Source organism: Nicotiana tabacum, chromosome 19, assembly GCF_000715075.1.
Source record: "Nicotiana tabacum cultivar K326 chromosome 19, ASM71507v2, whole genome shotgun sequence".
NCBI classification, from domain to species: domain Eukaryota; kingdom Viridiplantae; phylum Streptophyta; class Magnoliopsida; order Solanales; family Solanaceae; genus Nicotiana; species Nicotiana tabacum.
The window spans coordinates 107,127,620-107,199,708 of NC_134098.1; the positions used below are offsets into that span (position 1 = coordinate 107,127,620).

Here is a 72,089-nt window from a genome sequence, read left to right on the forward strand (position 1 = left end):
TATAGGATAAGGAACACTTACCCCAATGCTTTTCCGTGAAAATCATCCAAAAATCGCCTTACCTGAGCTCAAAATCGTGAATAATGAAAAATGGGACGAAATCCCATTTCCAGAACTTAAGTTCTGCTAGTTCAGGGATTTTTTCTTCGCGAACGCGACATCGCCCTCGCGTTCGCGAAGCACATTTTTGTGCTGCCCCAGCTTTCTTCTTCACGAACATGAGGGCAGTCTGGAAAACGCGATGCCTTGCCAAACTTGGCCTTCGCGGACGCGGTCTCCCCTTCGCGAACGCGAAGCCTTATCGCCTGCTGCCCAGCCAGGCCTCGCCCCTTCTACGCGAACGCGAACACTCCCACGCATTCGCAATGAACACTGCCATTTACCCTTCGCGAATGCGGTCCCCTCTTTGTGAACGCGAAGGGTAAATTTTGCCTGCCTCCAGTTCCTCTTCGCGAACGCGAGACCTCTCTCGCGAACGTGAAGAAGGAAGCCAGACAGTGCATTAGATAAATTCCAGCAAAGTTCCAAGTCCAAAATTCAACCCGTTAACCATCTAAAACTCACTCGAGGCCCCCAGGACCTCAATAAAATACACCAATAAGTCCTAAAACATCATACGAACTTAGTTGAAATATCAAATCACTTCAAACGACGTTAAAATCACGAATCATACCACAATTCAAGCTTAAGGAACTTAAGAATTTTTAACTTCTACATTCGATGCCGAAACCTATCAAATCAAGTACGATTGACCTCAAAATTTGCACACAAGTCATAAATAACATAACAGACCTATTCAAATTTCCAGAATCGGATTCCGACCTTGATATCAAAAAGTCAACTCCCCGATCAAACTTTCAAACTTAAATTTCTATTTTAGTCATTTCAAGCCTAATTTTAACTATGGACTTTCAAATAATTTTTCGGACACACTCCTAAATCCAAAATTACCATACAGAGCTTTTGGAATTATCAGAATACTGATCCGGGTCCGTTTGATCAAAATGTTGACCGAAGTCCACTTAAGTGAGTTTTAAAGCTCTTTTTCACATTTTAATCAATGTTTCATATAAAAACTTTCCGAAAAAATTTACGGACTGCGCACACAAGTCGAGAAATGATAAATAGTACTTTTCAAGGTCTTAGAACACATAAGTGAATATTTAAATTAAAAAGACATTTTGGGTTATCACAATCGGTGCAATGCAATCGTAATTTCATGGATAATGTGTAATGTTAGCAAGGAATTGGTGACTGGAGTCCTGCTTTCTTCAAATGCTCATGACATTTGGTCAGCCTTGGAGGAGCATTTTGACAAGGTAAACGGATCTCGTGAATATCAATTGCATAGGGAAATATTTACTCTTACTCAGGGCACATCCTCCGTATTAATATATTTTACTCGATTGAAAGATCTATGGGACGAGTATGACTCTTTTATGACTGCTCCTTGTGGTTGTCCTAAATCTAAAGAATTTCTTAAGCATTTATAACATCAGAGGCTTTATTAGTTTCTTATGGGCCTCAATGAGGGCTACAACCATGCTCATAGTCAGATTCTATTAAAGACACGTTTGCCTACTGTAAGCCAGGCGTATGCTATGATTGTTCAAGATAAAATTCAGAAGATAGTCGCAGGAAATCAGTATGCTAACACTGGAATTGAGCCAACTGCTTTATTTACATCACAAGTAGGAGCTACTTCTAAATCTAAGAAGATTTATAATGTTGAATGTGAGTTTTGTCGCCTAAGAGGCCATTGTAAGGATAGATGCTATAAACTAATGAAGTGTGACTACTGTGGCATGAAAGGGCATTTGAAAGAGAACTGTTATAAGATCATTGTACCCCGATGATTTTAAATCTAAGAAGAAGGCAAATGTGGTGGTGCATGAGAACATTGCCGCTCCAGCATTCACTCAGGAGCAATACTCTATGCTTCTGAATATGCTAAGCAAGGTTTCAACTTTAAATGCTAGTGCTCATTTGGCAGGTAATCCTATTTTTCCACAAGTTAATAGTGTTCAATGGATAGTTGATACCGGGGCCACTAATCACATGATTAGTAATGACAAATTATTGCTTAATGGTGTTAAAGTAGGAAATTCAGGTAATGTACAATTGCCAACAGGTGATTCTGCTCAAATAACACATGTTAATGATTGTCAGTTGACTGGAGGTGATATGATCAAATATGTGTTGTGTGTTCCATCTTTTAAATTTAATCTCTTATCTGTCTCCAAAGTAACAAGAGAACTGAACTACTGTGGTCTGCTCTTTCCTGGATTATGTGCTTTTCAGGACCTTTGCAATGGGAAAATGAAGGTGACTGGTAGAGAGCTAGATGGACTCTATCTGTTGGATTGCCCGACTAAAAGCAACATTTTGGAAAATAGGAGGTGTATGGCTGTTAAGGAAAGAAGTCCAAAAGTTTGGCATAGAAGATTAGGCCATGTTCCAATGGCAGTATTTAGGAAGATTTCTGTTTTTACAAATAAGGCTGATTTTCTTTTACATCATTGTGATGTATGCCCATTGGCTAGGCAAACTAGAGTTCCATTTTCAATCAGTGATAGTAGAAGTAGATGAATCTTTTTATTTGGTTCACATGGATGTGTGGGGACCTTATAAACCTACTACTTACAATGGAATGAGATACTTTCTTACTTTGGTTTATGACTATTCAAGATGGACGTGGAACTTCTCATTAAGAGTCAAATCTGATGTTTCTAAATTGCTCAAGACTTTTATTTCTATGATTCTTAATCAATTTGGTAAAAAGATTAAATTTTTCAGATCTGACAATGGGTCTGAATTTTTTAATAGTAGTTATGGTGACTTGTTCAAACTGCATGGAATCTTATACCAGAGTTCCTGTCCTTACAACTGATGTCACCCAAATTCACACCACTGATTGGGATTGTGAAGCGGTCGATGCAATTATAATTACCCAACGTGAGTCGGGGTCGATTCCACAGAGAGCTTATATTGGATTAGGTATATATCTAGACTAGGTGTATGATGTGCCAAAATTGCACTTTCACATAATTGGTTGTTTATTTCTACTTCTAAAATATATGCTATTGTTTGTAAATGTAAAGCTATAGAACAATATTTTTGGTGTTGTTGTTTTTCAACTTTATAAAAGATCTAGGGATGTGACTTCCACCTAGGTGGTTACCTAACAGGTTGTGGGCTTTAGGGCATGTTTCTATAGTCGGGGTGTAATATAGCAATCAATACGCGATTACCCACTCGATACCTCTTGGTAGTTAAAGTGGTTTTGCCTAATTTGGCATTCTCAAGTCCAAATGGGTAATTCACAAAACCGTTGATATATGCTCAAGTCGAGTCTTACTATCTCTAGATTCAACCCTTTAATTAGGGCTATCAATTTCTTGAATTTACCCCAATTTCTTGTTATCCAAGTTTTCCTAGACTTAGTCTCTCTTTCTCAAGTAGAGACAAAGTCAATTAGGCATGAATCAATGTTTGCAACCATTAATTCCTAAATTCAAGCAAGAACTAGGCTAAATATCATACACCCAACCTTAAACAAGCCCTAAATCAAACATCCATTAGGTACCCACACTAGGGTTGGGTCACAACCCTAGTTAGAGATTTAGCTACTCATAGGCAAAAATGAAGAAACAAAGGAAGAAAATAAGATTAAACTCATAATAGATGATAAAGGGATGAAAATCCAATGTTAAAATGATAAACTAATATAAAGTTTCCCAAAGCAGTGAAGGAAAAACGGCTATCTACTTTCTGGAGTTCAAAACTTAACCTAAATTTGACAAAAGATCTATTTATACCCAACTGAAATTATCAGACAAAATTTTTCCTGCGGAGGTTGTGCGGCCGCACAATTCTGTGTGCGGTCCGTACTTTGAAGCTGGATTGGCAGGATAGACTTCTGTGGCCGCACAATTCTTGGGTGTGGCCGCACTTCTTCAGATTTTTGCTAACCGCACATTTCTGAGTGCGGCCGCACTCTTGGACTTGAGCTGGACATGAGAGGTTTCTGCGGACCGCACATTTATGAGTGCGGCCGCACTTTTACATTCTGCGGCCGCACAATAATAGTGCAGTCCACACTTTTACATTCTGCGACCATACAATAATAGTGCGGTCCACACTTCTTCAGGGACCCAAAGCACCATCTCTCTAAACCTCGTCTTCTGCGGCCGCACAATAATTACGCGTTCCGCACTTTGCGCAGGGAATTTGTTAGTAGTTCTTCATAGTCTGCGGCCGCACACAGTATTGTGCGGTCCGCACTTTGCTCTTTTCTGCTTTGTTTTGGTCCTTGAAATTTTACTCCTCCTTGAGTTGATTTTTATCTCTTTGGCTCATTTCCCAATATTCGTGCATGAAAGCTCATTTCATTAGTTCTCGGGAATACCTTTAAGCATTTTTGAGCTAAAACGAAGGCAAAAGAGTGCAAATAAGTGGTCAAAATCCCTACTTATCAACTCTCCCAAACTTAAGCTTTTGCTTGTCCTGAAGCAATTAAGGTAATTTCCACCTCCGCAAGGAAAGAGCTATTTCAGCTGGCCTAAGTTGAATCAAACACACATCAATTGGGACCAACGATTACCCACACACTCATGAATCATCAACAAGCCTATGTTTTGAATGTTAAAGCACAAATAGCTCTAATGTGACGCTTGCGCATCAAGAGTTGATTTTATTCATCAAGGAAGTTCACACTTTCATGTAGGTCATTGTGGATCCCAAACTCCTCCTCCTATACTCTCCGTAAGCTCATCTCACTCAAGAATGAAGCACTCAATGCAATGATTCGAGAAAGGTTCACTCATCACTCTCAAAAGAATGTCACAAGCCCGGCTCTAAGTACCATATGCTTGCCCCTCATGTATATCACCACTAATGTAAGCTTACTCGGCCTGAAATCACGTAGGGATTTTTCGGCATGTATTGAAGGCTTTTGGACTAAGGAGGGAAATATTGGAATGGAACTGGTTCATCTTTCCTTTAGCACTCCATTTTCTCTTTTTGGCTCATACTTTGCCGACTCTTTGAGTCATTTTCTTTTTCCTTAGGGGAACTAAAGAGACTTGACATCACACTTTCTTGGTCATGCTATTCATATTCTCCTTCTTTGTTTTCTCCATGCTTTGCACTTTTGCTTTCTTTTGAATCTTTTCAACCCTTTCACATTATTCACTTTCTTTTTGTATTTTTTTTTGTTCTTTCTTTCTTTTTTTTGTGCCTTGTTACAATATTCAAAATCCTCGTCTCTCCCCCAAACTTATATTTTCGCCATTTGTTTCTCATGAGTGCTAAAGAAAGCTCGGGTGCCAAGAGAGGGTCGTTATAAAATGGGTAAATACTTGTAACGTGGTTATCGAATGAAAAACGCTTTAGGTTCAAAAGGGTTGACTAGGAATAATATCATTGGTGGGCCATGGAAGGTTTCAAAATGGGCCAAGGAGAGCCTACAATCACTTCTCAAGCCAAGCTAACTTAGAATTTCGCCTAGAAACACATTCGGGGCAAGTTCTAGACCATTCGAACGGGCACTTGGACTTGTAACAAAATACCTCTCCTCTCACACAACCTGTTTGTTAAAGAGAATAGAGTCGAGGTCCCACAACAACCGCTTTCAAGATTGAAATCGCTAATGGTTCAACTAAACCACCCGATGATTGCCTAAGTCAACACAAGAGTCACGATGTCACTAACTAGAGCCATTTCTTTCCAAAAACTTGTTTTTAACCATAAGCATGTAGTTAAGTGTGTTGGTACCAAGTGAAGCATGCTTGACCCTTATTTATTCATTAATACTACTGTTTTTACCTAAACATCAAAAATGGACTCGATCCCTTAAAAAGGTTGTCACGCCATCCATCATTGGGAAGAGCCACTCGGTTCACACAAAACCAACCTTTGGAAAGAACCGTGGCATTAAGAAAACCAAAGGCTTGTTGTTCACTTAAATATAAAAAGAAGCTAACAACTCAAAAAAAGCTATTAAAGTAAACAAGAAGCTATACTATAAAGAAAACAGAATGAAGTAGCTATGAAATAAACTACTGAAAGTAAGGCAAGTGAATATACAAACCGAGGGGAATATAATATATACATCAAAAGAGAGATAGAGGAATATATACATAATGAAAGAGAAGATAAAGATGAAAGACAAAGAGTATTAAAGTTATTACAGGCAAATGTCATCAAATCAGACCAAAATAGACCACCCCCTGAATAAAAATAAGCATTGTCCTCAATGCTTAGCAAAATCAGAATAAGGGAGGGTAGAGAGTAAAGAAAACTCCCTATGTGGTCTCAGGGCGACTGACAGCATCACCACCCTCGGGCTCCTCCAACTTGATCTAATCATCATCAGGCTGGGGAACAACGGGGTTGATGAACATCTGAAGCATCTCCTCAGCAGTGTGGGCAGCAAGGCCTGGCTCGTCAGACTGGCCAGCTGGTGCCTCTGCTGATGGTGCTGCTGGTACTGATGGATCTGTCTCCATCAGTAGGTCAAATGGCAACTCACCCGCTGCTGCAATCCTTGTCACCTCCTTTCTCAATCTCTCCAGTGACTTCTTTGAAGCCTGATATTTCCTCATCTTCTTTACCTGCTTGCCCAACTCCTCAATAGCTACCCCATGTGCCACAAGTGTATCCATAATGGTTTTATGGTTGTCCAGGATCTTCTTCAATGTTTCCTCCACTGATGGAGGAACATGTGGTGCTGTTGGGGTGGAAGACTGTGCTGCAACATCACCGGATATATCAGACAACTTTGAACTAGCTGACTGCATCCAGTTGTTGAGACTCGCCAATGCCTGGGAGACTCATAGCGCAGTGAGTGGATAAGTGGATGATGCCGGCACTGGTACTGATGCGGATAGTCTAGAAGATGAAGGTGGTGGTATATCAGCTGTCTCGATGGAAGGACCGACTGTTGTGGAAGGCATGGGTGCTGTAGATGGCTCAGCAGCAAAATCTGTAACCACCACCGATAGCTCATCAGATTGACCAACGGTGGCAGTTGCCTTACCCTTGAACTTTGGGTTTCTCGGACCTTGCAAGGAGTACCATGAAAAAGGCTTCTTGGCCTGCACTTTTGTGTCAAAACTCCTCGGCTCCACCTTTGCATCTGTGAAATATTCTGTGAGGGTGTTGGGATATGGGTAGGAGCTTTTACCTTTTCGGACAACCTCTGACATGTTGGCCGACATGATGGCACCCACATTGATTGGGTACCCGGCCATAATAGAAGCCACCAAAACCGCTCGGGGGATAGTAAGATTGTTCTCATTCTGGCTGGGTCTATACGGCTGCACACAAAAGTTTGCCACCCTTTTGCTTCAAAATTGAGGGTGGCAAGTATAATAGGAATCCCTGTTGTGAGCCACGGTGGTGGTGGTCCTGGTGCTTCCAACATCTCTGCTAGCCAAGGGCGAGCTGCATCACCTATAGCAAGCTTCTCCTAGTACTGGATTGCCTCTACCTCCTCGAGCCCCAAGTAAGTGTTCAGAGTGATTTGGTCAAATCTGACTTTAAAGTTCCTCACCTTGGTCACTTTGGTACCCTTCTTGATGTGTGCCACATTGGCATAGAATTCCCGTACCAAATGCTCCTTGGCATCCATAATACTCTGGGTGAACAACATTTCCTACCCCTCGCGCTCTCTAAACTGTCTAAGCACATTTGGATTGTATCTATCCAAATCCTTCAATAAGAACTGTCGCTTAAGTGTGAGCGATCTCTGGGGCCACCACTCTCTGAACCTTGTGAAGGCCGTCAAACTCACAAATCTATCCTCCCACGCTTCCTTCTTCTTCGACCTCTCTAGGCCGCCCACTCGAGTGTCACCTCATCTACCATCATCCAGGACATCGTCATCATCATCTACTGCAACTGGTGCAGGAGGAGTAGGTGTAGAGGAGGGCTCTGAACCCTGGCTACCGGTATCGGAACCCTCTGAAGAACTTGCTGTAGTGGAGAGTTCCACTCCAATAGATCACCACTAATGTAAGCTTACTCGGCATGAAATCACGTAGGGCCTTTTCGGCATGTAATGAAGGCTTTTGGTCTAAGGAGGAAAATATTGGAATGGAAGTGGTTCATCTTTCCTTTAGCACTCCATTTTCTCTTTTTGGCTCATACTTTGCCGACTCTTTGAGTCATTTTCTTTTTCCTTAGGGAAACTAGAGAGAGTTGACATCACTCTTTCTTGGTCATGCTATTCATATTCTCCTTCTTTGTTTTCTCCATGCTTTGCACTTTTGCTTTCTTTTGAATCTTTTCAACCCTTTCACATTATTCACTTTCTTTTTGTATTTTTTTTTGTTCTTTATTTTTTGTGCCTTGATACCATCTTCAAACTCCTCGTCTCTCCCCCAAACTTATGTTTTCGCCATTTGTTTCTCATGAGTGCTAAAGAAAGCTCGGGTGCCAAGAGAGGGTCGCTATAAAATGGGTAAATACTTGTAACGTGGTTATCGAATGAAAAACGCTTTAGGTTCAAAAGGGTTGACTAGGAATAATATCATTGGTGGGCCATGGAAGGTTTCAAAATGGGTCAAGGAGAGCCTACAATCACTTCTCAAGCCAAGCTAACTTAGAATTTCGCCTAGAAACACATTCGGGGCAAGTTCTAGACCATTCGAACGGGCACTTGGACTTGTAACAAAATACCTCACCTCTCACACAACCTGTTTGTTAAAGAGAATAGAGTCGAGGGCTCACAACAACCGCATTCAAGATTGAAATTGCTAATGGTTCAACTATACCACCCGATGATTGCCTAAGTCAACACAAGAGTCACAATGTCACTAACTAGAGCTATTTCTTTCCAAAAACTTATTTTTAACCATAAGCGTGTAGTTAAGTGTATTAGTACCAAGTGAAGCATGCTTGACCCTTATTTATTCATTAATACTACTGTTTTCACCTAAACATCAAAAATGGACTCGATCCCTTCAGAAGGTTGTCATGCCATCCATCATTGGGAAGAGCCACTCGGTTCACACAAAACCAACCTTTGGAAAGAACTGTGACATTAAGAAAACTAAAGACTTATTATTCACTTAAACATAAAAAAGAAGCTAACAACTCAAAAAGAAGCTATTAAAGTAAATAAGAAGCTATACTATTAAGAAAGCAGAATGAAGAAGCTATGAAATAAACTACTGAAAGTACGACAAGTGAATATACAAACCGAGAGGAATATAATATATACATCAAAAGAGAGGGAGGAATATATACATAATGAAAGAGAAGATAAAGATAAAAGACAAAGAGTATTAAAGTTATTATAGGCCAATGTCATCAAATCAGACCAAAATAGACCACCTCCCTGAATAAAATAAGCATTATCCTCAATGCTTAGCAAAATCAGAATAAGGGAGGGTAGAGAGTAAAGAAAACTCCCTATGTGGTCTCAAGGCGACTGGCAGCATCACTACCCTCGGGCTCCTCCAACTGGATCTCATCATTATTAGGCTGGGGAACAATGGGGTTGGCGAATATCTGAAGCATCTCCTCGGCAGTGTGGGCAGCAAGGTCTGGCTCATCAGACTGGCCAGCTGGTGCCTCTGCTGATGGTGCTGCTGGGTTTGCTGGTACTGCTGGATCTGTCTCCATCAGTAGGTCAAATGGAAACTCACCCGCTGCTGCAATCCTTGTCACCTCCTTTCTCAATCTCTCAAGTGACTTCTTTGAAGCCTGATATTTCCTCATCTTCTTTACCTGCTTGCCCAACTCCTCAATAGCTCCCCCATGAGCCACAAGTGTATCCATAATGGTCTTCTGGTTGTCCAAGATCTTCTTCAATATTTCCTCCACTGATGGAGGAACATGTGTTGCTGTTGAGGTAGAAGACTGTGCTGCAACATCATTGGATATATCAGACAGCTTTGAACTAGCTGACTGCATCCAGTTGTTGAGACTCGCCAATACCTGGGAGACTCGCAGCGCAGTGAGTGGATAACTGGATGATGCCTGCACTGGTACTGATGCGGATAGTCTAGAAGATGAAGGTGGTGGCATATCAGCTGTCTCGATGGAAGGACCGGATATTGTGGAAGGCATGGGTGCTGTAGATGGCTCAACAGCAGAATCTATGACCACCACCGATAGCTCATCAGATTGGCCAACAGTGGCAGTTGCCTTACCCTTGAACTTTGGGTTTCTCGGACCTTGCAAGGAGTACCATGAAAAAGGCTTCTTGGCCCGCACTTTTGTGTCAAAACTCCTCGGCTCCACCTTTGCATCTGTGAAATATTCTGTGAGGGTGTTGGGATATGGGTAGGAGCTTTCACCTTTTCGGACAACCTCTATCATGTTGGCCGACATGATGGCACCCACATTGATTGGGTACCCGGACATAATAGAAGCCACCAAAACTCTCGGGGGATAGTAAGATTGTTCTCATTCTGGCTGGGTCTATACGGCTGTACACAAAAGTTTTCCACCCTTTTGCTTCAAAATTGAGGGTGGCCCGTATGATAGGAATCCCTGTTGTGAGCCATGGTGGTGGTGGTCCTGGTGCTGCCAACATCTCTGCTAGCCAAGGGCGAGCTGTATCACCCAAAGCAAGCTTCTCCTAGTACTGGATTGCCTCTACCTCCTCGAGCCCCAAGTAAGTGTTTAGAGTGATTTGGTCAAATATGACTTTCAAGTTCCTCACCTTGGTCACTTTGGTACCCTTCTTGATGTGTGCCACATTGGCATAGAACCCCCATACGAAATGCTCCTTGGCATCCATAACACTCTAGGTGAACCACATTTCCTACCCCTCGCGCTCTCTGAATTGTCTAAGCACATTTGGATTGTATTTATCCAAATCCTTCAATAAGAACTGTCGCTTAAGTCAGAGCGATCTCTGAGGCCACCACTCTCTGAACCTAGTGAAGGCCGTCTAACTCACAAATCTATCCTCCCACGGTTCCTTCTTCTTCGACCTCTCTAGGCCGCCCACTCGAGTGTCACCTCCTCTACCATCATCCAGGACATCATCATCATCATCTACTGCAACTGGTGCAGGAGGAGTAGGTGTAGAGGAGAGCTCTGAACCCTGGCTACCGGCATCGGAACCCTCAGAAAAACTTGCTGTACTGGAGGGTTCGTCGCGCAATTGATATATCCTAGTGGTTTGTGGTGCTTGGGACTGGGCGTCAGGCTGTACTTTCACTGAATAACCCTCGGAGGCTTCCCTAGACGGGGCATATGAACTAGATTCTGAGGGCTCTGTGGCCCTACCTCTCCCAATAGTCAACTTTTTGGCGATGGTTTTTGATTGCACTCCTAGTGGGTGAGTGCCCTTTCCTCGGCCTCGGAAAGATTCACCCCTCCCTTTAGATGTATCACCTCTGCCTCATGATCGAACCATTATCTGCAATACGAAGCACAAAAGTCAGTTAAAGTCTAGAAGCAGTGTGTTAATAGTTGCAGGAAAAGAAAATAGTGTGCATATGTGAAAGCGGTCCGCACAATATTGAGTGCGGCCGTAGACTGCCTTGTGCGGACCGCACAATTTCAAAGTGCGGCCTCACATTCTGAAGTGTGGACCGCACAATTTTGAGTGCGGCCGCACAAAACCAGGTTCAGACTACTGGTTCTCTGAAGTTCCAAAGTGAGCGCACACATTTTTCCGCGGACCGCAAAATTTTTCTGCGGACCGCACAATTTTGAGTGCGGTATGCATTTTTCATGCAACACATTTGCCCTAATTTAAGATCTGCGAACCGCACAATTTTGTGTGCGGCCGCACACTTTGAATTTAAACGGCACTGACTTTAGGTTTTTGCAAGTTTTGCACAATTTAGACATGGTATTTGCAAATAAACATGATTAATGATCTATCTAGTCCCCAATGAACACACATGTTATAACCCATATGATTTTAATCACACATGAATAACATTTGACATTTTAGGCCTATAATTAACTATACTAATCAAGAACAAAAATTATGAAAAATTAGAAAAATCTAACATGGATTGAACATACCAGTGATGAAGGATGCAGGTGAGAATCTAAACTTGATGAAATGAGTATGGAGTGTGAGATATTTTGTGATGCACCGTGTTTGCTTAGTCTCAGGAACTCAGAGCATGTAAAGTTGTGAATAGTGCTCAGAGGACCTATTCATAGGTTGACGAAATCGTCAAAATTTGAGCTGAGTGCGGCCGCACAATTTTGAGTGCGGTCCGCACTCTTTACCTAGACCTTTGCTGAGATTATGCGCTCCGTACAAAAGTGAGTGCAACCGCAGAAATTTGTGCGCTCCACACATTTTTGTGTGCGGCTACAGAATGGCCTATTCTATGCAACTCAAAACTTCAGAGAGTTCACATTTTTGGGTCTCCAGTTATGCGGTTGCATTCATTATTGTGCGGTCCGCACTTTATTCAACACTTGGGCAAATTTTTCGAACACAGTCTCTGCAATGCACACTCATTCCTGCAATTCACTTCAAAACCAGTTAGCTCAAAACAAAACCTATCTAACAAAGAAGAAAATAAAAAATAAAAGAAAACATGGGTTGCCTCCCAAGAAGCGCCTGATTTAACGTCGCGACACGATGCAGATTACCATCAATCACTTAAAATGAATTAACGCCACGATGTGGCCATCATCAACTTTGCCAAGATAATGCTTCACCCGATGACCATTGACTCTAAACACTTTATCATTTTTATTTTTCAAGTCCAATGCACTGAAGGGTGTCATATGCATAACTTCAAACAGACCACTCCACTTAGACTTCAACTTTCCCGGAAATATTCGTAATAGAGAATTGAACAATAACACAAGATCACCTTATTTGAACTCCTTGTTCCGGATGTACTTGTCATAGAGGTACTTCATCTTGTCCTTATATAAGGACGAACTCGAATATGCATGGTACCATAATTCATCAAGCTCATTCAATTGTTCCACACTCAAGTTGGCGGCGACATCCCATTCAAGATTAAGCTTCTTCAATGCCCACATAGCTTTGTACTCAAGTTCCACCAGAAGGTGACAAACTTTACCAAACACTAACCAGTACGGAGACATACCAATCGGTGTTTTGTAAGCCGTCCTATAAGCCCAAGGAGCATCATCAAGTTTCTTTGACCAATCCGTCCGGTTGGCATTCACTGACTTTGACAAAATACTCTTGATCTCCCGGTTGGAGACTTCCACTTACCCGCTTGCTTGAGGATGATAGGGGCTCGACACTTTGTGAGTGACACCATACTTTGTGAGTACGGTGCCAAAAGCTTTGTTGCAAAAGTGCGATCCCTCATCACTAATAATGGCCCTTGGAGTACCGAATCTCGTGAAGATGTTCTTTTTCAAAAATTCCACCACACTTTGAGCTTTATTGTTGGGTAAAGCCATAGCTTCAACCCACTTTGACACATAATCCACCGCTACCAAAATGTAAGTGTTCTTATAAGAGCTCACGAACGGACCCATGAAATCAATGCCCCACATATAAAAAATGTCAATCTCCAAGATGGTGGTGAGGGGCATCTCATTTTTCTTTGAAATCCCACCTGCCCTTTGACATTCATCACAATGCTTGACGAGATCGCTAGCATCCTTGTAAATAGTAGGCCAATAGAATCCATAACTCAACACTTTTTTTTTGCCGTTCTAGCTCCCCCATGGTGACCACCATATGGTGAAGAGTGGCAAGCCTCAAGAATTTCCACTTGTTACTCCTCTGGTACACATCATCGAATCACACCATCGATACAAATCCGGAAGAGATACGGCTCATCCCAATAATAGTCAAGGCAATCCCGTTTGAGTTTGTTCCTTTTGTTTGAAGAGAACTCATTCGGTACAATACCACTCACAAGATAATTGACTAAGTTGGTGAACCATGGCATCCTGGTCATTAAAATGGCTAGAAGCTGCTCATCGGGGAAGAAATCATTTATCTCAAGGCCGTCATGTGGCCTCCCCTCCTCCTCCAAACGAGACAAGTGGTCTGCTACTTGGTTTTCACTACCCTTGCAGTCTTGAATCTCTAGATCAAACTCTTGCAATAGAAGCACCCACCGCATTAACCTTGCCTTTGAATATTTCTTTCTCATCAAATACCGAAGTGTCGCATGATCGGTGTGGACAACCACTTTTGTACCCATCAAGTACGGGCAAAACTTCTCCATAGCAAAGATAATAGCAATGAGCTCTTTTTCGGTCACTGTGTAGTTGACTTGGGCATCATTCATGGTCTTACTAGCATAGTAGACCGGATGGAAGATTTTTTTGCTATGTTGCCCCAAAACTGCTCCGACCGCCGCACCACTTGCATCACACATGAGCTCAAAAGGCAAGATCCAATCTGGTGCGATGATAATAGGAGTAGTAGTTAATTTAAACTTGAGCAATTCGAATGCCTTCATACAATCCTCGTTGTAATGGAACTTGGCATCCTTCTCCAAAAGTTTACACAAGGGACTAACCACCTTAGAAAAGTCCTTCATGAATCGGCGATAGAACTCCGCATGACCCAAGAAACTCCTCACTCCCTTCACGGATGTAGGGGTGGGAGTTTAGAGATCACCTCTATTTTGGCCTTGTCGACCTCAATACCATGCTTTGAAATTTTGTGGCCGAGGACAATGCCTTCCTCGACTATAAAGTGACACTTCTCCCAATTCAAAACCAAGTTTCTTTCTTCACATATTGCCAAAACCTTATCCAAGTTGTTCAAGAAATCATCAAAAGAGTTCCCGACCATGGAAAAGTCATCCATGAAGACCTCAAGAAAGTCCTCCACCATGTCGGTGAAGATGGCCATCATACACAGCTGAAAAGTTGCCGGTGGGTTGCATAACCCAAATGGCATCTGTGAGAATGCGAAAGTATCATAGGGACAAGTGAAAGTGGTCTTCTCTTGGTCTTACAGAGAAATAAGAATTTGATTGTAGCCGGAATATCCATCAAGGAAATAATAGAAAGCTCGACCGGCCAACCTATCAAGCATTTGATCAAGGAATGGAAGCGGGAAATGATCTTTCCGAGTGACTTTGTTGAGCTTCCGATAGTCCATACACGCTCTCCACCCGGTGACCGTTCTTGTAGGGATCAATTCGTTCTTGTCATTTGTTACCACAGTCATACCTCCTTTCTTTGGGATACATTGCACCGGAGAGGTCCACGAGCTATCAAAAATAGGGTAAACAACCCCGACATCCAACCATTTTATGATCTCCTTCTTCACTACTTCTTGCATTGCTTCATTTAATCTTCTTTGATGTTCAACGGAGGGTTTGGCATCCTCCTCCAAAATAATCTTGTGCATGCAAAAGACGGGGCTTATACCCCGAATATCTGCTAGTCTCCATCCTATAGCTTTCTTCTTCTTCTGGAGCACCGCCAAAGTAGAATCTACTTGCACGTTAGTCAAGCAAGAGGAAAGAATAACCAGTAAAGTAGAACATGGGCCAAGAAACTCATACCTAAGATGTAGAGGCAATGGCTTTAACTCCAAAGTGGGAGGCTCCTCGATTGAGGGCTTTGTTGGAGGAGTCTTTCGGTTATCAATATCTAAGGACAATTTTCGAGGTTCATAAGTGTATGACCCCATTCCTTGCAATGCATTTACACATTCCACATAGCCTTCCTTTTCCTCATCATCATGATTAAGCAATACGACTTCCAAAGTATCATCAACATTTATCACGGTACTAGCATCATCAACAATCACTTCGGTCACTAAGTTCACAAACGAACAAACTTCGTTGCTATTCGGTTGCCTCATAAATTTGCACACATGGAAAACCACCTTTTTATCACCTACCCGGAAGGTGAGCTCACCGGCTTTCACATCAACAAGAGCCTTCCCCATAGCAAGGAAAGGTCTACCCAAGATAATAGGCACCTCATAGTCCACTTCACAATCAAGAATCACAAAGTACGCCAGAAGGATGAACTTATCAACACAAACCAACACATCATCAGTAATACCCAATGGTCTCATCATAGTACGTTCTGCCATTTGTGGCCTCATAGATGTCGGTCTTAGTTGCCCAATTCCCAAAGTTTTGAACACCGAGTAGGGCATCAAGTTGATACTCGCCCCTAGATCACATAGAGCTTTGGCAAAGTCGGCGCTCCCAATAGTGCAAGGGATTGTGAAAGCATCGGGATCTTCCAATTTCGGAGCCATTGATTGCACAATAGCACTCACTTGATGCATCATCTTGATAGTCTCATAATCCATTGATCTTTTCTTTGTCACCAAAACCTTCATGAACTTTGCATAGCCGGGGATTTATTCCAATGCCTCAATCAATGGCATATTAATGGATAAGCTCTTCATCATGTCAATAAACTTCTTGAATTGGTTCTCGCTATTTTTCTTGGCGAGCCTTTGAGGGTATGAAGGATGAGGCCTTGGCATTGGTGCCTCGGCCTTTGGCACTACCGGTTCCGGTATGTCAATCACGTGTTCCCTAGACGAGTTCACTTCTTTTTGAGTCTCCTCCACATTTTCATCAATATCAATTCTCACTTCTTCATTAGCTTGAACCACATTGCTTGGAATTTCATCTTCTTGAATCACTACATCATCATCCACATTTCTTCTTTGGTTTGAGGTTGTTGCCTCCCTACCTTTTCCACTCCATGTGATTATGGCCATGGCATGTACCGTGTTGTTCCCACCCTTCGGGTTCACCACCGTGTCACTAGGTAGTGCCCCCTTAGGACGAGTGTTTAAAGCTTGCGAGATTTTCCCTAATTGAACCTCCAAATTTCTGATTGAAGTGTTGTGAGAGGCTAGTTGAGCATCGGAGTCGGCATTTTTCTCCATCATTTGTTTGAACATATTTTCAATCCGTCCCATATCATTATTGGAAGATCTAGAACCATGGGACGGATAAAGAGGCGGGTTGCTTGGTTGTTGATACATCGGGGGCCTTTGAAATCCCGACCCCCGATTCCCTTGGTTATTATTCCAACCCCCTTAGTTGTTGCCTCCAAAGTATCCTTGATTGTTGCCACCCTAATTTACTTGGTTGCCTTGATTATTCCAATTGCCTTGATTATTATTATTGTTCCAATTACCTTGATTGTTCTTACCATCACTCCAATTGCCTTGGTGGTTTTGATTGTTCTAATTTCTTTGGTTTCCTTGAGAACGCCATTGTTGTTGACTCGGGCCTTGAGTTTCTTTGCCCTTGGTAGTTATTCACATATTGCACTTCTTCCTCTTGCTCATTGTATGATTTATCTTGGTCAAACCCACTATCATCTTGCACAAATTGTTCCACACGGTTTTGCACTTGTTGACCCTTTTGCCTTCGCTTGTTCACCATCATATTGGCACCTTCCATTGAATTTACTTGCTTAGGACCTTGAACTTGTTGAAGTTTAGACTTGGCTAATTGATTCATTGTGGTCGTCAACTCGGCAATTGATTGTCCATGATCATGCAATTCCTTATGTAGGTGAATCACATTTAGATCACCTTGAGGAACATTAGCTCTACTTTGCCATGCCGATGAAGTATCCGCCATTTCATCCAAGATTTCACAAGCTTCGGCATATGGCATTGTTATGAAATTCCCACCGGCAAGTTGGTTGGCCACGCATTGATTGGTAGTGTTGATCCCCCGGTAGAAGGTTTGTTGAATCATAGCCTCAGTCATATCATTATTCGGGCACTCTTTTACCATGGTACAGTACCTCTCCCAAATCTCGTGCAAAGGCTCATTGGGTTCTTTCTTGAATGCTAGAATCTCATTCCGAAGAGTAGCCATATGCCCGGGAGAAAAGAACTTGGCAATGAATATTTCCGCCAATTCATCCCATGTATGGATGGAATGGTTTGGCAATCTTTCTAACCAATCCAAGGCCTTTCCCCATAGAGATAAGGGAAATAGCTTCAACCTTAGAGCATCCTCAGAGACGTTGGCCTGTTTACTCCCCCAACAAGTATCCACAAAGCCTTTTAGGTGCTTGTATGCATTTTGATTCGGAGCCCCGGTGAAGAATCCCCGTTGCTCTAGCAATGTGAGCATAACATTTGTGATTTGAAAGTTGCCCGCCCTAATGCGGGGCGGGACTATGGCACTTGCATACCCTTCATTCGGCAACAACCGGTGTGGAGCCGCTCTTGGTGGATTTGGGGGAGGAACGGGAATGTTATCTTGAGGCGGTCGACCTCGTCTATTTGCTTGAGGTTCAAGAGGAACCTCTTCAACTGGGTCATCTTCCACGTCCACGTCCCCCAACGGCATGTTTCCGAGAGGATCATTGTTCAGAGCCATTTTTGTACCTACAATCGATTCATAAAAAGGTTAGTAACTCGGAAGGAAAAGAAGACAAATCACACACAAAACTAAATATATAGCTAAATCCGTTTTTAGCTCCACGACAACGGCGCCAAAAATTGATGTCGCCCAAATTCACACCACTGATTGGGATTGTGAAGCAGTCGATGTAATTATAATAACCCAACGTGAGTCGGGGTCGATTTCACAGAGAGCTTATATTGGATTAGGTATATATCTAGACTAGGTGTATGACGTGCCCGAATTGCACTTCCACATAATTGGTTGTTTCTTTCTACTTCTAAAATTTATGTTATTGTTTGTAAATGTAAAGCTATAGAACGATATTTTTAGTGTTGTTGTTTTTCAAGTTTATAAAAGATCTAGGGCTGTGACTTCCACCTAGGTGGTTACCTAACAGGTTATGGGCTTTAGGGCATGTTTCGTTGGTTAGGGCGTAATATAGCAATCAATACGCGATTACCCACTCGATACCTCTCGGTAGTTAGAGTGATTTTGCCCAATTTGGCTTTCTCAAGTTCAAATGGGTAATTCACAAAACCGTTGATATATGCTCAAGTTGGGTCTTACTATCTCTAGATTCAACCCTTTAATTGGGGCTATCAATTTCTTGAGTTCACCCCAATTTCTTGTTAGCCAAGTTTTCCTAAACTTAGTCTCTCTCTTTCTCAAGTAGAGACAAAGTCAATTAGGCATGAATCAATGTTTGCAACCATTAATTCCTAAATTCAAGCAAGAACTAGGCTAAATATCATACACCCAACCTTAAACAAGCCCTAAATCAAATACCCATTAGGTACCCACACTAGGGTTGAGTCACAACCCTAGTTAGAGATTTATCTACTCATAGGCAAAAATGAAAAAACTAAGTAAGAAAATAAGATTAAACTCATAATAGATGATAAAGGGATGAAAATTCAATGTTAAAATGATAAACTAATACAAAGTTTCCCAAAGCAGTAAAGGAAAAATGGCTATCTACTTTCTGGAGTTCAAAACTTAACCTAAATTTGACAAAAAGATTTATTTATACCCAACTGAAATTATCGGACAAAATTGCCCCTGCGGAGGTTGTGCGGCCGCACAATTCTATGTGCGGTCCACACTTTGAAGCTGGATTGTTAGAGATGTTATTTCTTTGGCTGCCATGAGGAATTGGGAGATCCATTAAATGGATGTCTATAATGCCTTTTTGCAGGGAGATTTGACTGAAGAAGTGTACATGTGTCTTCCACAAGGATTCAGGAGTGGTGCCAGTTCTCAACATGTGTGCAAACTGCTTAAGTCCTTATATGGTCTTAAGCAGGCTTCTAGGCAATGGAACCTTAAACTTACCTCAGCCTTGATCTCTTCTGGTTTTACGCAAAGTCCTCTTGACTATTCCTCGTTCACCAAGAGGTCATGTGGCAAGTTGGCGGTGGTCTTAACCTATGTTGATGATCTTTTGATCATGGGAGATGATGTTTCCTTGATTCAGGAGACTAAAAATTATTTGCAGAAGGCTTTTAAGATCAAGGATCTTGGTGAATTGAAGTACTTCCTTGGCATAGAGTTTGCACACAGTAAAGAAAGGATTTTGATGCATCAAAGAAAGTATGCACTTGAGCTTGTCTCTGACATGGGGCTGGCTTATGCCGAGCCAGTTGGTGCTCTTACGGAACTTAACCAAAATCTCACCACCACAGAGTTTGTTATGCATGTTGGTTCCTCTGCTGATTCTACTTTTGCTGATCCTACTGTCTATCAGATGTTGGTTGGTCGAGTCTTATATCTGACAATCACTCGACCATACATTGCTTTTACTGTGCAATGTCTGAGTCAGTTCATGCACTCTCCCAAATGTTCACACATGGCTGCTGCTCTCAGGCTTGTGAGGTACATTAAGGGTTCCCCTAGTCTTGGCATTCTCATGCATTCCGAGACTTCTTCTCAGCATACCACTTACTGTGATGCTGATTAGGCCTCGTGTCCCAATACTAGGCGTTCAGTTACTGGTTACCTTGTGATGTTTGGTAATTCCCTCATCTCTTGGAAGTCGAAAAAACATGCCACTGTTTCACGAAGCTCCGCTGAGGCTGAGTATCGAAGTCTAGTTTCGACTGTGGCAGAGGTAGTATGGGTTGTAGGTTTGTTCAAGGAGTTGGGTGTGGAGATTCAGCTGCCTGTTTCTATGCATTCTGACAGCAAATCTGCTATCCAGATAGCTGTGAATCCTGTGTTCCATGAACGTACCAAACACATCGACATTGATAGCCATTTTATTCGGGAGAAAGTGCAACTTGGGTTGGTTCATTTTCTTCACCTTGCCTCTTTTGAACAATTAGCCGACCTTCTCACCAAAGGGCTCACTGTGGTTCAACATAGTTATCTGATGTCCAAGCTAGGGATGAAGAACATCTCCATCTCTCCTAGTTTGAGGGTGGGGGGGAGGGGTGTAAAGGAGTTAGTTAATAGTACTACAGTTCCTGATCATTAGTTAGCTATAGGGGTAATTATGTCATTTTTCTTATTTACAGTTGTCATCTGTTAGGAGTCAATAGATATTAGTATAAGTATAAGCATACATTCATTTTGTTAGTAGTAACTGACATTGCTAAGCAGAGAAGTAATCAGATTGTTCTCTCTGTTCTCTACCTTTCTTCTGCTCTCAATTTCGTCTTCTCAATTTATTCAGTTGTGGATTACACTTCATAATCAGTATAAATAAGTGAAAAGTTAACAGGTTTAGCAATTAACATAACTGATGAGTATGTGAGAACAAAGTACCATCTGAAAATAAAAGTTGGATACTTTTATTGGTGTGCTGATGCGTGCGTGTGAACAAAGTACCACCTGGAAATAAAAGTTGGATACTTTTAATGGTGTGTGGACCAAAGTGAACAATATCACACCATGTTAAGAGTATCTTTGAGTCATTTTAATCCAACAATAACTAGTTCAAAACTTCAAATATCAGGCAAACCACTTATATTAATTTCACTGATTTTCGTGGTAATTGTAAATAAACATTTTCTCCAATTAATTTATAGTATAATTTTTGGTTTAACCTAACAGGAATTGGACATTTTCAACTAAACCAAATACTAATAAAAAACTACTGGTACTGACCTGTATAATACCGGTGGAATAACTTTAACTTTTATTGGAAAAAAATTATAGTAACAGATAAAGAGTAGAAATAAGTGTAATTCTAGCTGATTAAGTTAAGGGAAAATGGTCAAATATACCCCTGTACTTTCGAAAAAAGTTTAAATATATCATTCGTTATACTATGAGTCCAAATATACCCCTGCCGTTATACTTTGGGTTCAAATATACCCCTCATTTAAACAGAAGGACACGTGTCATCGTCCTGTTGGCCAATTCTAAATATCTCCTAATTAATTTAAAAGACCCATTACCCATACCCGAAAAGTAATTTTTTAAAGAATTTTTTTTTGTAAAAACTGAAAAAAACTGAATTTGTTTTTACTAAAAACTGAAAAAACGAAAATAGTTTTTTTCCAGTTTTTACAAAAACATTGCTTTAGAAAAAAAAACTGAAAAGCAATTTTCTAAAGCAATATTTTTGTAAAAACTGAAAAAAAAACTGATTTGTTTTTACTAAAAACTGAAAAAATCGAAAATATTTTTTTTCCAATTTTTAGAAAAAAACTGCTTTAAAAAAATCTGAAAAATATTTTCTAAAGCAATTTTATTTTTGTAAAAACTGGAAAAAAAAAACTGAAAAGCAATTTTCTAAAGAAATATTTTTGTAACAACTGAAAAAACAAATATTTTCGTTTTTTTTCAGTTTTTAGTTAAAAGAATTTCAGTGTTTTTTCAGTTTTTACACGCTTTAGAAAATTGCTTTTCAGTTTTTTTTTCTAGTTTTTACAAAAATATTATTTTAGAAAATATTTTTCAGGTTTTTTTAAAGCAGTTTTTTTTGTAAAAACTAAAAAAAAAATATTTCGTTTTTTACAGTTTTTAGTAAAAAAAAATTCAGTTTTTTCCAGTTTTTACAAAACAAAATTGCTTTAGAAAATTATTTTTCTGGTATGGGTAATTGGTCTTTTTAATTAATTAGGAGATATTTAGAATTGACCAACAGAACGATGACACGTGTCTCTCTATTTAAATGAGGGGTATATTTGAATCCAAAGTACACCGACAGGGATATATTTGGACTCATAGTATAACGAAGAATATATTTTAATATTTTTCAAAAAATACAAGGGTATATTTGGCCCTTTTCCCTTAAGTTAACGATGAAGGAAATGTACTCGGAGCAATTTGTAGTTTTGTTAATAGGTCGCAGCTTAATGTCTACTCCAAATTTCTTGTGTAAAAAAGGGAGTTGTTTTTTTACCATACTTAATACGAGGTAGTACTATTTCCTTTTCACATTTACAGGTAGCAAAGATATCTGCCTATTGTTTTGACAAGGGAAGGAAAAAAGATCCAAGCTGAGATGGTCAGATTGTTGTTTGGTATTAAGGAAATTGAATGATAGTACTGACGAAGAGATTTGGTAAGCAAGCCACAAAAGTATTAGGAATTCTAATTGTTTACAAATTCATACAGTTTGATTACTTGTACGAGACTACAAGTAGTCTAAGACGATAAATTCGTGACTGATTGCGCTATCATTTTTGCGTATTATTCACAATTTCTTCACTGAAATTAGATTCGTGAAGAAGTTGATGATGTTGGAAATAAGAGGAATCCGTGACACTAAATCATGCTTTCTATATGTGTCTTCAGTTTCTACAAGTTATGTACTTGCACTTTTCGATAAGTAACTGAAAATGGTATTGTATACGGTCAAAATAGATTTCGGCTTTCGTACGTTTGATCGAGTTCGAATGGTAAGCGACCGAAGTAAGACTTCGAGATGAGTTCCGAAGATAGTACAAACAAGCTTTGAGCTCCAAGACCGATCGAGGAATCGCCTCGATATCATTATCGAGCCCATGACCAAATCGAACCGCAAGGCAACGTGAAGGTTATCGGAGACGCACAGACCGATTGACACTCACCCCGAATGTCGAACTCGAACCAAGACCGAGGGTTCGACCCAATACCGAGCTCGAGCCAGTATCAAGCTCGCAGACAAGAGCCGTTGCAACCGCACTAGGGGAGAGAATCTTGACGAGAATCGAGGAAGAGACAATTCATCATGGATTCTCCACTATATATTTTTTTATTATAAATAAAGTAAGATCCCTCTACTATAAAAGGGGGAATCCTTGTAAGCACAAGAAAGGTTCACACATTGTAAGAAAAGACTACTTCTCTTATTGAAGAATAAATCTCTTAAGCTAGTTTCACTCAGCATACTCACTATTCTTGTTCAATAATTTATCTCCCGTTTTTATAGCCAAGAATCCAAACATTTCTACATTTCTACGTACGATTTATGTCAAGCTATATCACATATCCTTAGAACTACTTATAAATTCAACTATATCCGATTTTTCGGGTAAATTCAACTTTTGAGATCTATAATCGAGGGAGGGAATGCCGAGATAAATTCCACAAGCTTAACCTAGGATTGGAGGAATAAGTATATTGAATACTTAAAGAACGGAAAACTCCCATCGAACTCTAAAGAATCGAGGGTTCTACGAACCAAGGCTGCTCGATTCACGTTGGTTGAAGATGAAACATTGTACAGAAGGACATTCGACGGACCACTAGCAGTATGCTTGGGACCAGGGGACACCGATTATGTTTTACGAGAGGTCCATGAAGGCACCTGTGAAAACCACTCCGGCGCCGAACCACTAATTCACAAAATCATCAGAGCAGGATACTACTGGGATAGCATGGAAAAGGACACTAAGGAGTTCGTTCGTAAATGCGATAAATGTCAAAGGGTTTGCCTACCATCGGCCCCAGGTAAAGCTAAATTCATTTTGTTTATGACTGACTATTTCTCTAAATGGGTTGAAGCACATGCGTTCGAAAAAGTAAGAGAGAAAGAGGTTATAGATTTCATCTGGGATCACATAGTGTGTAGATTTGGTATACCAGCAGAAATAACATGTGACAATGGTAAGCAATTTATCGGCGGTAAAGTGACAAAATTTCTCGAAGATCATAAAATAAAAAGGATACTGTCAACACCATATCATCCTAGTGGGAACAGACAGGCCAAATCAACGAACAAGATTATCATCCAAAACATAAAGAAACGATTGAACGAAGCCAAAGGAAAGTGGAGAGAAATTTTGCCCGAAGTCCTTTGGGCATATTAGATAACATCTAAATCCAGTACAAGAGCGACTCCATTTTACTTAGTGTATGGCTCCAAAGCTTTAATTCCGGTCGAAGTAGGAGAACCAAGCGCAAGGTTCTGACATACATCAGAAGAATCGAACTACGAGGCAATGAATACTAGCCTCGAATTATTAGATGAAAAATGAGAAGCGGTACTGGTTCGAATGGCTGCACAAAAATAACGAATCGAAAGGTACTACAACAGAAGAACCAACCTCCGCCATTTCAAGACCGGGGACTTAGTCCTAAGGAAGGTCACCGTCAACACTATTGGAACATATCGCTTCTCAAACGACATTATTGTTAAGGTATGATTTTCTCTTCTCTATCGTCTATATACATATATTCGACACTAACTCATTGCAGGAATTCGACAAAAAACATCAAGACCTCTGGTTTCAAAGCACGCGTTGTACTTTTTTCCCCCTTAATTCGGCTTTTATCCCAAATGGATTTTTCCGGAAAGGTTTTTAACGAGGCAACAACTATGTGTTACCCGAGGACAAATCAATAGTATCTGAGGCTCCTTCGTAATCAACCTCGAATACTGGGGGGCTACCAATCGAACAAATCAAGTTCGGCACAAGAAAGTTGTTTCATATCAAATTCATGTCAAACAGGGTCTCGATAAAGAAAAGTGTAAGGGCCAAATGGTCAAAACGAACCATGACCACTTATTTTTGCTCGAACTCTAGCACAAAATACAAACACATGTATAATGACTTATAAAGGAGAACTTCTTCTTTTTTCAGATATCTCACACTTTGAAAATATCTTCCTGCTTCATGATTCAAACAGGCTTAAAGGCCAACCACCATAAAAAGAATTTTTGATATAAGCGGTTATAAAAAGCCTACGGGCTAAGATACTTTGAGTTCGAGTTTGAAACAATCACTCACTCAATTATTAAAGCCTAAGGACTATCTTACTTCGAGTTCGATCAATCACTCACTCGATCATAAAAAACCTACGGGCTAGGATACTTTGAGTTTGAGTTCGAAACAATCAATCACTCAATTATTAAAGCCTAAGGGCTATCTTACTTCGAATTCGAGCAATCACTCACTAGATCATAAAAAGCCTATGGGCTAAGATACTTTGAGTTCGAGTTCGAAACAATCACTCACTCAATTATTAAAGCCTAAGGGCTATCTTACTTTGAGTTCGAGCAATCACTCACTCGATCATAAAAAGTCTACGAGCTAAGATACTTTGAGTTCGAGTTCGAAACAATCACTCACTCAATTATTAAAGCCTAAGGGCTATCTTACTTCGAGTTCGAGCAATCACTCACTCGATCATAAAAAGCCTACGGGCGAAGATACTTCGAGTTCGAGTTCGAAACAATCACTAACTCAATTATTAAAGCCTAAGGGCTATCTTACTTCGAGTTCGAGCAATCATTCACTCGATGATAAAAAGCCTACGGGCTAAGATACTTTGAGTTCGAGTTCGAAACAATCTCTCACTCAATTATTAAAGCCTAAGGGCTATCTTACTTCAAGTTCGAGCAATCACTCACTCGATCATAAAAGGCCTACGGGCTAAGATACTTCGAGTTCGAGTTCGAAGCAATCACTTACTCAATTATTTCGAGTTCGAGCAATCACTCACTCGATCATAAAAAGCCTATAGGCTACGATACTTTAAGTTCGAGTTCGAATCATTCACTCAACTGCTAAGCCTACGGGCCACTTTTATTTCGAGTTCGAGCAAGCACCCACTCGACTGCTAAGCCTACGAGCCACTTTCATTTTGCGTTCGAGCAAGCACCCACTCGACCATTACGCCTACAGGCTACTTTACTTCGAGTTTGAAATGTTCACTCGACTACTATGCTTGAGGGCTACTTTTATTTCGAGTTCGAGCAAACACTCACTCGGCCATAAAGGCTACGAAGGCCGAATTCGATGAAATCGCCTAAATCCTTATGAAAACATTCGCAAGGCATGAATAAAATCTCTACAAGGAAAGAAAGCAGAAGCAAGCTAGTAAAAGAAAAGATATTTGTATAAATATACAAAGATTGTTTACATGAATAAATGCAACCTAGAATCTAAGGGCTAAGCTTCTGGGTTATCATCGAGAGCGGTCTCTTCTCCACCGGGCCCCCGTTATCGGACCCACTCTTGTTACCATCATCATCATCATCGTCGTCGCCATCAGAAGCCAAGGCTTCAGCATCAGCTTTGAGTTCTTTGGCCCTTTTTATCTCTTCAGCAAGATCGAAACCTCGAGCGTGTATCTCCTCGAGGGTCTCCCTCCGAGATCGACACTTAGCAAGTTCGGCAACCCAATGTGCTCGAGTGTCGGCAGTATCCGCTGTCTCTCTTGCCTCCATTTGAGTAGCCTCGGCATCGGCCCGATACACAGCAATAGACTTGTCCGCCATGACTTTCGATAACTCAATCTCCGCCTTGCCCTCAGCAAGCCTTGTTTCAAGCTCCTCGATCCTCTTGGCCTGAGCCGAACCTTTTTGTTTGATGCTTCGACGCTGAACATCGGCCGATGATAATTTGGCCAAGATAGTTTCTTTTTCTGCAGCCAGGCGGTCGATAGTCTACTTCCACCGATCACATTTGGCCTTGATTTGATCGACTTCTTCCCAAAGCAACCCGATCTTTTTAACCTTTTGCTGCAGCTGAGAAAACAAAGGGTTAGCTTTCACAGTTGGGTCAAACCCATACTCTAGCAGAACGAGGCTCACCTGCTTATCTAGTTTGGCCTCTTCTTCACGAGCCTTAGCCAAATCTGCTTGGAGGTCCTTTATAACCTCGTCCTTTTGGCCGCAAAGAAGCCGCAGAGCATCTCTCTCCCCCGAGACCTTCTGAAGATCGACCTCACACTGGCTGAGGTCGGCTCGAAACTTGCTAATGGCCTACACAGAAGGGAAAAACACAAGTCAGGTTTAGAAAAGAACAAAGAAACCAAGCGCAGTAAAATCATTACCCGAGAAATGAAACGTTGGGCCTCTTCTAGAAGAAGAGAGGCGTCACTAATATCGGAGGCATCATCGACTCCAGCAAAGCAATCCCGAAAAGGATCCCCTACACTAGAGCCTCCGCCCATATCGGGGGTCTTCAATTCTCGAGCTTCCTTTAACGCCTCCTCAGAAAAGGTCGAAGGAGAAGGCAAATGACCCACTATCATGGTCCGGAGAGAATCACTCGGGACGCTTTGATCGAGACTCGGGGTATCGAAACCGGCCCCGACCGGTATAGACATCATCGGCTCAGAAGGTTTGGCGACCTCAATAACTTGTGCAGATCGGACCACCAAAGCTAAAGCATCTTCTTCTTCTTCTTCTTCTTCTTCTTCTTCTTCTTCTTCTTCTTCTCTCAGTCGTTGGACCGAGTCCATCGAAATAGCGATTTCCTTCCTCCTCACCCTTCAAGTTTTGGGCTTGAGGTCCTCTAACCAAGAGACAGCTTTTCACTTTTTATCTTTCCCCGATTTCGGGACCGGGGACTTGGTTCCTTCCTCACCACTCGAAGGCCTCAAAACGGCATCCTTGGTTACGCCTGCAAGAAAGGAAGTCAGTAACGAATGGAGCATAAAAAATATTTCGAAAAACATGAGAAGTGACCCTTACCGTGATTCTTGGCCTCCCACCTACCTTTCGCTAAATCACGCCAAGCGCGTTCGGCATAAGAGGAAGTCGAGACTAACTTCTGAACCCAATCCTCGAGGTCGGGTACCGCTTGTGGCATCCAAGGGGCAGCTGTATATTAGAGGGATATATCAGATAGAATCAGAGAAATATACGAAAAACAACACCTTATAAAAATTACTTACGGTCGAAATTTCATTCCTCGGGGAACGACATCTTCTCTTCCGGGATAATGTCACGGGTCCTCACCCGAATATAATGGCCCATCCAACCCCAATCCTTGTCTTCGTCGATGCTCGACATTAAAGCTTTCGATGCCCGATGCTCGAGCCTGATTAGTCCTCGAAAGATTTGAGGAGGATACAATCGTATGAGGTGATTTAGGGTGAAATCCATCCCCCCGGCCTTGTTGGAGAAGAAGCGAAGTAAGATTACTATGCGCCATAGAGAAGGATGAATTTGACCGAGGGTGACCTGATATCTTTTGCAAAAATCAATGATCACTGGGTCGACGGGACCCAACGTGAAGGGGTAAGTATAAACACTTAAAACCCCCTCCACATTAGTGATGATGCTCTCTTCGGAAGAGGGAATTTGCAACACAACCTCGGGACCCCAGTTGCAGTATTTTCTCACAGCCTCGAGATGGCCCTCTGTTATCGAGCACATGTACATCGACACATGCTCACATCGACCTAGAACCGACGAAGGATTTTCAACCTTAAAATCAATCTTTAGAGTACACGGTCCAGGAACATACTCGTGGGGAGGTGGCTCCACCGGCGCCTTGTCGCCAGACTGCCGTGAAGAGGAAGCTTTTTCCTTCTGAGGTACGGTTTTTGAAGTTTTTGCCATTGATATAAGAAAAATAAAAGCAAAGGAAGATAAAAGGTTGATGGTGCCAAACGCTGGTGAAGGTGGCTCTACAAGCGGCGAAATAGAGGCAGAAAGAGTAAGAAAATTTGAAAGATTGAAGATGTAAGAGTGGTAAATGATAAATGGAAGGGTTATTTATAGGTTTATACCGTGGCGGTTCAGTATCAGCGGTGGCCGACCACCATCTGACATGCATTAAATATCTTGAAAGACTAAATCGACGGGACATCTATCATGTACGTCATGATCGAGCCCAGTGAAAACGTCAGCTTATAACCCGATCGAGCCGTTGAAAATCATATCGCTTCTCACCACATTCTTCCTGAGAAACGAGGAGACTATCTGTATATGGTTGAAATAGATTTCGGCCTTCGTACGTTTGATCGAATTCGAATGGTAAGCGACCGAAGTGAGACTTCGAGATTAGTTCCGAAGATAGTACAAACAAGCTTTGAGCTCCAAGACCGATCAAGAAATCGCCTCGGTATCATTATCGAGCCCATGACCAAATCGAACCGCAAGGAAACGTGAAGGTTGTCGGAGACGCACAAACCGATTGACACTCACCCCGAATGTCGAACTCGAACCAAGGCCGAGGGCTTGACCCAATACCGAGTTCGAGCCAGTATCGAGCTCGCAGACAAGAGCCGTTGCAACCGCACTAGGGGAGAGAATCTTGGCGGGAATCGAGGAAGAGACAATTCATCATGGATTCTCCACTATATATTTTTTGTTATAAATAAAGTAAGATCTCTCTACTATAAAAGGGAAAATCCTTGTAAGCACAAGAAATGTTCACACATTGTAAGAAAAGACTACTTCTCTTATTGAAGAATAAATCTCTTGAGCTTATTTTACTTAGCATACTCACTCTTCTTGTTCAATAATTTATCTCCCGTTTTTATAGCCAAGAATCTAAACATTTCCACTTCTACGTTCGATTTATGTCAAGCTATATCACATATCCTTAGAACTACTTATAAATTCAACTATATCCGATTTTTCGGGTAAACATGTGTAAAATTATTTAGCATGACGAAAATCAAGCACAATCTTACTAGGATTTTCCCATTTTCCTTAAACTGTCTTGGATAAATGATCATTCTTGCAGTGAAGCATCAAGCAAGTGTAATGCGAAGTACTACTACAACCATTACTTAGTATAAATTAAAGATTCACTTTTTTTAAATTATAGTATATAATATCGTCAATCATAGTATATAGATCAAATATATCCACTGCCCTCATACTATATCAGCCCCTTTTCAGTGTATATCTAAGAACAATTGGTGTTATGGCCAATGGGAGGCAGAGATAACCGCGTTTGACACTGTTGTGAAGCAATAGCGATAAGAGAAGGTTCATAAGTAATATGTAAAAGTGCTCTCTTTATACACTTGCAAACAGCTATACGATCTTTCTCTCCATTTTTCACCATATCAGCTATGTCATTCAGTCCTCTGCAGCACCTATTTGATGGCTTGATTGAATGATATTTCCCTTCAATGTACGAATAACAAGGTACTAGCCTTTTCGAGACAATGATATATGAAGGCTCGGCCGTTGCTGGTGGTGCTAGAACTAGCAAGAGAATGATCAGAGTATAGATCAGCTTCACCATTGTTTCTTTTTCCGCTGATAGTGACTGTAGTTTTTGTATTTGGTGATTGTGCAAATGACAAACTAAAGAGTATTGTAGATATATTATGTGAGCCAAGGGTTTGTTGCCTTAATTTCTTGGGCGGTTAGCACACAAGTATCATGAAATGCTGATACTCCTACACATTTAAAGATTGTGATCTTTTTTTGGGTTGGGAGTGCATTCAATTAGGCTAAGAATATGCTATATTTTGTACTTCTTGTATAAGAGAAGTGAGGAACCTGGTTCTGTCACAGCATACTTCTAATTTGTTGCCATCATACTCTACACATTCTTAATTTCCGGGGTGTAAGAACAAGAAAACAAAGACACTTTTATATGACTTCTTGCATTATCAAGGAAATGGTAGGATTTTTATAAAGAGAAGCAGAGGTTATATATCCTACTAATTCCAAATCTTGAATTCGCTTTGCAAAGATGAAAAGATTGTTTACTTCCAGAAAAAAATTAAACATTCTAAGTTAGACAATGCTAACACTCTAATGGGAATGAACTTCTCTCTGCCTTTAATACTTTCCAAGAGATTACAATATTTATAGACTTGGAATCAAATATTGTGTTTTTATTTTTTCAAGTCTATAAATATCGAAATAGAGAATACTTTATCCAACAAAACTACTCCTCTGGTCTTCTTGATGAGGCTTATTCAAGAATTCAGTGTATAGCTAACAAATTGCACAATGGTACCAGTACAATTTCTTGTGGGGAAGGAGTATATTGTCGTATACTGTAGTGAACTTCTTCCTTTCGTTTCATCATCTTAGCAGTTCACAGTCAAATACTAATTATTTAGGTAGAATTTAATCGCAAAGATGTCTGTCGACTGTCAGTTCCTTGAAACTTTGAAACTTGCCTTAAATGTTTAGATTTAGAAAAGCATTCAATGAGTTTCTTTAGCTGTTTCAATTTGGTTGGCTTTTGTAAGATCATTTTAGTTTCCTCTAGCTGTAACAATATATACCAACAAGTAATGTTATAGCCTTTTTCTTGCCTCCTCAATAAAAGTTAATCTATTGCAGTGTTATAGTCTGATCAATCCAACTCCCCATAATGTTCCAATATCTAGATTTTGTGATCTATAAGATGTTTGTCATATGCTAGAACATTTCCAGTCTTCAGATTAGGCAAAATAGCAATGATCTTTACCATCTCCTCGTTTTGAAACTGGCAAAGAAAAAACATGGATTTCCTCGTATGCTATTGTTCATTGTGCAAATTTTACTTTATCGTATTTGGCTGAAGAAGAATCGAGCCAGTTGTGGAACTTAGCTTCTTAGACTACTACATTCAAGTTCTGCTCCAATTATATGGTCAATACCAATCTACTTTACAAAGAAGATGGTTTTAGTTTGTCTGTCGAAGTGCATTGCCATACATGCTTTTCAGTTGAGAAGCATGGAATTAAGGAATCAAAGTTGAAATTCCGTGAATATTGCCCTTAACAAAGTAACAAGATCTGGGAATTGTCAGTTCATATTTTATCATGACAGTTTTTGTTCTTGACTTTGATTTATGTTGGATTATTAACCCCATATGACTCTTAACACTATCGTATAATTTGATCATGAGTCTCCTATCACTGACATCTGGAGCTAAACTAATAATATCCGAGGAATTGATAAATAGCACCAACATCCAAAGGTCTACAAACATTTGAATTTTACAGTGAATCTTGCTTGCAGATACATAATACGTTTAAAACATCGTTTCATACATATGATATTAACTTGTATGGTTCGTTCAAAATCTATAGTAGTTTAGGCAGCTTACTTGATCGCTATCCCTTCAACTCAAAGGAATCCTGCATGTAGGGCAAAAAGAAGCTAGGCTAGAAGATCAAGTAAAGCATTCCGTAAAAAATTGGCTGAAATATTTGTATTTACTTGTTACATTTGATATATAGGCATTAATCCGTCACCAAATGTAAAAACCAGTATGTGAACAAGACAGCAGACAGGTTAATGAAAAGTAAATCAATCGAATAGATAGTCCTTCCTTTCTTTCTCCTTCCCAGTTCAGGTTTTAGTTCTGCACCTACTATAACAGGATAAAAACCACAATATTCTGTAAAACAATTTTCACTGTCACTATCCTGGTCACATGACAACAACTTTATCAGTTACGCCATGGCTCCCTTCATCCTTACTATAAATGAGTAGTAAAAATTAGGCAAAGAGTGGTAATCATAGGAAGCAGCGTTGAGATACAAGAACATGCTATTACTTAGCCACTTGGGCTACCTTTTCTTTCTTTTACCATTGGGCCCAGAAGCCCACCTTGTATTTATTTTATTTTGTAATGTATTAGTGGGCCGACCCATTCCCATTATATAGATAGAGAAAGCTACATGTGTAAGAGATAAATTATTCATTCTGTGTAAATAAAAAGAGAAAATCTAAAAGCTTCCGTCTCTTTCTATCTAACCTCACCATAAACGCAGATAAAATCCTCAACGATTTTCACTTAAATCAAGTTTTAACATGGTATCAGAGCCAAGATCTAGATGGATCGGGTAATTGTCTCTCGTCTAATGTTACCCTCACACATTTTCATCGGAGTTTTGAGGTTCCGCCGTTTCTTCGCATTTCTGAGATTTTCCGGCGAGATTTTTCAGTGTTGACGATGAAAATTAGTGCTTTTCTACTAGCACTTGAATGTTTCTGGTAAATTGATCGAACCTATTTGGTATTTTCTGAGACGTCTTCCTCAACCTAGGATTTGGTGGTTTCTGCAATTGCACATTCAGTTAGGATTCGCTTGTCCTTGTCACTATTTTTTTTCAAGGCTGTTATTCCTTCCGGTCGCGAAGGAAATTTGGTACCCCTAGTTATCTCTTCTCATTGTTTGATTGTGTGTATTTCTTCTGATTAATTGTGTACAAAATGCCGAATGATGATGATTCTACATATGCGTTACCAACTGCTCGTTCTACTACTTCTCGTTCTGTTTTTCATGAAGATGATTATACGCATCCATGTCATCCCTTTTATGTGCACCTGTCTGATGTTTTAGGGTCTTCATTAGTTTCTGTACCTTTTGATGGTACTGGGTATGGGAGTTGGAGATGAACCATCCTTGTGTCTTTGTCTGTTAGAAATAAACTGAATTTCATTAATGGATCTTTAGTTAAGCCTCCTGACATTTCTCCCTTGGCGAGACAGTGGCAGAGGTGTAATGATTTAGTCGTCTCTTGGTTAACCAGCTCCTTGTCCAAAGATATTGCTCGTAGTGTTGAGTACTCTGAACTTGCCAAAGATATTTGGAGTGAGTTGGAGGAAAGATATGGTCAAGCAGATGCTGCAAGGGTATTTGAGCTTAAGAAAGAACTAGCTCACATCTCACAAGGGTCACTTGATATTGCTTCATATTTCAACAAAATCAAGCAATTGTGGGATGAAATTGATGCCTTGTCAATAAGTAGAGTCAGGTCCTGTAGCAACTGTGGTTTCAAATCTGATTACCAGAAAGATGATGATGTTCAAAAGATGTATCAATTTTTGATGGGTCTCAATGATGTATATGTGCAAACTAGAAGGAATAAATTCATGATTAAGCCTTTTCCATCTGTGAGCAATGTCTATAGTATATTGTTGTCAGATGAGAAGTAAAGGTAGGTCTCTACCTCTCCTCAGTTTCTCCTTACATCTGCCTCTTTCAATGCTGGGGTGTCTAAACAAGGCTTTCCTTCCAGAGCTAATTTTGATGCTCAAAGATCCCTTACATGCAAATATTGTAAGAAACCAAGTCACACCATTGACAAGTGCTACAAACTACATGGGTATCCTTCAAATTTTAAGTTCACAAAAAGGGCCTGGCAGTAGGAAACTGCAGCTCATGTTGAAGTGAACTCTCCTTGTCCTCCTGCTAATGAGAATTCTAATATGGTTCCTGATTCTGTCAAGTCATCTAAGTTTGGTAATGCTTCAATGATTCCTAGTTTGACACAAGATCAATTCTCTCAGCTGATGATGCTACTACAACAACCCCATGTGTGTGCTGATTCCTCCTCTACTCCTACTCTAATGGCTTCTGCTAACTTTGCTGGTAAGCTGTTATCAGAAAGTATTCTGCTCAAGTCATGCATGCTTTCACAAGTTGATAGTTTTATTTGGATAATAGACTCTGGGGCTTCTGATCACATGACTTCTCATAAGGGTTTACTTTTTAATTTGCAAACACTACCTATACGTTGTCTAGTTTCTCTACCAAATGGTTACAAATTCAAAGTTCATTTAGTAGGATCTTTGACTTTGTTTCCAAATTTTACAATTCATCATGTTCTTTATGTTCCTTCTTTACAATACAATCTTATTTCAGTTCATAAGCTGTTAGAACAATACAATGGGATTGTTCTGTTTACCAGAACTCTTTGTGCTATACAGGCCCCTTCTCTGAAGATGCCTCTGGTTCTTGGTAAACTGGACCATAACCTCTACAAAGTTTTTACTTCCTCATGTTTCTTCTCCCAGTACCACATCCAGTTACTCTTCTAGTGTTACTCCCCATGTCGGTGTTTTCCCTGAGATACAAGAAAATGCAAAGAATGTAAATGTTGCTGACGCTGATGCACATGTAAATACTTATGCAATTCTGAATAATATCAATAAAATGGATGTGGTTTGGCATTATAGAATTAGGCATATTTCTTTTTCTAGAATGAAACACATCTCTATGCTTGGTTCACAGTTATCTCCCAAACAGTCCTTTTCTTACCCAATATGTCCACTAGCCAGACAAACAAGATTCCCATTTCCTGATAGTAGTATACAATCCACAAAGCCTTTTCAGTTGATCCAAATTGACACCTGGGGTCCATATCACTCTCCTATATATACTGGCTCTAAATACTTTATGACCATTGTTGATGGTTTTTCAAGAGCCACTTAGACCCACCTAATGGGAGCCAAAAGTAATGCTTTTGTCCTCTTAAAAGCCTTCATTGCCATGACTGAAACTCAATTCCAATTTAAAGTCCAACATGTAAGGAGCGATAATACCTTAGAGCTGGGATCCAGCATTCTTGGATCAAAATTCTTTTCTGAGAAAGGGATATTGCATCAGACAACATGTCCTCACACTCCATAACAAAATGGAGTTATGGTAAGGAAACACAGATATCTCTTGGAAACTGCTAGAGATCTTCTTTTTCAATCTGGTCTTCCTCTTAGATTTTGGGGAGACTGCATACTCGCAGCCACCTATTTGATAAATAAGTTCTCTTCTAGTGTATTAAAGGACAAGAGTCCCTATGAGATCTTATATAACAAACTCCCCACATACTCAAATCTTAGATCTTTTGGCTGCTTATGTTACTCTACTGTCCCAAACACTCATAGGGACAAACTGCAGCCTAGTGCCATTCCTTGTGTGTTTATTGATTATCCTTTTGGGAAGAAAGACTATAAGCTATATGATTTACAAAATAAAGTCTTTTTTGTCTCTAGAGATGTTATATTTCATGAACATGTTTTCGCTTTTGTTCAGTCTGGATCTACTTCCCCTACTATGTCACATTTGCCATTTTCTGCATGTTTTGATCACTCTGTTAAGAAGAATTCTTCATTGTTCCATGATTTCTTTTACCCTGCTCCATAAGTTGCATCTGCTGTTTCTCCTCATCCATATAATCCTGCTTCTTCTGATTCTGAAATATCTCTGAACACCTCTTCTGCTTCCTCTAATCTCCCTCTTTCTTTCCATGAATCTGAATTCCCCCCGTTAAGGAGATCATCTAGGCCTCACAATCCTCCTTCTTATCTGCAAAATTATGTCTGCACTCTACCTAATCCTAGCTCCAGGCCTACCAATTAAACTGTTATGTCTACTTCTAGTGAGCATTATGCATTTGAGCCTACTACTTATTCTCAGGCAGCAGCTTTCCCTGAGTGACAGAATGCTATGAGGAAAGAGTTTGAGGCATTGAAGACTAATGGTACTTGGGACAAAGTTGAGTTACCCAAGGGCAAGAAGCCAATTGGCTGCAAATGGGTATACAAAATTAAGTACAAAACTGATGGGAGTATAGAACGATATAAAGCTAGGTTTGTGGTAAGGGGTGATATACAAGTTGAAGGCATAGACTTCCATGAAACATTCTCACTTGTAGTTAAAATATCTACTGTTAAAACTTTAATTGTTGTAGCTGTTAAAAGAAATTGGCCACTATTCCAACTAGATGTTAATAATACTTTCTTGTATGGGGACTTAGATGAAGAAGTTTTTATGAAGCTTCCACCCGATCTTTAATTATCTACTGTATCTCCTACTCCTATTTCCACCCCTTTGGTCTGTAAACTAAAAAAATCTTTGTATGGATTGAGATAAGCTTCAAGGCAATGGTATGCCAAGTTGTCTCAATATTTGTCCTCTAGAGGCTATGAGCACTCCTTCAATGACTATTCACTTTTTACTAAGGGTTCTGGTGATGCCTTGGTACTCTTAATGGTATATGTTGATGATATCATCATCACTGGGACAGATCTTTGTGAGATTGCCGCTGTGAAAACCTTCCTCCATGATCAGTTTAAAATTAAGGATTTAGGCCATCTTAACTATTTTCTGGGTATTGAAGTGTTGTATTCTGAGGGTGGGGTGTTGTTGCATCAGAAAAAGTTTGTGCATGATCTGCTCAAAGAGTTTCACTCCTATGATTGTTCTTCAGTGATATCCCCCCTTGAGATGCATGACAAGCTGCAGGCTGATCATGGTGATCCCCTGCCCAATCCTGAGACTTATAGGTGCTTAGTGGGTAAACTCAATTTCTTAACCCATACAAAACCTGACATTTGCTTTGCAGTGCAACATTTAAATTAGTTTATGCAGAGGCCTTGCCGTCCTCATATGCAGGCTGCTTTACGTTTGCTCAGGTATCTCAAGGGTACTCTTGATTTTGGGATCTTCTATAATAATTCTCCTGATCTCTCTCTCAGTGTATATTGTGATAGTGATTGGGGATCTTACCCGGACAGTAGAAAATCCATCAGTGGGTTTTGCATTTTATTAGGAGGATGTCTAGTCGGCTAGAAGTCCAAGAAGCAATCTGTGGTCTCCTTGTCATCTGCAGAAGCTGAATACAGGTCTATGAGTAAGGCCACTGCTGAAATCACTTGGGTTTGTAGGCTTCTTTCTGATTTTGGTGTTATTTTTTCTTCTCCTGTTAGTCTGTTTTGTGATAACCAGGTTGCCATCCACATTGCTAAGAATCCTGTCTTCCATGATCGCACCAAACACATTGAATTGGATTGTTATTTTGTTCGCACCAAGTTGAATGACCGTCTGATTCAGCTGCTTCACACTTCCAGTGCCAATCAGCTTGCTGATATGTTCACTAAACCTTTGGGAGGAGCTGTTCATCATCTGCATATTCACAAGTTGGGGGTTATCTCACCCTCCAACTTGTCGGGGGGTGTTGAGATACAAGAAAATGCTATTACTTAGCCACCTGGGCTATTAGCCACTTGGGCTACCTTTTCTTTCTTTTACCATTGGGCCCAGAAGCCCACCTTGTATTTGTTTTATTCTGTAGTGTATTAGTGGGCCGGCCTATTCCTAGATAGAGAAAGCTACATTTGTAAGAGACAGATTATTCATTCTGTGTAAATGAAAAGAGAGAAAACCTAGAAGCTTCCGTACCTCACCATAAACTCATATAAAATCCTCAACGATTTGCGCTTAAATCAAGTTTTAACAATAACCGTGTATGACATTGTTGTGAAGCAAGTGTGATGCGCGTGGGATCATAACGAACATGTAAAATTGCCCCCTTTATGCACAAGCAAACAGCTATAGGACCCTCCTCGCCATTTTTCACCATATCAGCTATATCATTCAGTCCTCTGCAGCACCTATTTGATGGCTTGATGGAATGATTTCCCTTTAATGTATGAATAACATGGTACTAGCCTTTTTGAAACAATGTTACAAGAAGGCTTGGTCATTGCTGGTGCTGCTAAAACTAGCAAGAGAATGATCAGAGTATAGAATATCTTCACCATTTTTTTTTTTAACCATAGATACTGATGAGTGCGGTTTTCTTATTTGGGTGTAATAACTTATATTATGTGAGGAAAGAATTTGTTGCCTGAATTTCTTTCCCGTTAACACACAAGCATCATGCAATGCTGATAATTCTCCACATTTCAAGAGTTGTGATTGATAAACTAACTGAGCCTTAATCTGGATTCAGTTTTCGACTTTTTTGTTGGGAGTCTATTCAATCAGGCCAAGAATATGGTATAGTTTGTACTTCTTGTATAAGAGAAGTGGGGAACCAGGTTCTGTCACAGCGTGCTTCTAATTTGGTTGGCTTTTTGTACCTCTAGCTTTAACAGTACAAACAATTAATGATCGGACCTTTTTCTTGCCGCCTCAGTAAAAATTAATCTGTTGCTGTGTTATAATCCGACTTTATCTGATTTTAAACCCCATATGATAGTCAGCAACATCTTAAAATTTGATCTTAAGTCACTTATCAGCGATATCTGGAGCTAAACTATCAAAAGACCAAGCATTGATCAAATATCATCAACATTCAATTGTCTGCAAAAAATTGAATTTCACAGTGTATCTGGCTTGCAGATACATAATACATTTTAAATATTGTTTCATACATAATTAATGATATCAACTTGTATGGTTTATTCATAATTCTATAGTGGTTCAGGCAGCTTCCTTGTGCGCGCGCTATCCCTTCAGTTCAAAGAAATTCTGCATGTAAAGAACAAAAAGTTAAGCTATAAGCAGATCAAGCAAGCATTCTGCGAAAAATGGCTGAAATATTTGGATTTACTTGTTACAGTCGAAGTTCTTATCTATGGGAGGGATAGTATAAGGAAGGCCACATTTCTTGGGGAGTTCAGCAATGCGAGAGGGAATATCGTGATCATCAATCACTGTTGTTTTTATACAGTTGCAGAGAGCAACTCCATCTTCTTTGGTTTTTACAAGCTCAAGTATGTCCTTTAAACCTGAACAACAAGCTTCCGATGGATCAGCCTTTAGATTACCTTCGACATACGAGTGACAAGGTGCTAGCTGCGTTTTAACAGTTGGACAGGATGGCGCAGCCGAGGAAGATCCTACGAGCGCTAGTAGTAGGAAACAAAGAAACACAGGCAAACGAGCCATAGTCAATGTTTATGCCTGCACTATATTGAACAAATGTAAGTGAAACTTTATGTGTGAATCCGATTCTTGTGCAGATAGCGACATTTATACCTATCCAGTAATAAGATGTTTCTTTCAACTCCTTTGGCTGTTACAACATGCAATTCTCATGAATTAGAGATTTCTCAGGTTGTTGTTCCATTGGAATTTCATACGATCTTCTTTTTCCCACAGGCAACCTAAGTTGATTGAAACTCACAGGGAACAACAATGCATTAGAGGCAGGGGTGGCAAACGGGTGGGTCGGATCAGATATGGGTAGGTCGAAAAATGGGTAATGTAAAAATGGATAAATTATCCGACCCAACCTTTTTTTAATACGGATAAAAAAACAGGTTAACCGGTGGATAATATATGACTTTAAATATGATCACTTTGAATTCCTAATCTCCCAAACTTGATGAACGCCCAATTTGAGTATTTACTAATGTAAAGGTTAAACTCATTAGTTATATATCCATTAATTATTCATTAGTTTTTCATTTTCTAAGCGGATAATATGGTTCTTATCCATATTTGATCCATTTTTTAAAAGTTCATTATCCAACCTATATTTTAATGGATAATATGTGTGAATAACTGTTTTCTTGTAACTATTTTGCGACCACTAATTAGATGACAAAAAGGAAAACTTTGCTCTTCATAAAATTAATTACGTGCAAGTAAAACATGGTCTTTTAACCACCCAAAAAAAATAATAATAATGGTCTAGCTAGGAAATGTAATACGAAAGTGAACTTGGATTTTAAGTGGGTCAAGGAAAGTATATGCTAGGACTTGCAAGAAAGTCTTTGAAGTTTGCACTATGAAGTTACAGAGTTTTTGAGCTTACACTATAGTCTACTTATAATGTGGTTAGGACTACTGCTATAAGTTTGTGTTAGTGATTTGAAGATGTTCAAGATTGAAACTTCCCATTAGTCTGGTAGTTTATTATACAATGATCCTGCACTCTGAACGTCACTCTCAAAAGAGACGGTTGCACGAAGGGGCTGGAAATTTGTGTTTCCAACACACCAGTAGAGCACCCACTTCAAATTGCAAAGTGTGTAATTAAGTGTGTACTTAAAGGACGAAATACAATCTCAAATTTCTTGGTCAGGCCATCCATTGACATTCCTTGCCCCAACATGTGATTAGACATCCAACTGTAAGTTTCTTCAGTCAACCATCAATTAATTATGTCTCATCTATCACAAACTAGTTGAGATCAGGTTTATGAACCTTGTGCACTCATATCATTATATTTGGACACTCTTCGTTCCATATTTAAAAATAATAAAAGAAGAGCCTACTCATGTCAGAATCGCTAAATCCAAATGCTGCATATTGTAAGGGCTAATGATTCATGCGTAGAGACGGCCGGATCCAGGGTTTAAACTCTATGGGTTCAACCTTTAAAGTTTTTACTACTGAATTCATTATATCCTTAAAGTTATGGGTTCATAACTATAATTTATTGTGATTGTAGTAATTTTTTACATATAAATTTTTACTCCGTGTCGAAAATTATGGGTTCAATTAAACACGATGTTATAGGGCTACATACGCCTCTGTTCATGCGTGTAGTTGTGCCAAGAAGTTAACATTTGCAGTAGCAGTTGATGAGGGAATAATTCCAGATCCTAACCAGCTTGGGGATGATTTTGTCGAGTCATTCAGGCTTATCAAAGAGGCATCTCCAAATTTAGGACTGTTAGATATTGTCGGAGAGTATTTCAAATATTAGATTGTATGTCGGATAGATAGTCAAATATTGTAGGTAAAAGGCATGATCTCAAGGATGCATTGTTGACTTATGTGTCTAGCTTTTGTGTATATATTCTCGATGTAATCTATCATTTTAATTATGAAGTGAAATACACTTACATTATTCACATGGTATCAGAGCCTCTACGATCTCGGTAGAGACTCATACTTTTTCGGTTGCTTTTTTCGGCAGTCACTACTCCGGATCAAATCTTGTTACCCTCTGACCTCGACTCCATTAGTAGTCTCCTTTCCCAGCCATGTCTTGTTTCCATAAGAAAACACTTGAGTTCAGAAAGAATAGGCACTGTAATCATATTTATCTGCCACCAAAATTTCATCTTTGTGTTTGCACTCAATTTTAATCTTGTATCCAGCGAGATACTTGGTAGCTTCAGTCTCAAAGCCACAGCGGCAAGTGTCACAATAACATTTATCCTTAACAAGGAAAGGGGAAGTAGCAGCTGCCAAAGAAGCAAAGAGTAAACAAAGAGAAAAGAATGCAACCAATCTTGCCATTTTTAGAACACGTAAGAAATTTCTCTACTTTTGCTTCTTATTGTTGTTGTTGAAGTTGTAATGAGATAGGAAGAAGAGTTGTTGGGTCTTGTATTTTGAGAGAGGAACAGAGTAATTGGGTTTCTGATAAGCTTTTCCTTAAAGCTATTTCAAGTCCCACTTTTATTGCCTTTCTCTTACACTAGTGGGTTATTTTGTCCCACTTCTTTATTGCTTTTTCAAAGAGTTCACTATGGATTTCTGTTTTTCCTCAACATTAAGCCATTATTTTGGTTTATTCTAGATTCTAGTGGAAGTTATTTGCAACATATTATTTTTTACACATTTGACCTTTCCGGAATTAAAATCTCAAAATGTCGGAGCAAGATGGTTCTTCGCAGACAGGCGACATCAAACCATTCTTTTCTTCAATTTCGAATTCTTTCACTATTATAATTGTCAGATTACAAGGCAATAATATTTACATATCATGGTCTTCCTTAGTTGAAATGTGATTTATGGGTCAGGGATATGAAGAACATTTTATAAAAACTGTTAGTGATATTATTACTACTGAGAGGACTAAGTGGAATAGAATTGATGTACAATTGTGCAATCTTTTATGGAATTCCTTAGATCCTAAATTACTCAACCTATTTCAATCTTGTAAGAGTTGCTATAAAGTTTGGACAAAAGCTAAGACTTTGTATACGAACGATATACAACGTAAATACAAAGTTGTATCAGATTTAGTCCAACTACAGCAAAATAATCAAGATATGGCGAGTTATATAGGACAAATAGATACCTTAAAAGATCAATTTGACTCTCTCATGCCACTATCTGCAAGTGTCACCACACAAGAGCAACAAAGGGGTAAGTTCTTTATGGTTTTGGCACTGAAAGGACTTCGATCTGATCTTAGTCTTGTAAGGGATCAAATCTTGGCGAGTTCTACAGTTCCTTCCTTAGTTGAAGTGTCTGCCCGATCATTACATGTTGGCTCAGAAACACTTGATGCTACTAAACTTGAGACATCTGTGTTAGCTGTGTAAAATGAAAACTCACAGGAACTAAATGTCTCACAGAGGGGGAAAGGTAAAAGCTCTAGATCCTACTGCAACTATTGCAACAAGCTAGGCCATACTCGACAAACATGTTGTAAACTGCATGGTCGACCATCACGTACTGACAATCGCAGTACATCCCACATGGTTCAGGCTCGTGGAGATACAGATAGTCGACAGGCTGATTCTATTACTCTGTCTAGAGTGGATTATAGTGATTACTTGCAGTATCAAACGGCCAAACAACAATCACTTTCATTTGGCACCTCACAAATGGGTAATTCCTTTGCTTGTCTGACCAGGTCTTCACCCACTTGCTCATGGATATTGAATTCTGGTGCATCTAATCATATTTCTGGTAACCAAAATCTTTTCTCAAACCTTGTTTATTCCTCAAACCTCCCTGCAGTTATCCTTGCTAATGGTTCATGAACTGTAGTAAAAGGAATAGGAGAAGTGCAACTTCTTCCCTCTATTTCTTTAAACTCGGTCTTATTTTCTCCCGAATGCCCATTCAATATAATTTCTATTAGCAAATTAACCAAAAACCTCAGTTGTTTTGTCAAATTTATGGCTAACTTTGTTATTGTATAGGACCAGAGTGCGAGAAAGACGATTGGAGCAGGATATGAGTCACAGGGACTATATCACATGTCTAAATCCCAACCGCCGGTTGACTTCATTTTTGTTGCCTCAGTTGATTTTCTCCACAGTCGTTTAGGCTACTCGAGTCTTGCAAAGCTACAGGTAATAATTCCTAGTCTTTCCACGTTGTCTCCTTTTGAATGTGAGTCTTGTCAACTTGGGAAACATACTCGCACTTTGTTTCCCAAAAGAGTCAATAATAGGGCCTCGTCTATGTTTGACATTGTTCACTCAGATGTATGGGGTCCTAGTCGTGTTGTTTCAAGTTTGGATTTCAATATTTTTTTACCTTTATTAATGACTTTTCTCGCTGCACATGGGTATTTTTAATAAAAAATCATTCTGAATTATTCTCCTATCTTTCAAAACTTTTGCACTGAGATAAATAATCAATATTGTGTTTCAATAAAGGTATTACATAGTGACAATGCCAAGGAGTATTTATCATCTTCATTTTCCAAATTCATGTCATCTCAAGGGATTACTCATCAGACTTCTTGTGCATATACTCCTCAACAGAATGGCATCGCCGAACGTAAAAATAGGCATCTTATTGAAACTGCTCGTACTTTACTTATACACTATCATGTTCCTCTTCGCTTTTGGGTAGATGTTGTTCTCACTGCTTGTTATCTGATCAATAAAGATCCCTCTACCATATTGCAATATCAAAGTCCTCACTCAATTCTCTTTCCTGGTCAAAATCCCTATCATTTACCTTTGAGAGTATTTTGGATGTACCTATTTTATTCATGATCACAGTCCTTGTAATGACAAACTCCAACCAAAATCTATTAAGTGTGTCTTTCTTGGATACTCTCGTTACTGTATAGGCCAAAATCTATCTTAAGAATATTTAGCGTAATATGGCATTAAAGAAAGTTATCGGTCGAGCTCGCCCAAGACGCATCAAGGTCAATGACCGAGGTGCCAACATGAGTCATGGTCAAGATATCGACGGAAATCGAAGTCAAGATGTCAACAAGGGTCGAGGTCGAGATTGACTATTGATGATAAGACTTGTAACGACATTAGGGTTTCCTAGGAAAAAGACCCTATATATATAGAAAGAAGAGACAATGATAGGGGAATGTAATATTGATTCTGATAAGAACACTTTTGAGAAGAAGACTCTCTCTCTTGCAAAAACACAAAGATTACCTTTTAACAAATATTCTTGTTCATATATTATTCCATATCTTTCCATCAGATCCGAGGATTGTTCATGCGAATCTTAGATCTATCTGTCATTCATCATTGTGAGGCAAAATATTCATCTTACCCATCCATTATTGGGTGAATCATTCTCTTTATTTACTTAAATGTCATTTATTGACATTTATTGTTAGTTTTATCACCCTAAATGTTCTTGCTTTAAGAGTATCTTACATTTATTGTCACCAACCATATACGAAATCTGTCCCGGTCTACTATACGTTTTTGTGCTTAATATTTAGAGTTATTATCTTTAGTTAGATTTAGCCTCGTACTACGCAAATTTAATAGTTTAACCGGAGATTATATTTTTTGTTCAAATAATTTGGCACCGTCTGTGGGGATTTTCTAACTAAGTCTTTAAGTTTCTTCTAGATCTACTACTGGCACTGGTGGCTGGCGTGAAAAAAAAAAAGAAAGAAAGAAAAGAAGAACCTTTTTTCTCTCTCTCTGCATGCACAGATCTAACATGGCAGGTAACAGAGAAGAAAGAACGAGAATAATGAGTGACCTCCCAACCAACCTCATGGACATCATCCACGAAAGCTCTGAAGCAGTGGACGAGGACACAACGCCCAATGCCTCCCCTAGGCAAGGTGGGTCACCCCTCCCCACTGCAGCATCACAAAATCCCTTGGCAAGATAGCCTCCATATCCATAGAGAGGAGATGTCGCCAGCAATAAAGAAACTTCTTGAGGCCTGGCTGACTGATACACTGACCGACGTACTCTATAAACCTGTTTAGGATGCGACTGCAGCAAATGCGAGAACCTGTGCTACACTACCAGTGACCGAGCAACATGATCAACCTCCACTCCTACCCGCGACGTCAGGTATCACTCACAATATTGTTAATAATGCAGGCGATAACGCTCTCACAACCATTCTGAAAAGGATGGAGGAAATGGAAAATGAGAACAAGGCTCTTCGGGATCAAATGAGAGAACACCAAGAAATGGTCGATAAAATACCGGGCGCTCCTAAGTTATTGCCGAAGAGAGATGTCGGTCGGTTCGTCGAGCAACCGTACAGTGATAGTGCTGCCCCACATTGCATACCGAAGACTTTCAAAATGCCGCCTTACCTGAAAATATACGATGGCACGACCGACCCCGAGGATCATATGACCCACTACACCACCGCTATGAAAGGTAATGACCTAGCCAAAGAACAAGTATCCTCCATTCTACTGAAGAAATTTGGCGAAACCCTCACGGGAGGGGCATTAACATGGTACTCGCAACTGCTAGCTCGTTCCATCGAGACCTTCGAGAAAATGGCCGATAAGTTCATGACGGCCCATGCCAGGGCCAAGAAGGCCGAGGCAAGAGTGAATGATATCTTTGCTGTCAAACAGTCCCCGGGGAGAAGGACTAAGGGACTTCCTTGCCCGTTTCAACCGAGTGAGAATGACTTTGCCCAATGTATCAAAAGGAATAGCGGTAGCCGCTTTTCAAAACGGGTTGAACAGAAATGGTTCAAGAGTGACAAGAAAATTATTAAGTCGGCTTATGAAATACCCCCCAACAACTTGGGATGAAATACATAATGCATATTGTGCCGAAGTTCAAGCAAACGAAGAAGGCCTCAATGGGCCGACTCATCATCTAACCTCAGTACAAGCAAAATCCAGAAAAGATCGGAGAAGTGATATCAGGAGAGATCCAGCGGCCTCACAGCCAAACCGGGAACAACATATCTCCCATATGCCAGAACTACCGATGTCTCCTCACCTCACCATTAAGAAGGCCTGCCCCGATCAAGAACAGGGACTCACCGGAATGAAAGAGGTATGCCCCCTTTACTATCCGCTCACAAATTTTGCGTGTCACCTACAGAGATCGTCTACGCCTTGGAGAAGCTCGGACCAAAGGTAAAATGGCTGCAGAAAATGAGGTCAGACCCTAAAACCAGAAAATCAGACGCCCTCTGGGAGTTCCATCAAGATCGAGGACATAAAATCGAAGATTGCATCGCCCTAAGACAAGAGGTCGTAAACATGTTGCGACAGGGAAACCTCAAAGAATTGCTGAGCGATTGGGGAAGAACCAACTTTTCCAGGGGACGCGAACATCATCAAGGGCCGCTGAAGCCGCCCTCGCCAGCCCGCACCATCCACATGATCATCAGTGGTGAAGACGATGCTTCCATCAACAGTGTGAAGTTCACCACGACCCAAAAGCTCAAATAGTCGATCACCCACGAACGGTATGATGAACTCGAAGAAAGTATCATCTTCACTAAGTCAGATAGCAAAGGTTTGGCATTCCCTCACTATCACACTTTTGTTATTACTTTACGAATTTTAGATACCAACGTAAGACGTATTATGGTAGATGACGGGAGTGGCGCGTGTATTATCCAACCCCGAGTACTCACACAAATGAAAATCAAGGACAAGATAGTACCACGCTGCATCACACTAACAGGCTTTAACAATGCAGTTGAACGAACATCTAGCGAGATCACACTCCCCGTCCTGGCGGGTGGCGTCACTTTGGAGACCACATTTCACATCATGGACCAGGACACAGCATACAAGTCCATAATAGGGCGACCGTGGATACACTCCATGAGAGCTACACCCTCCAGCTTGTACCAAGTCATCAAATTCCCAACTCCATGGGGCATATTCAACATACGCGGAGAACAACACACATCCCAAGAGTGCTACTGCATCGCCCTAGATTGCACGACCACCCAACAAATAAGAGATAAAGAGAAGGGATCATAGCAATCAACAGGGTCAAGGTCGGTAGGCGACGGCATCGAGGACGTCATCAGAGACCCCGATGTGGCCGAGGCCGCAGGATCGACCATAGAGGACCTCGACCCCGTTCAGCTAGATGACAACGACCACATCAAGAAAGTTTACATCGGTTGCAAACTCCAAGAATCGGGTAAGTTTCGCAAATTTCTAATTACTAACGCGGACTTGTTTGCTTTTAGCCATGCAGATATGCCAGGTATCCCAAAGGAGATCGCCACACAAAGATTAAACGTCGATCCACTCTACCCCCTAGGTAATGAAGGTTTGACGTAAGTTCAATTCCGCAATCAATGACGCAATGCGCGAAGAAGTGAAAACCTTATTAGAAGATGGCTCCGTCAGAGAGTCGAAGTACCCCCAATGGGTCGCCAATGTGGTCATGGTGAAAAATAAGAACGGCAAGTGGCGGATGTGCGTAGATTTCACCGACCTGAACAAAGCTTTCCCCAAGATTCATTTCCACTACCTCATATCGACCAGCTTATCGATGCGACAACCGGGCATGAGTTGCTGAGTTTCTTGGATCTTACTTGGGCTACAACCAGATCCTTATAGAGGAAGAGGACCAGGAAAAGGCCACCTTCATCACCCACCAGGGGAGGTACTGCTATAGGGTCATGCCTTTCAGATTGAAAAATACGGGGGCAACTTATTAACAGCTCGTGACGAAGATGTTCAAATAACAATTCGGAAAAACGATGGAGGTATACATCGATGACATGCTGGTCAAGTCCAAAAAGAAAAAAGATCACATCGACCATTTAAGAGAAGTCTTCGGTATACTCAGTTAATACGGCATGAAACTGAACCTTGAGAAATGTGCATTTGGTGTGGCCTCAAGGAAATTCTTGGGTTTCCTAGTGTCGCAGCAGGGTATCGAGGTCAATCCCGACCAAATCAAGGCCATCGAGGGTATACTAGAGCACTTGACCACCAAAAAGCAGGTCTAGAAACTAATCGGCCGTATCGCCGCTCTATCAAGGTTCATCTCGCGATCCTACGATAGGTGCCACAAGTTCTTCGGCGTACTAAAAAAGGAGAACGACCTCTAATGGACCCCTGCGTGCGTCCAAGCACTGAAGGAGTTAAAGGTGTACCTGTCCTCGCCACCGTTGCTCTCAAAATCGGAACCAGGACAACCTCTCCTCGTCTATATTATCGTGTCCGAAGTATATGTGAGCGTAGTCTTAGTCCAAGAAAATAAAGGTACGTAATCTCCCATCTATTACATTAGCAAGACACTAGTCGACACCGAGATGAGGTACCCTCATCTTGAAAAGTTGGCTCTGGCCTTAGTCGTATCTTCACGGAAGATTAGGCCGTATTTCCAATGCCACCCATCTCGGTCGTCACGACTTTCCCCTTAAGAAGCATTTTACACAAACCCGAACTTTCAGGAAGATTGCCAAATGGGCCATCGAACTAAGCAAGCACAATATTGCATATCGACCGCGAACGGCGATAAAGTCTCAGGTCCTCGCCGACTTCAGTACGCACATACTGCCCGAAGTCGAAAAGGAAGTCATCCACGCGTCTTCCCAAATACACGACCTCTGGGTCCTATACACCGATGGTGCATCTAACGCGTCGGGGTCCGGGCTAGGACTCGTACTCAAATTCCTAACACGCGAAGTGATTCGCCAATCTATAAGGTGCCCAGACATGACAAACAACGAGGCTGAGTATGAGGCCGTAATTACAGGACTAAGACTAGCACTCAAATACGGGGCGAAGCGGCTAAGGCTGCGCTGCGATTCTCAGCTCGTGGTCAACCAAGTCATAGGGACTTTCCAAATCAAGGAGCAAAGGTTACAAAAATACAAGATCGAAATCTGCAAACTACTACCCGAGTTGCTCGACCAGATTCCCCGAGCACAGAACATCGAGGCGGACGGCCTCGCCAAATTAGCAGCAGCCACCAAAAATATCACAACCGGAGACCAAAATGTGGTCCACCTCCTCAACTCGTCGATAGACCAAATCGAGGTCATAAACCTAACTTGGGACTAGCGCAACCGTATTATTACATTTTTGCAGGACGACATACTCCCTAACGATAAAAAAAGGCCAAGAAGCTGTGAATGCAAGCGGTCAGGTACAACATTATTCACAACGACCTGTACAAAAGGACATATGGCGGCCCCCCGGCGAAATGCTTGGGCCCAAATCAGACGCGGTGCTTCCTTGAAGAAGTGCACGAAGGCCATTATAGAGCTCACTCCGGAAATCGAACTTTGGTCAGGTGCCTCATACGAGCAGGATACTACTGGCCCACCATAAAAAAGGAGGCCACAGATTTCATGAAAAAATGCGAGCAATGCTAGAAATACGCCCCAATGATCCACTAAGCAGGTGAACACCTACACTCAGTAAATTCCCCTTGGCCGTTCATCAAATGGGGAATGGATATCATGGGCCCCCTCCCGGCCGGACAAGGTAACGTACGATTTCTCTTGGTTTTAACTGATTATTTCTCTAAATGGGTGGAAACAGGAGCATTCGCCCAAATACGCGAACAAGAAGTAATCGCCTTCATATGGAAGAACATCATATGTCATTTCGGTCTCCCCAAAGAAATCAGATGCGACAACAGACCTCAATTTGCAGGAAAGAAGGTCGCCGACTTTTTTGAAAAATGGCACATCAAAAGAATAATGTCAACACCTTACAATCCCACGGGTAACGAGCAAACGGAGTCCTCCAACAAGTTAATACTGAACATCATGAAGAAGAAGCTCGAAGACACCAAGAGACTATGGCCGAAGATATTACCAGAAGTACTCTGGGCCTACCGAACAATGCCAAAAACGAGCACAGGGGAAACACCATACTCGTTAGTCTATGGGACTGATGCAGTAATACTAGTCGAGGTCGGGGAGTCCAGTCTAAGATACTTCCGCGAAAGCAGATCCCAGAACGATAACAGTAGAAGGCAGGAACTCGACGAAGTCGGGGAACGAAGAGATATGGCCTAAGTAAGAATGGTCGCCTAAAAGAAACAAGCAGAACGCTACTATAACAAGGGGGAAAAGATCAGGCCACTTAAAGTTAGGGACTACGTGATTAAAGCTAAAACACAAGCAAGCAAAGACACACGGGAAGGAAAACTAGGAACAAACTGGAACGACCCCTACAAAATCACGGCAGTAGTAAGCAAAGGGTCATTCGTACTAGAAACAGTGGAAGGAAAACGACTACCAAATAACTGGAATATTACACACCTCAAGTACTTCAACTTTTAAAGGACGAGGTCCCCAAAGTTGCACTCTTTTTTCCTCACTCGAGTTTTGTCCCAATTGGGTTTTCTCGAGGAGGTTTTTAATGAGGCGATAACGGGAATACTTCAGGATTGAAGTGCACAAAGACGAAGACACTGGATGACCAGTTCATTGCTCGATCTCTCACTATTTTTCCAGCTCGACCAATGAAGGGACTAGATAGACCGGGACTGGGACTGAACTACCAGTCAACACCCGGAAAATATATAAATCTCTCCAAGAATATGAATAAAGCACAAGTACATAAAGTTTATTTCTGCTCTCCCCAAGAAAAAGGTTACATTCGACCTCGTTCGAGTTAACACCTACTCGGCCCATGGACCCAATTAATTAAAGGTTACATTCGACCTCGTTCGATTAGCACCTACTCGACCCACGACCTCAATTAATTAAAGGTTACATTCGACCTCGTTTGAATTAGCACCTACTCGGCCCACGACCTTAATTAATTAAAGGTTACATTCGACCTCGTTCGAATTAGCACCTACTCGATCCATAACCTCAATTAATTAAAGGTTACATTCGACCTCGTTCGAATTAGCACCTACTCGGCCCACGACCTCAACTAATTAAAGGTTACACTCGACCTTATTTGAATTAACACATATTCGGCCCACGGCCTCAATTAATCAAAGGTTATATTCGACCTCGTTTGAATTAACACCTACTTGGACCGCAAAATTAACTGAATGAAGGCTACTTTCAACCTCGTTCAGCCTACTCAAACAAATTTGTTACGACAAAGGCAATCAAGCAACAAAATCAGAAAAGCGCAAAAACCCGAACAAAGAAAATGAATCAGGTACGAATAACAAAACTAACACTTCATACTTGGAATTTTTTTTTACAAAGGCTGCGCGCGCCTACAAAAAGTACACACAAGTCTGCAGCTAAACAAAAAAGAAGAACAACTAATCACCGCCTGGCCCAGCATTGCCACCAGCTTAATCGCCCAGACCGTCTCCACCTATCTCCTCGCCATCGCCAACAAGATATTCATCCTCATACCAAGCATCCTGTTCAATCCGATCCATGCCCGCATCCTCCTCCTCGTCGCCGGCTTCCGGTGTAGAGGGGTCATAGCCATAAGAAAATCGAGCTTTACGTACTTTAGCACGAGCATTCTCGAAGTCGGCTTCTGAAACATCCCCCATCCATATCAGATCCCTGAATATATCCATCTGGGCCTCATCGTGAATCCATTCCTCGTAAAAATCCTGCAAAACATTAGGAAAGGCAGAAGTGCGGGATGAGGATGGCTGAGCCAACAACTGCTTCTTCCCAGCCTCGAGAACTGCAACTCGATTACTAAGGCTCAAAGCCTCTTTCTCCAGCTCCCATATCCGCTCATCAAGCTGCTCCTCCCTAAGCCTGGCCATCTCCAAAGCACTCTCCCGCTTAGAACGAAGAATGCGGATCACGATTGTGAAAGCCTCAGCCTTTCTCATAGCCGACAACTAAGCCAACTCTGCCTTCTCTAAGCCCACCGCCTTATCAGCAACCTCGCCACTCAGAGTGTCCAATTTGAGTTGACACTCCTCGAGCTTGGCGCGCAATGAAATCACCTGGGCTTAAAGATAGGTGCATTGAGCCTCAACCCCCTTGCTCACCTCGAGTTCTTCTTCTTTGTCCCTCAACGTCCCCTCGAGTTCGCTGCATTTTCTAATGACCCTCACCAACTCATCATCCTTCTCCTTCAGTTCGTCTCAGAGAGCCCGAAAATTGCTGCTCCCACTAAGCCACCTGCAAAGCTCGCGGTGTTTATCACGGTATTCGCGATACTTCCGCTCCATCTTCTGAAAAATAGCCTTACGCCTTCCCTCCCGCCGTCTCTCGATCTCCAAAATCGCGGTCTGAAAGAAAGACGGAAAATGAGGAATAAGAACGAAACTGAGCTCAATAAGAAAAAAGAACGAAGAAAAAAATCAAAAGGGCTTACCCTAAGAGCGAGGCCGGCTATACTCCTCGACAAAATAACATCTTTTATCTTCTCAAGGGTTTTAGTCTCCACGTCGGAACAGAGGAGACCAAGAGAAGGGACCACATCCTAGGTATCCACCTATAAATCACGGTCCAAGGAGATCATAATGGTTCGCATGGTCCCCTCCAATCACACCTCAAGTCGGGTAAGCCCTTCCCCCATTATCCTCACCTCCTCAGCATCCATATCGGAGCCCATCTCCTAACCTTCTTCGGCTACGCTTTTCCCTTTTGTGTCAACACGAGAAGAAGAATCCTCGGCTGGTAGCGAGGCTGATAGCTCATCCTGTCGTAATGCGTTAGGGACTCTCGCTGACGACCTCTCAAAATCCATCACGGCCTCAGGGAGAGATGTACCCTCCTCGACCCCCGATGACGGCGGAATCATGGGCGGTAACTTGGTTTCATTTCCAAGATCTATGGTCACCGTTTCTTGGATGACGAAATCCTTCATCACTGAGCTCCCCGCACGGACATCTCTTTCTCCGACATCTACATATCGCCTCTTATGGGGAAGCAAATTATCACCATTCGGCGACAATTCCTCTTCATCATCCTTATCTATTAGATGATGCAGAGGAGAAGTTGAGATTCCCATGGCAGGCATAGTCGATGACCGAGCAGACCTCACAGTGGCAGAAGGAACAGAAGCTTCCTTCCTTTTGCGGAACGCTGGAGCATGAGCCTTCTGCCTTTTCGACGATCCTCGGGCTGCAAAAGAATAGTTAAAAGACCGTCACTTCCTGCACAAAAGCATAACGAGCAGGCGACCATGAGGTCAAAACGGCATGGACAAAAGATAACAAACGTATGGATGAATACAAATAGACAAACTCACCGGTCACTAAAGGCGCGAGCCCGAATTTCTTGATAAAAGCCTACCATTAACGAATTCCCACTGTGAGAGGCAAGACCTGGCTGACCCAGTCATGAATGTCTGCAACCAAAAGAGGGGGCGAAGTCTCGGTTGCACGAGGAAAAGATGGAATATTAGACTACGACTAAAAATGAGCAAAACAAACTCTTGGCAAGAGATACTTACGAGCATAATTCCAAGCCTCAGGAAATCCGCTCGCGTTTGCCACCACGTCCTCGGTCTTCAAGAAGAAGTAGTTGAGCCAGAACTAACGATTTGCTTTGTCGTCAATCTTCACTACCAAACTTTTACTTCCTCGGTGACGAAGATGCATCATCATCCCCTATAGAAACTAGGGGCAAAAAAGGCGCATCAGGTGGCGAAGAGAGACCTCACGGCCATCCATTTCCGCATATTTCATTAATATGCGGATAAACTTGTAGATGTAAGGGGAGAGTTGGGCTGGGCAGATGCAGTAGTAGCGACAAACTTCCTCCGCAAATGAGAGAAAAGGAAAGGAATAGCCTACATAGAACGGATACGCATAGAACGCGCAATATCTTGGGCGGTGTATTTGTACCACGCCGCGTCCTACTGGAACCAAATCTATGTGAGTCAGAATTTTGAACTTTGCCCTAAATTCAGTGAGATCGAACTCGTTCATCACCGATTTCGAGGCCTCTGGGTCGTCTTCAGGTAACTTTGAAAAGTCAGATCTAGTCTTTTCACTACAAAGAATTATTTTCTCCACCGTAGGAAATCTATCATCCTCAAGGGCAACAGAAACATCGTCGTCGTGATGAGGCATACATACCGCCAAGGGGGTAGGGTTAGCCACCATACCGGAGCCAGAGGGTGCGTTAACCATATTCTTGAAAAAGGATGTTTTAAGCACAGGAGTTGGAAGCAACAAAGATCGCTGGAATCAGGAGAGTGGACACGCAACGACGAAGCAAAAAGGAGACTAGGGTTCAGTATGGAGTATGAAGGAAAGAAATATAGGGGGTTCAATATTAGGAGAATTCAAAACAAACACAAATGGCCTCAGATCCCTATATATAAGAGTTTAAGCACTGAGACCGAGAAATCAGGCCATCATTACTATCACGACCCAAACCGATGGGCCATGACGAGTGCCCGAGTTCTACCTGTCGAACACCCTTAAGCATGCGTCTAAGATATAAATATGAATAACATCTATCAATAACCTGTTGAATTACGAGAATAACATACGTGAGGAAAATCTGTCCAAAAGACATATATACATATACATGCGGAATACGGTAGGGCGAGCTGACAAGGCTGCTATAGACAATTATATATCCAAAACTAGAAACCGACAAGGCCACATACTATCCAACTGTACATAACTGACTTCGTAAATCCTGAAACATTTATAATGTCATGCACGTACGTATAAATATCGTATCATGCATAGGTATAGGTGTACATAACATCATCAAGCCTCTGAGGGCATCACATCATATCATCTCGGCCACTGTGGGAAAAATCATCAACATATACCAGCTGATCACGTGGTGGTGCGTATATAACGCCGTAACCTTTTTCCATATTCCATATACATATAATATACGTGTATATAACAACATATAGTCATGGGTTAATGTACATGTATAAATGAATGAAATGCATAAGAAATACGTTAATAAGATTTCTCGGAATATCATAAGATCAATATGCCTTTTGGATAAACTTTATCAACTACGTATTTTTTTGAGACCCATGAACAGAAGATATAATTATAATTCACATGGGGAATCAAGAATATAGGCACCCCTAATACTTCTATGAATAGAGTCATTTATGAAAGTTATACGTTTGCTCGTTTCGTTTGTATCGTATAAATCATGCTAAAAAGAAAGAAGGGATAACCTTAACATACCGGGATTCCTTAAGCAATTGAGACCTGAGGCGCATGAACCCTCTTGAGAAGTTTCAAGATTTTATCATCTTGGACATGCTTAGAGACGTTTTTAACTAAACATAAAATATACATCAAATATTCACTTTCTACAAGATGAAGTAAACACTCTATCTCTTAGATTTTGGTGTTTCATGGAGACTTTAAACACAATCTTTTATATTAGTGGTGTGGGCTTACTTAGTAGATGACTTGGCCTTCTAAATGCCACCTTTTACATGAATGTAAGAGTCATAATCTCCTAAGACAAAAACTGCCACGTTGATATTCAAGAGATTTATCCAAAGATCTTAAGTAATTACCCACCAATTTCTTAATTGACTTGGTAATCTCCCACTAATCAATAATTAATCAATTACTCACATAATTAAGAATTATCTCAAATTACTTAAAATACTACTCACTTTTAACACACTTTATGTACTCTACTATCATGGTCATGTGGTACCTTGTATGACACTAGTCCATAAATATCGGGTATTATAGCTCAGACCGTATTTTATCCCAAATTGACAACTTTCGACGAAACTCATTTTTTTTATTCGTTTACCCTTTAACCTTCATGGTACTTACTTATCGCATGTTATAAATAGCATAAATGCTTATAACCTCAAAAATAATATCATTCCCAAGTCTACGTCGATTAATTTATGGCGAAATTTTAACGCACAAAAACGCAAAATGTAACAATTACCCAGCGCAGGTATCGAAATGGCAGAGGCGCAAGAAACGACGCAAGGCATCGGGAAAATGCTTCATAATGACGCATGATGTCATGACGTCATTCTGAAACAATGCATCCCTAAAGTTTGCAACTCACGAAAAGTCATGTTGCCACCTCGCCTAAAGCGCCGCTACCCAACTTGATCGCCCGATTTCGTCAACTACAACAAACAGAGTCCGCTCATTAAGGCCGTCCGAGCTCGGCCTTAATAAGTGGAGGGACTAACTATATAGGCCAAAACTTTTCTTCAGAATATTTAGCATAATATGGCATTAAAGATTCGGTTCAAAATTTATTTTTTCGGATTTTATGCCCACCTCTAGTTACAAGTACTATGATCTGAAAGCACATAAATATTTTATCACTGTGGATGTAACTTTTTTTGAAACATCACCCTATTTTCCACTAGACACTACAAACAAGAATTTGGTTCCTCAAGTTTTGCCAGTGCCTATATTTCTCGTGCCACAGGTTAGTCTTCCAGACACCCCTATAGTTGTTCCCCCTCCCTTTCAAGTATACTCCAGACGTATTCGCCCTATTGCTAATACCAATAATATCACTACTCCTGATCCAGATACATTGGTAACTCCTGATGACTCATATATTGCTCCTCTGTCACCTACTCCAGTCATTCCTTCATCAGATGCAGCGACTCCACCAATTGCCATATGCAAAGGTATACGTACTACTCGACAACCAGAAATATATAATTGTTTAAGCTATCATCGGTTGTCCCCATTATACTACACCTTTGTATCTACCCTATCTAATATACTTATACCAAAGACTATTAGTGAAGCATTGGAACATCCAGGATGGAGAGATGCTATGATCGAAGAAATGACTGCTATAGCAACTAGTAACACTTGGGATTTGGTCCAGGTACCAAAGGAAAAATCTACTATTGGATGTCGATGGGTCTATACAGTAAAAGTGGGATCAGATGGAAAACTTGATCGATTAAAGGCTCGCCTTGTTGCCAAAGGATGCACCCAAATCTATGGCCTTGATTACGGTGATACATTCTCTCCAGTTGCCAAGATTGCATCTATTCGACTGCTTATCTCCTTAGCAGCAATGCATCAATGATCACTTCATTAACTGGATATTAAAAATACTTTTTTGCATGGCGAGCTCGTTGAGCAGGTTTATATGGAGCAACCTCCTGGGTTTGTTGCTCAGGGGATTCAGACTTCGTATGTCGTCTAAATCATTCTCTATATGGCCTCAGGCAATCTCCGAGAGCATAGTTTGGTAGATTTAGCTATGTTGTCCAACAGTTTGGGATGTCACGGAGTGAAGTAGATCACTTTGTTTTCTATCGACATAATGGTCCAGAAAAGAATATTTATTTGGTCGTTTATGTTGATGACATTTTCATAACTGGAAATGATCAAGAAGGAATATCTCAGCTAAAACAATATCTATTCAAATATTTTCAGACCAAAGACTTGGGGAAGTTAAAGTATTTTTTGGGAATCGAGGTAGCACAATCTAAGACAGGCATTGCTATCTCACAGAGAAAATACGCTTTGGACATACTTGAAGAGACATGCATGTTAAACTCTAAACCTATTGACACCCCCATGGATCCAAATGTTAAACTCGTGCCTGGACAGGGGGAGCCATTGGAAGACCCTAGCAGATACCGAAGACTGGTTGGTAAACTAAATTATCTCACTATCACACGACCAGATATTTCATTTGTAGTAAGTGTGGTTAGTCAGTTTCTCCAAGCTTTGTGCAAAGATCATTGGGATGTAGTAATTCGTATTCTCAGATACATAAAAAGAGCTCCAGGACAAGGACTGATATATGAAGACAAAGGTCACAAAACATTATTAGATATTCTGATGCAGATTGGGCAGGTTCTCTGTCAGATAGACGTTCTACTTCTGGGTACTATGTCATGATTGGAGGGAATCTAATCCCTTGGAAAAGTAAAAAGCAAGACGTTGTTGCTAGATCTAGTACAGAAGCAGAATATCGAGCTATGGCCCTTGCCACATGTGAGCTTATTTGGTTGAAACAACTCCTCCGAGAGTTAAAATGTGTCGAATTCAAACAGATGAAGCTTATATGTGACAATTAGGCTGCCCTTCATATTGCCTCTAATCCCGTTTTTCATGAAAGAACGAAACATATAGAGGTGGATTTTCATTGTATTCGGCAGAAGATCGAGTTCGGATGCGTTGCCACCAGCTTCGTCGGTTCAAATGACCAATTGGCATATGTGCTTACTAAGTCCCTTAGAGGAGCTCGGATTGAACACATTTGTAGCAAGCTTGGAGCATATAACATGTTCGCTCGAGCTTGAGGGGGAGTGTTAGATATTGTGAGAGAGTATTTTAAATATTAGATTGTATGTCGGATAGATAGTCAAATATTGTAGGTAGAAGGAGTGATCCGAGGGATGCATTGTTGACTTATGTGTCTAGCTTTTATGTATATATTCTCGATATAATCTATCATTTTAAGTATGAAGTGAAATATACTTACATCATTCACAAGGACCAAGGTTAATTAGCTTATTACACACTTGGATGCTCCTCAACAAAACTTGAAAACTTAGTGTTTATTTCATGATTCATAAATGCAAGACTTGAGTTTGTCAGCACGAGCACATTTACGATATGTAAACTTATTGCTGGTGAAAGGAAAAAAAAAATAAAAAATTATTGCTCAAATATTATATTTTATTAATATTGTAGTGATATTGATCTGTCGCATTATACTTGTGCACCAATGTTATTGCCACTTCCTAAATAAAAGAAAAAAGAAATACTATAACATTTGAGCCATAACTAGAAGAGCTTGTCCAGCATTTTTTTTTATCCAAGGCAAAGGCCTCTTTCTACCACAGCATCCTTGATAAGCTTTAGAGATTGTTCAAAATCGTCCAGCAGTTGATGTGGATCAGGAATCACACTTTCGTCTGCTGATAGAACTATTGTCATCTTGTTAATATAGCTCTGGAAATTAATCATCAGCGCCTGAAATTTAAATTCGGGGTTATGATGTAAATATAATCTAAACAAGATCACTCTATCTATAGATATATCATTACGATTTGGTCAAGCAAATCAGTACTTACATGAGGTTGCCCATAAGAACTGGGTGCAAGGTAAGCCATAGGGTGCCCATAGAAGCCAATTTCCTCTTGAGGACCAACCAAATTGGAGAAACACAGTGTTGTATTGGTAAGAATTCTGTGCGATATTGTACTTGAAGCCTGAAATTAATTTATTTTTTTCACAGAAGAAAAAAGGGTCAAATTTTGTAATTAATGAAATCTTATGTGAAGGATGAAACATTGAGAAGTGATTATGCCGTTACCTTAATCCCAAAAAGCTTGAGTGCTAATTTGGAGATGGAAAATGTGCAGATAGCTTCAAGAGAGTTTTTCTTCTTACGATCAATGGTTGCCTTAACTTCTCTAATATAATCTAAAGGGTCATCTCTTAATGCAATTTTAAAGGGTAAAAGGACATAACCAACGCAATTGCCCCACTTTGCCTCAGTGTCCTTGGCCATCATATCAGCTAGAGCCTATATATGTATTTGTTAAACACGAAAAGAATGTCAATAACTTGGCTTGAAGTAAGCTAAGGAAGTTGAAGTGCGAAGATTTTGAAGAAAGAATGGATGCCATCACCTGAATTCCAGTCCTTGATCTTAAGTTAATAAGAAGTGTTGATCTGAGTCTTATGTTCTTAGGGAGATTATTGTTTTTCTCTGTTGCTCCCTTGTCTTTCTTACCCTCACCTGCCAAATTTTGCATTAAAATTTACTGCCATGACTCTGTATTCCCAGCAGTTCAAACAATAAAAGTACTGTTTAAACTAGTTTTTAATTCTTTTTGAATCTAACTTATTTACTCTGATCGTGTAAAGAAAATAGAGATTACAATATTTGTGTAATTTTACATGTTCTATATAACAGGTTGCCTACCTTCTTGTTATTAACAACTACTCCTAATACATGAGGCAGACGAACTTACCATATCTCCTGTTAAGATAGATAGATAAACCAGCCTGTGTTACTCCCACGGCGACATCGTTTATTGTCTGTGCAAGAAATAACAAAATCAATAGACATATATTAGCAACATCTAACATACATCATAGCATTTGATTGGACTAAGAATATATGTACCATATTTAATGTATTTTTCACCAACTTCAAATCATCAAGACTGATTGTCCTATGAGCAAGTCGCCTAGGATTAAACTCAGAACCAGGCCTGCCCTTAATTGGCGTATTTGTGTCCTTCAAAAAAACAGTCGTGGCCATAAACATCAACACATCTACTATTGTGTTCCAAAACAATCTCATAAATGACCAAACTTTTGCAACATATGGCCACAATCCCTTTGACCTCGAATACTGGTCCGAAGAATTAATAGGCCTCTTTTTATTTCCTGGAATAGTTGGAAGTTTATCTGGATGAGCAGTTTGGCGAGTACAGGCGAGTAGAAGGGACATAAAAGAGGTGCCATCTCCAAGTGAATGGTGGATTCGTAAAACGGCAACAGCCTCAGCATCTGATGTTTTGACGTTGAGAAGATGGAGATCCCAGAGAGGTTTTGACTTGTCAAGTGTGGTTTTGCTAAGGTTGTGAATATAGTTATCCACGAATTTGTCTGGTGATTCCTGCAGGTTTTGTTCATCCACTTGTGGCACTACAACGTGCTTTTCTACGTCCACCTTTGTGCGCACCCATTTCATTTCTCCATTATTTTTCTCATCCACCACCTTACAAAGAATGAAACATGTAGTTTAAGAAGGCATACTAGCTACTAAGTCAAAGATCGAAGGCATATGATTTTTTTTTGTTATTTTGAAAATCCTCTTTTTTAGTAGTTAACAATACTATTATTTATGTATCGGACGGTTAAATATGTTCAGTCAAATATTACAATTTTCGTACCTGGAGGCTGGAGAAACGAGGATGCTTAACGAAAGTATGGACCAACTGCTCTTTGATAACTTGAGGATTGATTCTTGATTTGCTGCCCATTATGGATAAAACGTGGACGTTGAAGTTGGGCTCGTGAAATAACCTTGCTGACGGACTTAATGGCTCTTCTTCAGCTGCTTCCATGGCTAATTTTGGCTTAGTTTGAATCGGTTTCAGACTCGGTTTTATCAATCTTATGGACTCCATTAATGCAGAGAACTTGTTCTCAATAACGTCTAGCTACTAACTACTTAATAGTAATAACTTTTCTGTTGTTTTGAAAATGGGTTTCTGTTGCTTGCTTTATATATAAGTTGGAAAACCAAAGTACGTATTTACTTTCGTCAACATGAATATAGCTGAAGGTTGATGATTGTGCTATAAATGGCAATTGTGTCAGGTCAACAAAGAGCAGTAATAGTTTATTGCTTTCTTTTAGCTCACTATTATCCCAAAATCCTCTAAGAGACAGTTGTTTTGGGAAACCATAGCCTTTGGGTTTTCCTTGGGAAACAGTTTTGGTTTTACTGTAGGGCCACATGTATGTATGCGATAAAGAGAGTTTAATTGTCCCCTATACTATGCAAATAGAATAGAAATAAATGCTTTGTATGTGCATACATAATACATTTATTAATCCCTTTGATTATAGTAATTATTACATATAGTGGCAAAGGTGGTTCAAATTTTTTGTTCAAATCTCAAATGTTGCATTCTGATAGTATCTTCTTCTTTTTTTTTGCATGGTTTTCTTGACCCGTTTTGATATCTGTCGATCCATCTACAGCTTACAAAGCCTTTATTAACTTCTATTGATCTCTAGCTGCATGCCAACTGCACTAGATCTCTTCTTGTCAGGTTTTCGAGTCCTAAACTTGTCACAAACGATTAAAGAGATTTTTGTGATTTTTTAAGGCCGTTAGGCTTTACTTTTTCCAAGAATGAAAAGAAAGTGAGTTGAGAATATGCACACGTACAACTTTTTGTCCTTTTTTTCTTCTAATTTTCTCTTTTGTGAAGTCATTCGGTCCAAATGTAGTGCGGCTGTCTAAAAAAGACTATGGAAGCAGGGACGATGCAGTGATTGAACCCGTAACTTTCGACCTCGAATAAAAATTTACATGTAAAAGTTAATTCGTTAAATTTTGGCAGATATGCATAACTTTAAAAATATACAACAATAGCAACAATCCAGTATAATCTCACTAGTGAGGTTTGGGGAGGGTAGTGTGTACGCAGACCTTACCCCTACCCTGGGGTAGAGAGGTTGTTTCCAAATGACCCTCAGCATCCTTCCCTCCAAGAACTCTCCACCTTGCTCTTGGGGTGACTCGAACTCACAACCTCTTGGTTGGAAGTGGAGGGTGCTTACCATCAGAGCAACCCATCTTGTCAAAAAAAAAAAAAAAAAATTCGAAAAATATATAGGAGATATTTTTTGAAAATTCCGTCGGAAATTTCCGACAAAAATATATAGGAGATATTTTTTGAAAATTCTGTCGGAAATTTCTGACAAAAAAATTCAGTCAGAAATTTCGGTCGGAATTTAGCGCTTTTCTAGTAGTAAGCGCCATTCAAGAAAGGACAGAGTTAAACGTCTGTTTCTTGATAAGCAAACATGGACTCGAGAGTTTTGCTGATCTCCAACTAGCAAGTTAGATCTGATTATTCTATTATTTCAAGCTATATATTAGTGATCTCATCACGTGTACTCATCAGCATGCAATTATCTAGTCAAAGACCCAATCATGTTCTCTATTATAGCTGCAATGCATCAGCTGGTCGAAATAAAGTCTTTGGCCATTTCCTCTTCTTCTACATCTCCTAATGTCCCATACAATCATGCTAATAAATAAATAAATAAAAGGTGATTATTTAATTAAAGTTTGTATTTTTATGAGCAAGTTATTAATTTTAGTAAAGGAAATGAACAAGAAGAATGACAACATAAAACCTCGGAATATTCCAAATAAAACTTCTAAAATGGATGGCCGCGCCGCCTGACGATCTCCCTTCTTTTTTCTTACTTAAAGTGATTGGTTTTTACTAATAAAAAATAATGAAACAAAATATGAGAGTAAGACAAACCAACTCCCGGTAATACAAATGAGAGAAAGTGGACGTATCCAATTTCCTCTACATGTTAAAAAAAGAGAAACAATGAAAACTACGTTATCCTTGGATACAAGAAGATCAGATGTCAGCAAAATGAATCACCACCGAATACTTATTCTTAAACAGTACTTCCTTTCCCTTGTTTTATTTGGAGAGTACAGGACGTTCTTCTTTGATCACATTTTTTTAGATATTTCGCAAATATTCTAAATTATTATAATTTATAATATTATTTTACAAACTGTAAATATGTAAATTTTATTTTCAAAAACTTGAAGAATTTATATTTAAATTTACGGTTAAAATTATGAAATTTGACCCTCGTACTCCGAACCTTGCCACATAAAGTGTAACGAAGGGAGTACATTAATTCATTAAACCCTTTAAAATTTGTAGATTTAAAATTATAATATTTAAGTTGTTATTACATATCAGCTTGTTTTATGTAACACTCCGTAAATTCGGACTAGGTGTGGATGTGTTAAATGAGTATTAATTTGATATTTTAGACATGTGAAATCATATCGAGATGAGTATGGGTGGAAATAGTTGTTTTGGAATCAAGACGGAGAGTGAGGTGCATAAAATTCGATAAAATCGACTAAGTTTATGGAAGATCTGTCTTCCAGCCTGATTTCGTGAAGATCTATTAGGAATTTGAGAAAACTTAAAACATGAAAGTTGTAGATATTTGAATACATTTCCAATGATATATTGTGGAGCTCGAACGGATCTTTATAAAAAAAAGTTATGTATATTTAACTGGACAATGCGCAGTATGTATGCCCAGGTGCGCGCCCAGCTGGTCCCGTGCGCAGCTGCGCACTTGTGGCAGTGCTATTGCCCTTTATGCGCGTCCAGGTCTGCTGTTGGACCTTCAGTTGCATATAAGCGCACCCGAAAAGTCGTTTTAAAAGCCCTACTTCGTCCCCCACACCCCAAAACACGAAAACTTATTCTATAAAGGGAAGCTCTCAAGAACCTAACTTCCCCAAGGTCCCTCCATCATCCAAGGTAAATTCTAATGATGATTTTAAGTTAATTTCAATTCTTCAACACCTTATTAACATGAGTAAACCCTCCAAATCATTAGATATCCGGGACATCATTGTTGAGAAAAGAAACCCTAAAACTCGAATTCAAGAAGATTGAACGTCAAAGGGTAATATCTTCACCTTCTAATTGATTATAGCATTGGCTTAATGATTATAGACTCTAAGTTCATGAGATATGAGTTGATGGGTTTGATAGAAAAGCATGAACAGTTATAGGTTTGGGTTGTTGATTGTTGATTATTGGTTAAGAGTCTTGTTTATCTTATGGGTGATAAATGATATTGATTATAAGAAATTTGAGATTTTATAAGTAATCAAAACATGATTATTATTGCTAATATGGAATTCCTTTGACTTGTATTGATATAGATTAAAGTTAAAAGGGTTGGCGAATGTTGTATTACGCTCAAGAGTAGGAAATTAAGGTATGTGAGGTTAACTCTCTATGTTTGGGAATGTTAATGATTCTCCCCATACTACATTTCTTTTACGACATTACTAACTACCTCAGAAATATAGGTAAGCTAGTTCCTTGAATAGTTGCAGAACTTCTATTCTCTAATTTCGTAACTCGTTCATGACTTTCATTATGAACGTTGTGAGCTCAGGCCTAATCAATATAGACTTGGGTTTAATGCCCCTGAGTCTCAGTCTAGATTACTCATCAATTCATAAACAGTTGAAGATTCAATTTTCATAATCGGTTTATGAATACATGTCTCAGTCTAGTCCTATTCAGTATTCCAGTATCATGTAACTCAGTATGATTCATTATTTCAGCATCACGTATTGCAGTATGATTCTCAGTTCCTGAATTTAAACCCATGAATGTTAAACACCTGTATTGGGCTTGAGGCCGTAGTTTATGCTTTATGCATATTTGGGCCTGAGGCTGTAGTTTATGTTTTATGCACGTTTGGGCCTGGGGCCGTAGTTTATGCTTTATGCATTTTTGGGCCTGAAGTCGAAGTTAGGGGTGTTCAAAACCGAACCAAAACCGAAAATCGAACCGCAAAAGTGGCTTAATGGCTTATTGGTATCAGGTTATCGGTTTAACGGATGGGGAACAGATTGAAATTTTATTATTAACGGCTTATCGGTTTAGGGGCGGTTTATTCAATTTTTTTATCGGATAAACTGTTAACTCGTTAAATATATATATATATATATATATATATATATATATATATATATATATATATATATATATATATATATATATATATAGGCTTATTGGTATCAGGTTATCGGTTTAACGGATGGGGAACAGATTGAAATTTTATTATTAACGGCTTATCGGTTTGGGAGCGGATTATTCAATTTTCTTATCGGATAAACTGTTAACTCGTTAAATATACATATATATCCCTTCCACAGTTCCACTTATCCACTGTTGAAGAATTTTTATTTTTTCTGTTGCTCAAACCTATAACATGCCAACAATCTCCTTCGTTACATGTTATAAATATATAGGTAAATGGAATATTAATGCCACCAGATGGACTAGATTGTTGGCCAAAAGAAGATAGTAGCAAGCAATAGCTTGTGTTTTATGACCATTGAAGGTAACGGTGAAAAATGATGGGAATACATGCAAAGTAAACTAGCTTTTTGCTGGTATTTACTAGTAACAATGTAACACGAATGACCAAAATAGGCCTCTATAATATATATTTAACTAGGCAGATAAACCGCCCGATAATAGCTAAACCGATACCAATCCTCCTAATATATTATCGGGTGGCTAGAGGATTAATACATTTAAAAGTCGAAAGCCAAACCGTTAAGAGTAAATAACCGCCTGATCCGCCCGATAAGCAGCCCTAGTCGTAGTTATGTATACATATACTTGGGCCCGAGGCCGTAGCTTGTGTACATATATATTGGGGCCGAGGCCGTAGTTTATTCAGATAAATAGGTGGTTCATCATTCAGAAGAGGGAGTATTCATATCCTTACTTCCTTTGTTCAGTTATCAATTATCTTTTCACTTTCAGTTTCATCAGTTATCAGCTCACTTTCAGTTTCAGCATTTATAACTCTTTCTTTTAGTTATTTTACATACTAGTGCAATTCAAATGTACTGGCGTCCCTTTCGTTCAGGTAATAATTTATAGGTTGACAATTCAGAGCGTTAGGATTCTCGTACCAGCTATATAGTGAGCCCTAGTTCTTTCGGTGCATTATCATTACTTTATAGTCTTCGATATTTTTTGACAATTAGTATTTTTAGTACTTCATTAGAGGCTTCATAGACAAGAGTAACAGCTAAACAGAGTCACAGGATTTTCATGTTAAGCAATGTTTGCTACAGATATGTTTTAGAATTTTATTAGTGCTTCGCACTTGATTTATAACATTCGGACTTTCAGTATATCAGCATGTGTTAGCTTATCTTTCACATTCAGTATGTCCTGATATAACATGTTGATTCAGCCAGTCAGTTGGTTCGCTCAGTCGTATGTAGCCAAAAATCAGGTGTCGTGTTACGTCCAGGCCCAGGTTCGGGGCGTGACAAAGCTTGGTATCAAAGCACTAGGTTCAAGTTTCCTAGGGATTTTAGGAAGCCGTGTCCAACAGAGTTTCCTTTATATGTATGTGTCGTCCATACATATAAACGGTTAACTATCAAAACATTCAGGATTGTCTCATTTCTTTCTACTCTAGATCGTGCCATGAAACTTAGAGCAATAGGTAACCTTTTCTTCATATCAAATTCCAGACGTATCGAATGCCCAAGCGACGGGTAGAAAGAACCCAAGGTGCTAGAGAGGATGATTGCCCATTGGGGTATAATTACAGGTAGGTAACAAATGAGACTTGAGAGGATGTTGAAAGTGGGATGCAATGGATAGAAGTATAGATTAGAGAATAACCTTATCAGAAAGTACAAAAGCAGTTATTATGTTTTATGGTTATCTGTTTACCTCAGTTACCAGTTGTATAGTACTCTTTCAGTTAGCAGGTTTATGGTTATTCAGTTATTTAGTTGTCAGATCTCTAATTTTCAGTGTATCCTATTTCTGGTGTCTTGTGAGTATACAGTGATGCCTATGGTGCTCAAAGAAAGTGTAAGTAACAGTGATTATAGAGAAATCTTCGTACGTTTTAGGTTCGGATTAAGACCCAAAGGTCGCCAGATGATGCAGAAAGTAATTTATCAAAGGATAGTATACTCTGAAGGACAAGTTTGTATATGGTAGTGTCTCCGTAGGCGTTTTACCTCACAGAACAATTTCATTTTAATTCTTGAAAATAAAGCCACATGTTGGATGATGATAGTTTAGATGTCAAACCTCACAGTGTAACAGGTTAAGAATTTAGCCGCAACGGGAATAGAATTAACCACTATAGTTTTGGACAGAAAAGAGCCTAGGGGCAAAATACCTAAGAGTCAGAAACGTTTGATATTACCAAAGAAGTATTTTTCGTACAACTCATGTATATGACTATGAAGATATGATGTACAAAATGAGAACCAAGAGCAAGCAATATTGAATTTCAGGGAATGATTTTAAGTTGTTCAGATTTATTTAAATCGGAACTAGAAAGTACTACGTTAGTAAGTTACTATAAGAAGCAACTATTATTGTGAGATAAAAGATATGACAGTTCCCCCTTAGATTATGTGACTAAGTGTTTACCCCGGATGTTTATAGTTTGATATGATTTTGAAATGTATAGAAAGTTTGGGGTTAGATATTCTAATTTCATTTAAAACAGATAAAATTTCCCTAAGTGTGATCCATGTATATAGTTTTAATAAAAAAGGAAATATAGTATGCGACCGTAGAATAAGGGCGGATGGTAAAGGAAGTTAGGAATAACCTTATGCCTCACTTTAGTTATTCAAAGCAGAACAAGAAAACATGATGGTAGCAGGTGGTTAGTGAAAGAATAGTAAATAAGTTTTGAGTAGATACAGTGAATTAGCAATTTCTGCAGAGCTAGTAGAGGTACAATTTGATTTACTTAGCTAGGTTAACACTAGTGAGTGGGTAACATTTTGAAATACCGAATGAGTATTAGAATCCAAAAAGTTTAAGTTAAACCCTAAGTACAGTGACATTGGAAGAAAAAAAATCAACTAGGCAGTAAGAAAGCAAACTACAGAACAATAGTCTTTAATAATTAGCGAAAAGGGGTTTCCCCAAGATTGACAGTATGAGCAGAGTTAAATCATTAAGATTGTGTATGATAGTTGTGAATACATCAACTTTCCGTTTATGTAAGTAATTTAGTTTTTTCTAGTTAGAAAGATTGCTTAGAAGTAAGTCGGAAGATGAGTCGTTATTGACATAAAGTGCAAAGAATTTTATAAGATAATGGAAGTTGTTTGGATCCCATCAAAAGAGAAGGATCCGCGAGTACAAGACCTTAACCTTTGGTCTAAGGGCGAGATGTGAAAATCTCCATTAAATCTAGTTGGAAATTTGAAACCTGCATAGTGAGCATGGGATATAAAAACTATAAAATCATGCCCAGTTACGTATCACAAGAGTAGTTCCATTGCACGAGACTCTAATCTTCGGAGTACTGGTCAAAGACTTAGCTTGCAACAATACTATTATTTTTTTTCAGGAAGTACCTTAAAAGATAACTAATTATGGGAAGTAGCTCATGGTTGAGTCAAACAAGATATCTATGTTGTAAGAAGTTCATCGCATAGCCAAGCTAGGAGTTCGACTTTCGGACTCCGAAGATGGTGGAGTTGTTATCCAGAACATGACTTGTTCCTCCTTAGTAGCCGAAGTAAGGGAGAAACAATGTAGTGATCCCTACTTGTTGCAGTTGAATGAGGGGATTCACAAGCATAAGACGATGGCTTTTGAACCAGGGGGAGAGATGGTACTTTGAGGTACCAAGATAGACTGTATGTTCCATACATAGATGGACTTATAGAGGGAGGATCATGTTAGAAGCCCATAATTTTAGATCGTGGTGCTCAGTTTACAACAAACCTTTAGAAGTCCTTTCCAAAAGGATTAGGCGCAAGAGTAAACATCGGCATAGTTTTTCATCCTCTGAAAGATGGCCAGGTAGAGCGTACTATTCAGACACTTGAGGATATGTCCTTGATTTTAAAGGTAATTGGGATGATCACATAGCTCTCATTGAGTTTGCTTATATTAACAACTACCATTCTAGTATCAAGATAGCACCGTACGAATCTCTATATGGGTGAAGGCGTAGATAGCCAATTAGTTGGTTCGAAGTTGGCGAAGCAGAGTTGTTAGGACCAGATTTGGTCTAACAAGCTATGGAGAAAGTCAAGTTGATTCAAGAGCATTTGGAGACGGATCAGAGTCACCAAAAGTCCTATTTAGACGTGCGGCATAAAGACCTAGAGTTTCAAGTTGATGATTGGGTGTTTCTGGAAGTTTCGCCTATGAAAAGTGTTATAAGATTTGGGAAGAAAGGAAAGCTCAGCCCCAGATACATCGGGCCGTATAGGATCCTATGAAGGGTCGGGCAAGTAGCTTATGAGTTAGAGTTGACACCAGAATTGGCATATGTACACCAGTATTTCACGTGTCATGTTATAATATTCAAGTTTCCAATATTCAGATATTCATGTCAGTTCAGTACTCAGATATTCATGCCAGCTTAGTACTCAGATATTCATGTCAATTCAGTACTCAAATATTCATGCCAGTTCAGTATTCATATATCCATGTTAGTTCAGTATTCACCTATCCATGGCAAACCAGTATTCACGTATATATTTCATGTTATCCGTAATATAATGCCATGTGAGGCTTGTGTTAAACTCTTTAGCTGGCGGGTGTTTTGGAGAAATTTTTAAGGTAACTAACCTTTTCATTTAGACCTTATATTATAATCTCCATGTCTTCCAGTATTCAGTCAGCTCAGTATTCAGTCAGTTCAGTAGTCATTCAGTTCAATACCTATTCAGTTCAGTATCTTAGCAGTTCAATAATCATGTATTCATTCAATTTAGTATGTAGGCATTCATAACAGTTCAGTATTCACATATTTCTATCAGACACATTTAAGGCCAGAGTTAGCCGTAGTTACAGAAAGGACAATCATTCAAGGACGAATAATCCTAGGGGGAGATAATGTAAAACTCCATAAATTTGAACTAGGTGTGAATGTGTTAAATAAGTATTAATTTGATATTTTATACATGTGAAATCCCATTGGAATGAGCATGGGTGGAAATAGTTACTTTGGAATCAAGACGTAAAGTGAGGTGCATACAATTCGATAAAATTAACTAAGTTTATGGAAGGTCTGTATTCCAGCCTGATTTAGTGCAAATCTATTAGGAATTTTGATATTTTATACTTCAATACCATACAAGAGGGGGTGATTTGTGTGATGTCCAATTTTTCGTGTGCATAGATTATAGAAGTACATGGTTCTTCTATGTGTTCCTTATACTACTGTTGCGAAATAATAAATGCAGAAAGTAAAGAACACAAGTATTTTTACATGGAAAACACCAGGCTCAAAAGGTGAAAAAATCATGACCTACTACCTAGTAGGATTTTCCCCAACACGTCACTAAATCACTGAGCCAAAAACAGCATTTACAAAACTCTTTGTAAACCTAAGGATTACCTATAACCCTTTGTGGCAACCAGCCTCAGACTGTTGCGACAATTTCAAGTTAACTCTAACTTAAATACTACACTCAGAGTACCTAGTACAAATACTTCTAGAGAAAGCTGAAAGGTACAACTCAAACGCCCTACTACAACTGAACTATAATAAAATATAGACACTTTGAACTGGTTCTTCTATCTGGTTCATGTAACTTCAGCTTCGCGCACTTGAATCACAGAGGAATTGCTTGCAAAATGCCTTGCTATTTTGTTCTCAACTCTCGTTTAACTTCAGCATTAGTGCGTGTCTGTAAAATGAGAATATCCTACAATATATAGAGTTAGTAGAATAGAAAATAACTAGAAGTCTAATGCTTTACTCTTCCTTGGTGGAAGAGTTCTAGTTATCTTCAACTTCTAACTCCTCCCTTATATAGGATAGAGTTCTCTTCGAGTAAAGAGTCCTTCTCCTTATCAATTATGCAACCTTTTCATTCAGGAGATATCAGATATAACCACTTAAGCTTCACATGCATGCCTTGTGCTTGAATATTCCCGTATTTGTGTACACTGTGCATGGACATGGTTCATGCTTAAGTTCTTTTGTCAATCATCAAAACAAACTTACTTAGGCCAACAAATCCCCTCCTTTTGATGATGACAAACTCTGTGCTTTTCATAAGCATAAGACATGTTTCAACACAGCTCAACATCAACATAATCTTAGAACGCTTTCCATTTAAAGTCATAAATCATCAAGAAGCGGGTTCATTAGGTTATAAATATCACAGTGCA

General features: G+C 39.9%; 3 protein-coding genes and 1 long non-coding RNA gene across 4 annotated transcripts; 1 reads left to right on the plus strand and 3 right to left on the minus strand.

Annotated features, from left to right (window-relative positions):
* Positions 1–30,316: 30,316 nt before the first annotated feature.
* On the minus strand, positions 30,317–30,661 carry LOC107761908 (non-specific lipid-transfer protein-like). Its single transcript, XM_016580203.1, has one exon. The coding sequence runs from the start codon at positions 30,659–30,661 to the stop codon at positions 30,317–30,319; it is 345 nt and encodes a 114-aa protein (XP_016435689.1).
* A 2,317-nt stretch (positions 30,662–32,978) lies between these two features.
* LOC107761941 (uncharacterized) lies at positions 32,979–38,333 on the plus strand. Its single transcript, XR_012702892.1, has 2 exons — positions 32,979–34,744; positions 35,083–38,333. It is a non-coding gene; the product is annotated as an uncharacterized LOC107761941 (long non-coding RNA).
* A 1,057-nt stretch (positions 38,334–39,390) lies between these two features.
* LOC107761924 (non-specific lipid-transfer protein-like) lies at positions 39,391–39,826 on the minus strand. Its single transcript, XM_016580221.2, has 2 exons — positions 39,489–39,826; positions 39,391–39,406 (listed from the first exon to the last, which is right to left on the minus strand). Exons 1-2 carry the CDS (start codon positions 39,824–39,826, stop codon positions 39,391–39,393), a joined length of 354 nt encoding a protein of 117 aa, XP_016435707.1.
* Positions 39,827–59,268: 19,442 nt separating this feature from the next.
* Positions 59,269–61,840, minus strand: LOC107761933 (wax ester synthase/diacylglycerol acyltransferase 11-like). The gene is made up of 7 exons (XM_016580232.2): positions 61,524–61,840; positions 60,749–61,348; positions 60,594–60,660; positions 60,249–60,358; positions 59,930–60,142; positions 59,688–59,825; positions 59,269–59,586 (listed from the first exon to the last, which is right to left on the minus strand). The coding sequence occupies exons 1-7, from the start codon at positions 61,758–61,760 to the stop codon at positions 59,425–59,427; spliced, it is 1,527 nt and encodes a 508-aa protein (XP_016435718.2). The 5' UTR covers positions 61,761–61,840; the 3' UTR covers positions 59,269–59,424.
* Positions 61,841–72,089: the final 10,249 nt, after the last annotated feature.

Bases quoted from the DNA above. Each gene is read 5' to 3' on its own strand.
- LOC107761924 (XM_016580221.2), bottom strand. From the start codon at position 39,826: ATGGCTCGTTTGCCTGTGTTTCTTTGTTTCCTACTACTAGCGCTCGTA.
- LOC107761908 (XM_016580203.1), bottom strand. From the start codon at position 30,661: ATGGTGAAGCTGATCTATACTCTGATCATTCTCTTGCTAGTTCTAGCA.
- LOC107761933 (XM_016580232.2), bottom strand. From the start codon at position 61,760: ATGGAGTCCATAAGATTGATAAAACCGAGTCTGAAACCGATTCAAACT. The intron at 61,349-61,523 runs GTACGAAAATTG...ATTCTTTGTAAG, and splicing joins CTCGTTTCTCCAGCCTCCAG to GTGGTGGATGAGAAAAATAA. The intron at 60,143-60,248 runs GTGATGGCATCC...ATACATATATAG, and splicing joins GATCAAGGACTGGAATTCAG to GCTCTAGCTGATATGATGGC.